Raw genomic sequence first — 56,466 nt, forward strand, 5'->3', positions numbered from 1 at the left:
GGCGTTACTAATTGGCTGGTGGTGCCGTGCTTCAATATGAATGTGTCGTGGAACCCGCCACCACCCGACACGGCCAAATTTGGTGAGGTTTGTCACGTAACCAAAACATGCCAATGCTTGATGAGTTCAGCACTCGCCGGTCGTGTGTTGCAGAGTAAGCGCACCAAAACGTTTACCATTGCAGTACGGTGACGTTTCGCCGGTAATAACAACAACAACAACCAGCCTCATCAGGCGACAGCCAGAGCTGTGGAGAAAATCTTCCGGGTAAATGTTGTGGTGGGTTTACTCTCCCAACACACCAGTGTGCTGTCCTAGTAACGAATTGGCCAGTTTTGTTTTCCTGGTGGCGGGTTTAACGACACACATTTATATTTACGATATCTAACCCAAAATCCTCTATTATGGACGATGTAAGAAGTCTCAAGCGCTGGCATACAGGAAGGGGAGAGGGCAACATCACAAAACGAATCGTTGCCTGGTGGATGACACAAAGTTTGTGAAACTCCCTTCCCCTGGATGTCGCGAAGTGTGCCCGGTACCCTGGCTTGCCAGAAGGTGGTAGAACAAATGTGGACTCTAACCTTTCCACCTTCATGGGATTATCGTGGGTTTTCCCCGGGTGCCCCAGTTTCCTCCCGTATGTAAACAAATTTAACACGTAGGCTTTCGCGACCAATATTATTAACAATGAAGGGGTTTTTTGTTGTTGGTTAGATCGTGTAAATATAAACGTGTCGTAACCCTCCACCACCCGACACGGTCAGTAAGCAGTAAGGTTCATCCCGTAAACAAAACGCGCCAATTAGTTACCACTTCAGCCCACCGGTGCGTTGGGAGAGTAAATCCACAACGTTTACGTTATGAGTAGTACGACGTTTCGCTGGTAACTGCATCCAGCGTCATCTCATCGGGCGATTTGCCAGAATAGTGAAGCAATCCGCCTGCTTCCTGTCTTAAATAGAGCAGCAGGACGACGTCATCACTGAACCCATCAGGTGCTGCAGATATCAGAGGAGGTGGAGGGGGGGAGGGTTATTAAAACAGCCAGCCTCAGCAGCCGACCATCGCTTTCCCACCTGATGATGGGCGCTTGTGTTGCGCCCGGAACGTCGTGATTTATTTTATTTTATACCTACGTGACTTTACCGAAGGAACCAAAGAGTATAGGTTAGTAATCGGTTAATTGGCATGCGTTTCCTCTATAAGGAATTGTAATTGTAAGATGTATTAAGATGCATTGCTTAATGACACGCTTCCAGGCCGCGCTAAGCCCTGCGGCTGTCAGAGCGGTTAAATTATTTGTATTTCTCGCAATATTCAATGGGATTCTATAATTGGTCTCGGCCAGTAATAATTAAATTTTGATTTAAAGCTTTCGTGACTGCAGTGATTCATATTCTTAGCTCTTTCGGTAAAGTCACGTTGAAGGGAAACAATAAAATAATAAAATATATATAAAACAATAAAAATTCTCACGACGTTTCGACCATAACACAAATGGTCGTCATCAGGTGTGAAAAACCAACGGCAAGATGACCGTTTACGTTATGGTCGAAACGTCGTGAGAATTTTTATTGTTTTATATATATTTTATTGTTTCCCTTCAACGTGACTTTACCGAAAGAGCTAAGAACAGTAATAATTAGTTTTAAACAACACTTCGGCGGTATCACAATCAATTGAGTGTCCTTGTTGCCAATTGGCCGATAAGACCTGAATATCTAGAGAGGACCTCAGAGATTAAGGCGATTGGTTGGTGGCGTCGGTCGGCTCTCCGCCCAGCTTCGCTTACCCTCTGCTTGTCCGTGGTTTCTAAGATTCTGGCTGCACTCGTTTGGCCATCGAGGGCGAGCAAATGCCGAGCGGCGTGTTTTCAAATCGAAATTTTCGTTAAGGAACAAATCCCCAGGGTAACGAAGACGTCGTGACGACCGTTCGGAAGGGTCGCTTTGTACGTGGCACTCCTCTACTTACGAACATTCGACTTACAAACCTTCAGAGGTACAAACAAACCTGGTCCCGTGTGTCCAGTCGCCTGTTCGGGTCGAGGGTCGTAGGTTCGAACCGCCGCGCAATAGATGGCGGTGGTGGCATCCTACATCTACAGAACCCAGGAGAACCACGTGGCATCTACATCCGCAGGAGATTGCACAACTTTTAAAGCCATTCCCTCGTGATCAGTGCACACGAAGTGCAACGTTGTTTGGAATCGAAAGGAGTAAATTCGACTCGCGAACAAAATTGACTTGCGAACAGGCCGAGACTTACCGACTGACGTGCGCGGTCCTTGAAACGTGTGCCGTTTCGCAGGGCGCCCGAGCCCCAGATCCTGGACTACCAGACGCAGCAGTACAAGCTGTTCCCCCTGCTGGCGACCGCGTACGCGTTCCAGTTCGTAGGGGCGTACATGCGCGCCACATACATGCGCATCTCCGGAGACATCAACCAAGGAGATTTCCGAGAAATGCCTGAGGTATCCGCTCCCTTAAGGGAGAAACGCAATGCACTCTCGCCTTTAAAAGCGACACACAGTGCACCTGCCCCTTTAAGAGAAGTACACAATACACCGTCCCCTTTAAAAGTGATACACAATGCACTCGCCTCTTTTAAGAGATATCCACAATGCGCCTGCCCCTTTAAGGGAGATCCACAATGCACCTGCCCCTTTAAAAGTGATACACAATGCACCCGCCCCTTTAAGAGAAAAACCACAGTGCACCAGCCCCTTTAAGAGACACTAACAAGTCATCTTCTCTCGCAGCTTTGATGGATAGATGTGTGTCCTTATATCTGTATGTGTGCGTGTGTGTCTATGTATATGTGCGAGGAGTGGTGGCGCAGTGGTTAGGCCGCTGCGCTACGATCCTAGCGATGCAAGTTTCAATTCCCACTCAAAGCCAACATCGGTCCTGAATATCTAAACTGATGCTCGGCATCGCCTAGTTCAACGCAGCCTGCAATGTTAGTGGCCACCCACCTCCTCCCCCATATATCTACGTATGTTGAACTTCTCTTGCACCGTACAAAAAGACAAAATGTGACCTGTTGGCCTTCATGGGTGCCCACTTACAGCACTTGGGGCACCGCGGTGGTGAGATGTTAACTACGTCGCCTGATATACAGGTTTATATACAGATATACCCTGACGCCTGCTGTACATTTGGAGTTTGCGTTTCTCTCTCTCTCTCATCATCATCATCATCGCGGTGGCTAGGAGATGTTAACAACCTCGCCTGGTATACAGGAGGCTGTGGGTTCGATCGCGACCCTGACGCCTGCTGTACATTTGGAGTTTGCGTGTCTCTCTCGCCGTGGTCGCGTGGAGTTTCCTCCGACCCCCCCCCGATTTTACCCTCCACGTTTGGCATCGGCGTCACGCGTCTAGAGTATTCGCCTGTGGCAAATTCCCACGCGGCAAAGCCACTTGGTTGAGCTGTCATTTGTAGGCCCGGTCGCTTCTAAAAAAAAAAAAAAAAGAGACGCACATCTCAAGTCGGGGCCCTTACCTGCTGAGCAAACAAAAATAACTACTTTACGTTTGGCTCTAACTTGCCACCGACAGCCTGCCCTAAAGGCCACTCGCGCGTCGGGGGATCCCTGCCCGCTCGCGTGTGCCCGCGCGTGAGCAGCTGCACGCCACGTCTGCCGGCCTGAAGGCCTTCACGAGCTGGGCGGCCAGCAGCGGCATCGAGGTGTGCCGCATGGCCTGCGGCGGCCACGGCTACTCGTGCTCGAGCGGCCTGCCCGACCTATACGTCACCTTCACCTCGGCCTGCACCTACGAGGGAGAAAACACCGTCATGATGCTGCAGACCGCCAGGTCCCCTGGCGCACCGCCCCGCCCCCGCACCCCTCCCTCTCTACATCTGAACCCCTTCCGCACGCGTCCGTCCGTCCGTCCGTCTGTCTGTGCGCCTGCCTGTCTCTGCACACCTGTCCGTCTCCGCGCACGTGTGTACCTACGCCTGTCCGTCACTGTATACACACGTGCTGAGGAGCGGAGTGCCGACGGGATGACGCACTCGCCTCGGGAGCAGTGACGTCTCGGGGTGTTTGAGGTGGGGGGGGGAAGGGGGGACGGGTGACGTGGACGAGGTCTTCGCCGGGAGCCGGGGATCGTGAGCGGTAGGGAAGTGGGGACCCAGGGTAGGGGAGAAGTAGCACCAGGCTAGAGGTGGGGGGGGGGGGGGGGGGGGGGTGAGGGCTACTTCACCCGGCTGGCCGAGTTGGTTGAACCGTCGGTCAGCGCTGTGGGAAGAGCCCGTTAGCCTGGGAGGCGTAGTAAACTAATTGGCGTTTTGTCTACGTGACAAATCCCTTACTAATTAGCCGTGTCGGGTGGTGGAGGGTTACGACACAACAGATTCCCACTACCCTTTCCCCTGGGGAGATTTAGCTTAGCCCAAGTCCTGTGTTAGCCCTTCCCCTAAACCTAGGCGAAAAGCCCGTAATAAACAGTTTGGCGTCAGCCCCAACAGCGACTGCTTTACGTGTCGTCTTTACAACACAACACATGTATGTACCCTGCACATGTATGTACCTGCACACCTGTCTGTCTCTCCACATGTCTACCAACATGCATGCATGCCTACCTGCCTGCCTGTCTGCCTACCTGTGTAGATATTTATCTGCCAGCATGCCTGCCTGTCCGTTTGTCTGCCGTTCTGTGTACCTGCTGACCTGCGTACCTGCTAACTTGCCATTGTCCATCTACGAACGTGCTTGTGTGTCTGTCTGTCTGTCTCTCAGCCTGCCTATCGGCCAACATGCCTGCCCGTCTGCCTCCTTGTCTTCCTGCCCGCCTATCTGCCTTGTCGCTTTACCTGTATGTGCGTTGAACTTCTTTCGCATCATACATAGCAAAACCGTGCTGATCGCGATAACCTGCACCCTGTCCAACTACCCCGTCCACTCGTCTACGGCGTCCACCGTTCTGTGTACCTGCCTACCTGCATGTTTGCCATTATATATCTCTCGACGTAGCTAACCGTGCCGATCGCGATCAATTCTATGCCCCCTTTTCTGCCTTTCAGCCAGCCTGGCTGTTTTACCGCCATGAACTTGCCCGCCTTTGTAACCAGCGTGTACCCTGTCCCACTCGTCGTCCACCCCCCTTTGCGTGCGTGCGTGCGTGCGTGCGTAGGTACCTGATGAAGAGCTACAGCCAGGTGCGCGCCGGCAAGCCTCTGAGCGGGCTGGTGTCGTACCTCAACGAGCTGTCGCACGGCGGCCGCGTGAGACCTCGGGCGGTCGGTGGCGGCGGTGGCGGTGGTGGGGACATTGCCGACCTCGCTGGGCTGGTGCTGCTCTACGGGCAGCGTGCCGCCGTGTAAGCGGCGCACCACGCTTGTGCGGCGAGAGCGAACGACCGGCCGCTCACCGCTTGCCGTTGCCGCGAAAAATGCCGGCGAGCCGGTCGGCCGAGGGGGTGGGGGGGCGGGGGAAGTCCTTTGTTTCGCGTCGCGTTTAGCCACGTGCCCTAAAGCCCCACGGGCTAATACGTTAGCCACGTGCCCTAACGCCCACGGGCTAACGCGTTAGCCACGTGCCCTGACGCCCACGGGCTAACGCGTTAGCCACGTGCCCTAACGCCCCATGGGCTCACGTGTTAGCCACGTTTCCTAAAGCCCCACGGGCTCACGTGTTAGCCACGTGCCCTAAAGCCCCACGGGCTCACGTGTTAGCCACGTGCCCTAACGCCCACGGGCTAACGCGTTAGCCACGTGCCCTAACGCCCACGGGCTAACGCGTTAGCCACGTGCCCTGACGCCCACGGGCTAACGCGTTAGCCACGTGCCCTAACGCCCACGGGCTAACGCGTTAGCCACGTGCCCTAACGCCCCATGGGCTCACGTGTTAGCCACGTTTCCTAAAGCCCCACGGGCTCACGTGTTAGCCACGTGCCCTAAAGCCCCACGGGCTCACGTGTTAGCCACGTGCCCTAACGCCCACGGGCTAACGCGTTAGCCACGTGCCCTAACGCCCACGGGCTAACGCATTAGCCACGTGCCCTGACGCCCACGGGCTAACGTGTTAGCCACGTGCCCTAACGCCCACGGGCTAACGCGTTAGCCACGTGCCCTGACGCCCACGGGGTAACGCATTTTTATTTTTGCCCTAAAGCCCACGGGCTCACGCGTATAGCAACGTGCCCTAATGCTCACGGGCTAACGCGTTAGCCACGTGCCCTGACGCCCACGGGCTAACGCGTTAGCCGCGTGCCCTAACGCCCACGGGCTAACACGTTAGCCACGTGCCCTAACGCCCACGAGCTAACGCGTTAGCCACGTGCCCTGACGCCCACGGGCTCACGCGTTAGCCGCGTGCCCTGACGCCCACGGGCTAACGCGTTAGCCGCATGCCCTAACGCCCACGGGCTCACGCGTTAGCCGCGTGCCCTAACGCCCACGGGCTCACGCGTTAGCCGCGTGCCCTAACCCCCACCAGCTCGCATTCTCCAACGTGGCTGTGTGCGGCCCGTCAAGAGGGAGGGGCCCACTGAGCTACACGGCTCTTGTTCAGAAGCCGCTCGGCTGTAGCAAATGATAGCCCAATGGAGCGGCCCATCGCGTGGAAATTTTACGACGGCGTCGATTCTAAACGTGGGGTGAAAAACCGGAGGACGCGGAGAAAAATCCACGCGATCACGGTAGGGGAGAGCGATGCGCAGACTCCAAATATACAGCAGCAGGCGTCAGGGTCGGGATCGAACCCACGACCTCCTGTATACCAGGCGAGGTAGTTAACATCTCGCCACCGTGGCGCCCCCATATACATCTATTAATCTGACTCTGGGGGTCCGCATTGTATGGTGGGGGTTGCAGGCTGGTGGAGTCGGCCGCGAGGAACATGCAGGCGGAGCTGAGCGCCGGCAGGAGCCCCGAGGAGGCGTGGAACGGCGCCTCCGTGGACCTGGTTCGCGCCTCCGAGGTGAGGGGGAGAGGGGGCGGAGAGGGGGGTGGGGGGTGGGCGTGGTGCTGGACACCCCCAAACCCCCCTCGTGTGCCGTGCCGGCCTTCATAGGTGCTGCTCGCGAACGGCACCTTGCCCCCCAAAGGTCTGTCACAAGGCTACACGGGGCATCTTTTTCTTTGGCGGAACGAGAGGAAGGGGGCGTGGGAGAAGGGATTTCCATTCATAGCTGTTGCCGTACATTGTTCGCTCGCACTTGTAGAGAGAGAGCGAGCACTCGTAGAGAGAGAGAGCGAGCACTCGTAGAGAGAGAGAGCGAGCACTTGTAGAGAGAGAGCGAGTACTCGTAGAGAGAGAGCGAGCACTCGTAGTGAGAGAGAGCGAGCACTTGTAGAGAGAGAGAGCGAGCACTCGTAGAGAGAGAGAGCGAGCACTCGTAGAGAGAGAGAGCGAGCACTCGTAGAGAGAGAGAGCGAGCACTCGTAGAGAGAGAGCGAGCACTCGTAGTGAGAGAGAGCGAGCACTTGTAGAGAGAGCGAGCACTCGTAGAGAGAGAGCGAGCACTCGTAGAGAGAGAGAGCGAGCACTTGTAGAGAGAGAGCGAGTACTCGTAGAGAGAGAGCGAGCACTCGTAGAGAGAGAGCGAGCACTCGTAGAGAGAGAGAGCGAGCACTCGTAGAGAGAGAGAGCGAGCACTCGTAGAGAGAGAGAGCGAGCACTCGTAGAGAGAGAGAGCGAGCACTCGTAGAGAGAGAGCGAGCACTCGTAGAGAGAGCGAGCACTCGTAGAGAGAGAGCGAGCACTCGTAGAGAGAGCGAGCACTCGTAGAGAGAGAGCGAGCGCTTGTAGAGAGAGAGCGAGCACTCGTAGAGAGAGCGAGCGAGCACTTGTAGAGAGAGAGCGAGCACTCGTAGAGAGAGAGCGAGCACTCGTAGAGAGAGAACGAGCACTTGTAGAGAGAGCGAGCACTCGTAGAGAGAGAGCGAGCGCTTGTAGAGAGAGAGCGCTTGTAGAGAGAGAGCGAGCACTCGTAGAGAGAGAGCGAGCACTCGTAGAGAGAGAGCGAGCACTCGCAGAGAGAGAGCGAGCACTCGTAGTGAGAGAGAGCGAGCACTTGTAGAGAGAGCGAGCACTTGTAGAGAGAGAGCGAGCACTCGTAGAGAGAGAGAGCGAGCACTTGTAGAGAGAGAGCGAGCACTTGTAGAGAGAGAGCGAGCACTCGTAGAGAGAGAGAGCGAGCACTTGTAGAGAGAGAGAGCGAGCACTTGTAGAGAGAGAGCGAGCACTTGTAGAGAGAGAGCGAGCACTCGTAGAGAGAGAGAGCGAGCACTTGTAGAGAGAGAGCGAGCACTTGTAGAGAGAGAGCGAGCACTTGTAGAGAGAGAGCGAGCACTCGTAGAGAGAGAGCGAGCACTCGTAGTGAGAGAGAGCGAGCACTTGTAGAGAGAGCGAGCACTTGTAGAGAGAGAGCGAGCACTCGTAGAGAGAGAGCACTTGTAGAGAGAGAGCGAGCACTTGTAGAGAGAGAGCGAGCACTCGTAGAGAGAGAGAGCGAGCACTTGTAGAGAGAGAGCGAGCACTCGTAGAGAGAGAGAGCGAGCACTTGTAGAGAGAGAGCGAGCACTTGTAGAGAGAGAGCGAGCACTTGTAGAGAGAGAGCGAGCACTCGTAGAGAGAGAGCGAGCACTCGTAGTGAGAGAGAGCGAGCACTTGTAGAGAGAGCGAGCACTTGTAGAGAGAGAGCGAACACTCCTAGAGAGAGCGAGCACTTGCAGAGAGAGAGCGAGCACTCGTAGAGAGCGAGCACTCGTAGAGAGAGAGCGAGCACTCGTAGAGAGAGAGCGAGCACTTGTAGAGAGAGCGAGCACTCGTAGAGAGAGAGCGAGCACTCGTAGAGAGAGAGCGAGCACTTGTAGAGAGAGAGCGAGCACTTGTAGAGAGAGAGCGAGCACTCGTAGAGAGAGAGCGAGCACTCGTAGAGAGAGAGAGAGCACTCGTAGAGAGAGAGCGAGCACTCGTAGAGAGAGAGCGAGCACTCGTAGAGAGAGAGCGAGCACTCGTAGAGAGAGAGAGCGAGCACTTGTAGAGAGAGAGCGAGCACTCGTAGAGAGAGAGAGCACTCGTAGAGAGAGAGCGAGCACTTGTAGAGAGAGAGCGAGCACTTGTAGTGAGAGAGCGAGCACTTGTAGAGAGAGAGCGAGCACTTGTAGAGAGAGAGCGAGCACTTGTAGAGAGAGAGCGAACACTCCTAGAGAGAGAGCGAGCACTCGTAGAGAGAGAGAGCACTCGTAGAGAGAGAGCGAGCACTTGTAGAGAGAGAGCGAGCACTTGTAGTGAGAGAGCGAGCACTTGTAGAGAGAGAGCGAGCACTTGTAGAGAGAGAGCGAACACTCCTAGAGAGAGAGCGAGCACTCGTAGAGAGAGAGAGAGCACTTGTAGAGAGAGAGAGCACTTGTAGAGAGAGAGAGAAAGCACTCGTAGAGAGAGAGAGAGCGAGCACTCGTAGAGAGAGAGCGAGCACTCGTAGAGAGAGAGCGAGCACTCGTAGAGAGAGAGCACTTGTAGAGAGAGAGCGAGCACTCGCAGAGAGAGCGAGCACTCGTAGAGAGAGAGCGAGCACTCGTAGAGAGAGAGCGAGCACTCGTAGAGAGAGAGCGAGCACTCGTAGAGAGAGAGCGAGCACTCGTAGAGAGAGAGCGAGCACTCGTAGAGAGAGAGTGAGCACTTGTAGAGAGAGAGCGAGCGCTCGTAGAGAGAGAGCGAGCACTCGTAGAGAGAGAGTGAGCACTTGTAGAGAGAGAGCGAGCACTCGTAGAGAGAGAGAGCGAGCACTTGTAGAGAGAGAGCGAGCACTTGTAGAGAGAGAGCGAGCACTCGTAGAGAGAGAGAGCGAGCACTTGTAGAGAGAGAGAGCGAGCACTTGTAGAGAGAGAGCGAGCACTTGTAGAGAGAGAGCGAGCACTCGTAGAGAGAGAGAGCGAGCACTTGTAGAGAGAGAGCGAGCACTTGTAGAGAGAGAGCGAGCACTTGTAGAGAGAGAGCGAGCACTCGTAGAGAGAGAGCGAGCACTCGTAGTGAGAGAGAGCGAGCACTTGTAGAGAGAGCGAGCACTTGTAGAGAGAGAGCGAGCACTCGTAGAGAGAGAGCACTTGTAGAGAGAGAGCGAGCACTTGTAGAGAGAGAGCGAGCACTCGTAGAGAGAGAGAGCGAGCACTTGTAGAGAGAGAGCGAGCACTCGTAGAGAGAGAGAGCGAGCACTTGTAGAGAGAGAGCGAGCACTTGTAGAGAGAGAGCGAGCACTTGTAGAGAGAGAGCGAGCACTCGTAGAGAGAGAGCGAGCACTCGTAGTGAGAGAGAGCGAGCACTTGTAGAGAGAGCGAGCACTTGTAGAGAGAGAGCGAGCACTCGTAGAGAGAGAGCACTTGTAGAGAGAGAGCGAGCACTTGTAGAGAGAGAGCGAGCACTCGTAGAGAGAGAGCGAGCACTCGTAGTGAGAGAGAGCGAGCACTTGTAGAGAGAGCGAGCACTTGTAGAGAGAGAGCGAGCACTTGTAGAGAGAGAGCGAACACTCCTAGAGAGAGCGAGCACTTGCAGAGAGAGAGCGAGCACTCGTAGAGAGCGAGCACTCGTAGAGAGAGAGCGAGCACTCGTAGAGAGAGAGCGAGCACTTGTAGAGAGAGCGAGCACTCGTAGAGAGAGAGCGAGCACTCGTAGAGAGAGAGCGAGCACTTGTAGAGAGAGAGCGAGCACTTGTAGAGAGAGAGCGAGCACTCGTAGAGAGAGAGCGAGCACTCGTAGAGAGAGAGAGAGCACTCGTAGAGAGAGAGCGAGCACTCGTAGAGAGAGAGCGAGCACTCGTAGAGAGAGAGCGAGCACTCGTAGAGAGAGAGAGCGAGCACTTGTAGAGAGAGAGCGAGCACTCGTAGAGAGAGAGAGCACTCGTAGAGAGAGAGCGAGCACTTGTAGAGAGAGAGCGAGCACTTGTAGTGAGAGAGCGAGCACTTGTAGAGAGAGAGCGAGCACTTGTAGAGAGAGAGCGAGCACTTGTAGAGAGAGAGCGAACACTCCTAGAGAGAGAGCGAGCACTCGTAGAGAGAGAGAGCACTCGTAGAGAGAGAGCGAGCACTTGTAGAGAGAGAGCGAGCACTTGTAGTGAGAGAGCGAGCACTTGTAGAGAGAGAGCGAGCACTTGTAGAGAGAGAGCGAACACTCCTAGAGAGAGAGCGAGCACTCGTAGAGAGAGAGAGAGCACTTGTAGAGAGAGAGAGAGAGCACTCGTAGAGAGAGAGAGCGACCACTCGTAGAGAGAGAGCGAGCACTCGTAGAGAGAGAGCACTTGTAGAGAGAGAGCGAGCACTCGCAGAGAGAGCGAGCACTCGTAGAGAGAGAGCGAGCACTCGTAGAGAGAGAGCGAGCACTCGTAGAGAGAGAGCGAGCACTCGTAGAGAGAGAGTGAGCACTTGTAGAGAGAGAGCGAGCGCTCGTAGAGAGAGAGCGAGCACTCGTAGAGAGAGAGTGAGCACTTGTAGAGAGAGAGCGAGCGCTCGTAGAGAGAGAGCGAGCGCTTGTAGAGAGAGAACGAGCACTTGTAGTGAAAGAGAGCGAGCACTTGTAGAGAGAGAGAGCGAGCACTGGGGGAGGAGGCACAAGAAGGAAGCCCCGCTCGGGTGGGAAAGTCAGCGGGCCAAGGTGTTAGGCCCGGCACTACCAACATTCGTCCAAGATCGGCGGGTCCTCTGCGTGTGTACTGTATGCACGTGTTGAGATGTTTTTTGGCCACTTTAATGAGCGTTCACGCTGTGGGAGGCAAGCGGAGCAGCCGGAGGAACTTGGCAACGTTTGCGCGGTCCACCGACCAGACCAGCCGCCTCCTCGCGGCGCGCTCCGGATCAGAAAGCGCGCGGCAGCCACCGCCGCACGGCCGCCCCGCGCTGTCGTCGCGGTCAACATTTTTTTAACGACTTTGTAAAACGACTCGAGAAAGTAGTATTATTATTCTAAACAGGTCCCTGCAGGGTGGGCTGGTAGGACAAGTCTCTCTGCGCTGTCTATTGCTGATTTCACACCCCCAACGGCACGAGATTTCACTTCGTTAAAGTATTGAAAGGGGACGGACGGACGTACGGACGGACGGACACATTAATCTATTGCAGGCTGGTACACTCGGTTCACAACTTCGTTCCTACCAGTATTAGAGCTCTACCTGCCTTCGCAAACCAAGTGGGGGGAAAACGACGAACTCGCGATGAATTGTCTTGCCTGTGTCGTTGTGTTCCACCCGCCACCCGCCGCCGCCCAGGGTCACTGCTACTACGTGGTGGTGAAGACGTTCGTGGAGAAGCTGGCCGAGGTGAGCGACCACGCCGTCCTCGCCGTGCTCACCGCGCTCTGCCAGTTGTACGCGCTCTACGGCGTCACCCAGCATGGACGCGACTTCCTGGAGGTGCGTGGTGGTGGTGGTGGTGGTGCTCGTGGTTGTGTGGTGGTGGTGCGTGGTGCTCGTGGTTGTGTGTGGTGGTGGTGTGCGGTGGTGGTGGTGGTGGTTGTGTGTGGTGGTGGTGGTGCTCGTGGTTGTGTGTGGTGGTGGTGGTGCTCGTGGTTGTGTGTGGTGGTGGTGCTCGTGGTTGTGTGTGGTGGTGTGGGTGCGTGGTGGTGGTGGTGGAGGTGGTGGAGGTGCGTGGTAGTGAAGGTGGAGATGTGCGGTGGTGGTGGTGGTGGATGGAGGTGTGTGGTGGTGGAGGTGCGTGGTGGTGGTGGAGATGCGTGGAGGTGGTGGAGGTGCGTGGTGGTGGTGGTGGATGGAGGTGGTGGTGGTTGTGGGGAGCGGTAGTGTAGGAATGAATGAATGTCCCGGGCCTTCCCTAAGTAGACTCAGCCTCAAGTGAGTACCTGGTGTGATATGTAAACAATCGCCACTGGGGAGACACAGGAGTCCGGGCGTGGTGCTGGACACCCACCCCCTCGTGTGCCGTGCCAGCCTTCGTAGGTGCTGCTACTCGCTAACAGCACTTGCCCCTACAGTCTGTTACAGGTTATACGGGGGGATCTTTGTCTTTGGTGGAGGAGGGGGGGGGGAGTTACGTGTGGGAGAGGGATTTGCGTTTGTAGCTGTTGCTATCCGCGTTGGTTCTCTCTCGCACGCCCGCGTGCTTCTGTTTAATGCGTCGTAGTCACAGGAATATTTCGCGACCAACAGCTTCCAAATTGGTGGTGGCCTGGGGGGACCTTCACCCAGCAGTTGATAGATCATGGCTGATGATGATGATGAAAGTCTCTGAGCCACAGCAACTCTTCCAATAACAGCCTCATCCTCACTGGCCTCTCCCCTCCACTGGACCCCTCTCTCTACTTAAACCAAAATTGAACTTTAAATTTTTTATTTAACCGGCTACAAGCCCGCTCGGCTATATAATAGCTCTTTTTCAGAAGCGAGCTGGCCACAAGTGATAGCTCAACGAAGTGGCTTATCATTTGTGTGGAAATTTATGACGGCAAAATGATAAAAAAAGGAACGCAGAGAGAAAAAAACGGAGAGGACCCGGAGAGATATCCACGCGACCACGGGGGGAGAGAGAGAGACACGCAAACTCAAAATATACAGCAGCAGCAGCAGGCCTCACGGTCGTGATCGACCCCACGACCTCCTGTATACCAGGCGAGGTAGTTAACATCTCCTAGCCACCGTGATGATGATGATGATGAGAGATAGAGACACGCAAACTCCAAATATACAGCAGCAGCAGCAGGCCTCACGGTCGTGATCGACCCCACGACCTCCTGTATACCAGGCGAGGTAGTTAACATCTCCTAGCCACCGTGATGATGATGAGAGAGAGAGAGAGACACGCAAACTCCAAATATACAGCAGCAGCAGGCCTCACGGTTGTGATCGACCCCACGACCTCCTGTGTTACCAGGGGAGGTAGTTAACATCTCCTAGCCACCGTGATGATGATGATGAGATAGAGAGACACGCAAACTCCAAATATACAGCAGCAGCAGCAGGCCTCACGGTCGTGATCGACCCCACGACCTCCTGTATACCAGGCGAGGTAGTTAACATCTCCTAGCCACCGTGACGATGATGAGAGAGAGAGAGAGAGACACGCAAACTCCAATAAATATACAGCAGCAGGCGTCAGGGGTCGGAATCGGAAACCCACGACTCCCTGCGCACCAGGCGAGGCAGTCGACAGGCGACACGTGACCAACCTCTCCCCTGCCTCCCCTCCCGCAGGCGGGGCTGCTGACGCCGCAGCAGATGGAGGGAGCGAGCCGCGCCGTCAAGGCGCTGCTGTCGAGGCTGCGCCCCGACGCCGTGGCGCTGGTGGACGCGTTCGACTTCCACGACGACATCCTGGGCTCCGTGCTCGGACGCTACGATGGCAACGTGTACGAGCACCTGTTTGAGTGGGCCAAGCGCTCCCCGCTCAACAAGACGCAGGCAAGTGGCGCGTGCGGGCGTGCGCGGGGGCGAGGGCAGTGGCCCGCGAGATCGGAGCCAACAGAAGTGATACGAGACGAGTCCGTAATACGCTTAATTTTATTAAGCGTGAATGTATGAAGCGCGAACTGGTCACAAATCTGGCTGGCGCCTGATGAAGCTGGTTGTAATTACCGGGGAAACGTCACGGTACTCGGATTGTAAATGTTGTGGCTTTGCTCTCCAACACACCGGTGTGCTGTACTAGTTTACTACACTATACACTACACTATATACTATACTACACTACACACTACACTATATACTAGACTATACACTAGTGCTGTACTAGTATACTACACTATACACTACACTATATACTACACTATACAATAGTGTTGTACTAGTATACTACACTGTACACTACACTATACACTACACTATACACTAGTGTTGTACTAGTATACTACACTATACACTAGTGCTGTATTAGTATAATACACTATACACTACACTATACACTAGTGTTGTACTAGTATACTACGCTGTACACTACACTATACACTACACTATACACTAGTGTTGTACTAGTATACTACACTATACACTACACTATACACTACACTATACACTACACTATACACTACACTATACACTAGTGCTGTATTAGTATAATACACTATACACTACACTATACACTACACTATACATTAGTGTTGTACTAGTATACTACACTGTACACTACACTATACACTAGTTTGTACTAGTATACTACACTATACACTACACTATACACTATACTATACACTAGTGCTGTATTAGTATAATACACTATACACTACACTATACACTACACTATACACTAGTGTTGTACTAGTATACTACACTGTACACTACACTATACACTACACTATACACTAGTGTTGTACTAGTATACTACACTGTACACTACACTATACACTACACTATACACTAGTGCTGTACTAGTATACTACACTATACACTGCACTATACACTAGTGCTGTACTAGTATACACTACACTATACACTACACTATACACTACACTATACACTAGTGCTGTACTAGTGACGAATTGGTCACGTTCTGTTTACGTGACAAACCCTTACTAGTTGGCTGTGTCGGGGTGGTGGCGGGTTTAGACGCATTTATATTTACGCGATCTTAACCCAAAGAAACCTGTATCATGATTTAACAAGCAGTAGGTGAAAGCCTACTGCTTGTTAAACTAAAATTACATGGGGGTTGTGTTTTTTTTCTAAATGAAGGGTAACAATAGTGTCACCGGTGCCACGCGCCATTGATCAATCTATAATTTCCGTTACCATGTGTGCTGAAATTCAAAACGGCATTCGTTTGGATTATCCGGCGGTTGCAAATCCGTCCCAGCCGCGTGATCCTCCGACACCTCCATCCACTACCCACCCCCCGCTCCGCCCTGCTGGCTTCACATCATCGTCATCAAGGTCACAATTGCATCCTCCCCTTTCGGTCGTCCACCGTTTGTATCTCTCTCTTCACCCCAGGCTCCCTGCACTACGGCACTACGGCTCACGCTAGAACTCTCCTCCACAGTAGGAGCAGCGCGACTCTCCTCCGACCTCTGCCCTCCTCCTCCTTCCTCCTTCCTCCTCCTCCTCCTCCTCCCTTCACCAAGGAGCCAGGGGCGTCACTGCCGGGCATTGTGTCTCCGTGGCAGTCCCAGCCATCTGGAACGCAGCCACGACCATCATCACCATCATCGTCATCATCGTCGTCGTCGTCATGATCCCCACTGCGGCACATTGGCAGCAGCGGCGGCGGCGGCGGCGTTCAATCCACACCGACTTTTAAAAAGAAACGCTTCAAGGCCCTCCACTTCTTTCTTAAGCCCCGCCCCCCACCTCTTTCTTAAGCCCCCCCTCCCCACTTAACGCCTCCACCTCTTTTTCCCGGCTTGTGAGCGGTGACACTGAGCATGGGGCCCATGGCTCGGGAGGAGCGAACGCTCGTACGCGTGTCCGTGAATTAACGATTGTGCGCGTTACCATTTGCGTTTGCCGCTAAGGGGGACGCCAAAACGGCGGCGGTGACTTTTAACCCGCGGGCCGCCCGTTGCGTTTCACTGCAGGTCCACGAGTCGTTCTACAAGTACATCAAACCCATGGCCTCGTCCAAGCTGTGACGGGGCTGCCCCGGCGACCTGCGCGAGTGGCGACGTGTTCGAGCTCCGTCCCCTTCCCGGTCTCCAGCTGCCGCCGGCGGACACGTGCCCGTGCAGTGGCGACCGGGAGGCTCCGGACCGCGCCAACCCCCGACCCGCTCTCGAGCCAAACGTCGGCGCTCGTCGACCCGCGAGCAACGACGGAAACGCGTTCGACCACGTCGCTTCACCGAGCTCCCCCCTCCCCGCCGCCGCCCCCCCCCCCCCCGGACACACCAAAAAAACGCGCGCAACCGCGACGCTGGCAGACGACCGCGACGCACGCAGCCCGCGGCGAGCCCCCCACAGTCGCGGGGGGCTCGCCGTCCTGGCCCACGGCGCTCGTGGCACAAGGGTGGCATCCGCGGAGACCCAACCGCGTGGCGCTTAGAACGGCAACGCGCCACAACCCTCCGCCGCAGCTCCTCGCCGCGACCACGATTACCCACCCAGCACCCGACCGCCCCAACTGGGCACCTGCGAAAAAGGGGAGTTTTTTTTCTGCAGCTCGTCGGATTCCTCCAGTACATCAATAGATATTCCCATCCTGACGTTGACCGTCACCCACGACGCTCGGCCACGACCGCACGCCGCACCAAACGCCCGCCGCACCGTCCGTACGCAACATCATTCAGGAGAGCCGTCCGCAACCACGGGGTCCATCACACAACAGCCCGTGCGTGTCGCCCCCCTCCCCCCCCCCCCCCCCCTTTGAAAAGGGCCGCGCAGGGAAAATCCCGCCCGCCCGCCCGCCCTCTAATCCTGCAAATCGAGCCGGTGATTTCTCTAGTTTTTTCTATTATCAAAGTGACACTTTAGAAAAATTCGTTTTTAGAAGACGCAGATGACGGCACTCGGCCGGTGCCTGGGTCTTGCCCTGCGTGGCACGGACCCACTCTGCCGCCCCCACCAACCCCCCCCCCCCACCGCCGCTGCTGCTATTTTTGTGAAATCATAATCTCCCGATCTCCCACCTATCTCCGATCTGCGGTGATGATTGCATCCCCTTCCCCCCCCCCTCCCCGTCTCCGGAGCCGCGAGTCGCCCTTCCCTCTCTGCCGGAGCGGTGAGCATACTTGTACGGCAGCACTAAAGCGGTCGTGATGTAATTATTAACATTGCCTCTCCGACGAGTACTGTAGGGTACTAAAATCACGTTTGCAGAATAAATATACTTTAAATGGGTTGTGTTGCCGCTGTTGTTGTTTTTTTTTGATTGGACATTCAAGTGGACACCCCCAGTGGATATTTCGTTCGCGTGGGTCTCCGTTGCAAGCCGGTTTCGCGCGCTAAACCGCGTGCAGATGGAACGGGTGGAGATTAGTCCGCATTTGCTGTTTACCGCCTCTTCGTGGCGGGCCAGGGTAAAGGGGCACCTCTTCACCGCCCACGGGGAAGATGGAGCAGATTGAGATTAGTCCACACTCTTTGCCACGTAGCCTTTTCCTGGCGAGTCGGGGTGTGTGGGCTCCTCCTTGACGCCCACCCATGGGCAAGGGAGATGGAACGGATGGGGATTAGTCCACACTCTTTGCTTTACCGCCTTCTGGAGAGCCGGGGTATTGCATCACTTTGACGCCGACCCCCCCCTGGGGGGGGGGGGAGATGGAACGGATGGGGATTAGTCCACACTCGTTGCTGTACCAGCTTCCTCTAACGACGACCACCCACGGGCAAGGGAGATGGAACGGATGGGGATTAGTCCACGCTGCTGTACGGGGCCGACCACAAATGACGTCACGCACCTACGGGGGTGGGGGGGGGGGGTCAGACATTTGTGACGATGTGTGACGACGACGGGGGGGAGGGGGGTGTTGAGAAATGTGACGTCACATCAAAATGCGCAACTTTAAATAAATACAGACAACACGTTTTACTTAATTAAATAGACTTTTTAATCAATGTTTTCTCCTACAACATCAGAGTGCAGCGCCACATTAAATACGCACTACAATGACAACAATAGTTTAAAGCGATTTAAAGCATTTTGGGGGGGGGGGGGCAGAGGTTTGTGACGTCATTTGATGGGGGGGGGTCTGACTTTTTGTGACGCCGTGTGACGGGGGGGGGTAAAGAATGGTCCAAAATCGCGTGACGTCATTTATGGCCGGCCCCCTACCGCCTTCTGGCGATCCACGCGAAGAAGGGGGGATCTATGAGATCTGTGCGGTGATCCAACAACCCTTGCTGCTGGACGATCACAGGCAGCAGAGTAGACACCACAAATGTTTTGTGACTGAGATTTAGTTTCTCTTCTTGCAACATCTAATATATGTAATGCTGGACATCATTTTAACGTGGTGGGGGGGGGAAGGGGGGAGAGGGAGGGGAGAGGCAGAGGGGGGGGAGATGGAGTGGGGAGGCGGGGTGAGAGGGAGGGGAAGAGCGGGGGAAAGAGGGAGGGGTGAGAGAGGGAGGGGGGTGAGAGGGGGGGGGGGGTGAGAGAGGGAGGGGAGATGAGGGAGGGGGGGTCGGGGAGGGAAGGGGGGGTGAGAGGGAGGGGGGGTGAGAGGGAGGGGGGGTGAGAGGGAGGGGGGGTGAGAGGGAGGGGGGGTGAGAGGGAGGGGGGGTGAGAGAGGGGGGTGAGAGAGGGGGGGTGAGAGAGGGAGGGGGGTGAGAGAGGGAGGGGGATGAGGGAAGGGGGGTCAGAGAGGGAGGGGGTGAGAGGGAGGGGGATGAGAGAGGGGGGTGAGAGGGGGGGTGAGAGAGGGAGGGGGGTGAGAGGGAGGGGGGTCAGAGAGGGGGGGTGAGGGAAGGGGGAGTCAGAGAGGGAGGGGGGGGTCAGGGAGGGAGGGGGGGTCAGGGAGGGAGGGGGGGGTCAGGGAGGGAGGGGGGGTCAGAGAGGGAGGGGGGGGTCAGAGAGGGAGGGGGGGGTCAGAGAGGGAGGGGGGGTCAGAGAGGGAGGGGGGGGTCAGAGAGGGAGGAGTTTTGTGAGAGGGCGGGGTTAGGAGAGGTCACGGTTTCGCTGCCGGGTCACGCGGCCTTGCCCCACAGGCTCCGCCGCTCTGCACCGGCATCGTTGTCGAGACCTCGGCATCCCTCCGCGCGGGTCCCCGCCTCCTCCTCCTCCTCATTATTCCGCACAACTCGCGCGTGCGTCTCTCTTCGCTCTTCTCCGTCGTCGTTAAAACATTCCTCCTGTGGCGGCGGCGGGAGTGAGGGCGGTCTCTGTCCGCCTTCGCACGCCCTCCCCGTCTGGATTCGCTCCCCAGTCCCCCGCGTGTTGTCGCAGGGTTTTTTTTAGGCAAGCCGCAGGCTTCCCTCGGTTCAATTTCCACAAGTAGGCCCCACCCTCCCCCCTCATCCTCTCCCGCGTCGGAGACTGTTGATCCGTTTTTAAACACAATAATAATAATCATAACGAATTTGACCATCGACAAGTCGTCGCCCGGTCCACTCGTCTCTCTCGCAGGTCAGGTGAGCCTCCTCCTCGTCCGCCCTCGTTCTGTGCCCTCTGCTCGGCTTTATCCCATCCACTCACCCGACGATGTAGTGGGGGGTGGTGGTGAGAGTGGTTGGCGTGGTGGTGATGGTGAGAGTGGTTGGCGTGGTGGTGGTGGTGGTGAGAGTGGTTGGCGTGGTGGTGAGAGTGGTTGGCGTGGTGGTGGTGAGACTGATTGGCGTGGTGGTGGTGGTGGTTGGCGTGGTGGTGGTGGTGAGAGTGGTTGACGTGGTGGTGGTGGTGATGAGAGTGGTTGACGTGGTGGTGGTGAGAGTGGTTGACGTGGTGGTGGTGGTGAGAGTGATTGGCGTGGTGGTGGTGGTGAGAGTGGTTGGCGTGGTGGTGGTGAGTGGTGAGAGTGGTTGGCGTGGTGGTGAGAGTGGTTGGCGTGGTGGTGGTGGTGGTGGTGAGAGTGGTTGGCGTGGTGGTGGTGAGAGTGGTTGGCGTGGTGGTGGTGAGAGTGGTTGGCGTGGTAGTGGTGGAGTGGTTGGCGCGGTGGTGGTGGTGAGTGGTTGGCGCGGTGGTGGTGGTGGTGAGAGTGGTTGGCGTGGTGGTGGTGGGAATGGTTGGCGTGGTGGTGGTGGTGGTGAGAGTGGTTGGCGTGGTGGTGGTGAGAGTGGTTGGCGTGGTGGTGGTGAGAGTGGTTGGCGTGGTGGTGGTGAGAGTGGTGGTGGTGGTGAGAGTGGTTGGCGTGGTGGTGGTGAGAGTGGTTGGCGTGGTGGTGGTGAGAGTGGTTGGCGTGGTGGTGAGAGTGGTTGTGGTGGTGGTGGTGAGAGTGGTTGGCGTGGTGGTGAGAGTGGTGAGAGTGGTTGGCGTGGTGGTGAGAGTGGTGAGAGTGGTTGGCGTGGTGGTGGTGGTGAGAGTGGTTGGTGTGGTGGTGGTGAGAGTGGTTGGCGTGGTGGTGAGAGTGGTTGGCGTGGTGGTGGTGAGACTGATTGGCGTGGTGGTGGTGGTGGTTGGCGTGGTGGTGGTGGTGAGAGTGGTTGACGTGGTGGTGGTGGTGATGAGAGTGGTTGACGTGGTGGTGGTGAGAGTGGTTGACGTGGTGGTGGTGGTGAGAGTGATTGGCGTGGTGGTGGTGGTGGTGAGAGTGGTTGGCGTGGTGGTGGTGAGTGGTGAGAGTGGTTGGCGTGGTGGTGAGAGTGGTTGGCGTGGTGGTGGTGGTGGTGAGAGTGGTTGGCGTGGTGGTGGTGAGAGTGGTTGGCGTGGTGGTGGTGGTGGTGAGAGTGGTTGGCGTGGTAGTGGTGGAGTGGTTGGCGCGGTGGTGGTGGTGAGTGGTTGGCGCGGTGGTGGTGGTGGTGAGAGTGGTTGGCGTGGTGGTGGTGGGAATGGTTGGCGTGGTGGTGGTGGTGGTGAGAGTGGTTGGCGTGGTGGTGAGAGTGGTTGGCGTGGTGGTGGTGAGAGTGGTTGGCGTGGTGGTGGTGAGAGTGGTGGTGGTGGTGAGAGTGGTTGGCGTGGTGGTGGTGAGAGTGGTTGGCGTGGTGGTGGTGAGAGTGGTTGGCGTGGTGGTGAGAGTGGTTGTGGTGGTGGTGGTGAGAGTGGTTGGCGTGGTGGTGAGAGTGGTGAGAGTGGTTGGCGTGGTGGTGAGAGTGGTGAGAGTGGTTGGCGTGGTGGTGGTGGTGAGAGTGGTTGGTGTGGTGGTGGTGAGAGTGGTTGGCGTGGTGGCGGTGAGAGTGGTGGTGGTGAGAGTGGTTGGCGTGGTGGTGGTGAGAGTGGTTGTGGTGGTGGTGAGAGTGGTTGGCGTGGTGGTGGTGGTGGTGGTGAGAGTGGTTGGCGTGGTGGTGAGAGTGGTTGGCGTGGTGGTGGTGAGAGTGGTTGGCGTGGTGGTGGTGGTGGTGAGAGTGGTTGGCGTGGTGGTGATGGTGAGAGTGGTTGGCGTGGTGGTGGTGAGAGTGGTTGACGTGGTGGTGGCGGTGGTGGTGAGAGTGGTTGGCGTGGTGGTGTGAGAGTGGTTGGCGTGGTGGTGGTGGTGGTGAGAGTGGTTGGCGTGGTGGTGGAGTGGTTGGCGTGGTGGTGGTGAGAGTGGTTGGCGTGGTTGTGAGTGGTTGGCGCGGTGGTGGTGGTGAGAGTGGTTGGCGTGGTGGTGGGAATGGTTGGCGTGGTGGTGGTGGTGAGAGTGGTTGGCGTGGTGGTGAGAGTGGTGAGAGTGGTTGGCGTGGTGGTGATGGTGGTGGTGAGAGTGGTTGGCGTGGTGGTGGTGAGAGTGGTTGGCGTGGTGGTGGTGAGAGTGGTTGGCGTGGTGGTGATGAGAGTGGTTGGCGTGGTGGTGAGAGTGGTTGGCGTGGTGGTGGTGGTGGTGAGAGTGGTTGGCGTGGTGGTGGTGGTGAGAGTGGTTGACGTGGTGGTGGCGGTGGTGGTGAGAGTGGTTGGCGTGGTGGTGTGAGAGTGGTTGGCGTGGTGGTGGTGGTGAGAGTGGTTGGCGTGGTGGTGAGAGTGGTGAGAGTGGTTGGCGTGGTGGTGGTGGTGGTGGTGAGAGTGGTTGGCGTGGTGGTGGTGAGAGTGGTTGGCGTGGTGGTGATGGTGGTGGTGAGAGTGGTTGGCGTGGTGGTGGTGGAGTGGTTGGCGTGGTGGTGGTGAGAGTGGTTGGCGTGGTTGTGAGTGGTTGGCGCGGTGGTGGTGGTGGTGGGAATGGTTGGCGTGGTGGTGAGAGTGGTTGGCGTGGTGGTGGTGGTGAGAGTGGTTGACGTGGTGGTGGCGGTGGTGGTGAGAGTGGTTGGCGTGGTGGTGTGAGAGTGGTTGGCGTGGTGGTGGTGGTGGTGGTGAGAGTGGTTGGCGTGGTGGTGGTGGTGGAGTGGTTGGCGTGGTGGTGGTGAGAGTGGTTGGCGTGGTTGTGAGTGGTTGGCGCGGTGGTGGTGGTGAGAGTGGTTGGCGTGGTGGTGGGAATGGTTGGCGTGGTGGTGGTGGTGGTGGTGAGAGTGGTTGGCGTGGTGGTGAGAGTGGTGAGAGTGGTTGGCGTGGTGGTGATGGTGGTGGTGAGAGTGGTTGGCGTGGTGGTGGTGAGAGTGGTTGGCGTGGTGGTGGTGAGAGTGGTTGGCGTGGTGGTGATGAGAGTGGTTGGCGTGGTGGTGAGAGTGGTTGGCGTGGTGGTGGTGGTGAGAGTGGTTGGCGTGGTGGTGGTGGTGAGAGTGGTTGGCGTGGTGGTGGTGATGGTGAGAGTGGTTGGCGTGGTGGTGGTGGTGAGAGTGGTTGACGTGGTGGTGGCGGTGGTGGTGAGAGTGGTTGGCGTGGTGGTGTGAGAGTGGTTGGCGTGGTGGTGGTGGTGAGAGTGGTTGGCGTGGTGGTGAGAGTGGTGAGAGTGGTTGGCGTGGTGGTGGTGGTGAGAGTGGTTGGCGTGGTGGTGGTGAGAGTGGTTGGCGTGGTGGTGATGGTGGTGGTGAGAGTGGTTGGCGTGGTGGTGGTGGAGTGGTTGGCGTGGTGGTGGTGAGAGTGGTTGGCGTGGTTGTGAGTGGTTGGCGCGGTGGTGGTGGTGGTGGGAATGGTTGGCGTGGTGGTGAGAGTGGTTGGCGTGGTGGTGGTGGTGAGAGTGGTTGGCGTGGTGGTGAGAGTGGTTGGCGTGGTGGTGATGGTGGTGGTGAGAGTGGTTGGCGTGGTGGTGGTGGTGGAGTGGTTGGCGTGGTGGTGGTGAGAGTGGTTGGCGTGGTTGTGAGTGGTTGGCGCGGTGGTGGTGGTGAGAGTGGTTGGCGTGGTGGTGGTGGTGGTGGGAATGGTTGGCGTGGTGGTGAGAGTGGTGAGAGTGGTTGGCGTGGTGGTGGTGGTGAGAGTGGTTGGCGTGGTGGTGGTGAGAGTGGTTGGCGTGGTGGTGAGAGTGGTGAGAGTGGTTGGCGTGGTGGTGGTGTTGGTGGTGAGAGTGGTTGGTGTGGTGGTGGTGAGAGTGGTTGGCGTGGTGGTGATGGTGGTGGTGAGAGTGGTTGGCGTGGTGGTGGTGAGAGTGGTTGGCGTGGTGGTGGTGGTGGTGAGAGTGGTTGACGTGGTGGTGGCGGTGGTGGTGAGAGTGGTTGGCGTGGTGGTGTGAGAGTGGTTGGCGTGGTGGTGGTGGTGGTGGTGAGAGTGGTTGGCGTGGTGGTGGTGGTGGAGTGGTTGGCGTGGTGGTGGTGAGAGTGGTTGGCGTGGTTGTGAGTGGTTGGCGCGGTGGTGGTGGTGAGAGTGGTTGGCGTGGTGGTGGGAATGGTTGGCGTGGTGGTGGTGGTGGTGGTGAGAGTGGTTGGCGTGGTGGTGAGAGTGGTGAGAGTGGTTGGCGTGGTGGTGATGGTGGTGGTGAGAGTGGTTGGCGTGGTGGTGGTGAGAGTGGTTGGCGTGGTGGTGGTGAGAGTGGTTGGCGTGGTGGTGATGAGAGTGGTTGGCGTGGTGGTGAGAGTGGTTGGCGTGGTGGTGGTGGTGAGAGTGGTTGGCGTGGTGGTGGTGGTGAGAGTGGTTGGCGTGGTGGTGGTGATGGTGAGAGTGGTTGGCGTGGTGGTGGTGGTGAGAGTGGTTGACGTGGTGGTGGCGGTGGTGGTGAGAGTGGTTGGCGTGGTGGTGTGAGAGTGGTTGGCGTGGTGGTGGTGGTGAGAGTGGTTGGCGTGGTGGTGAGAGTGGTGAGAGTGGTTGGCGTGGTGGTGGTGGTGAGAGTGGTTGGCGTGGTGGTGGTGAGAGTGGTTGGCGTGGTGGTGATGGTGGTGGTGAGAGTGGTTGGCGTGGTGGTGGTGGAGTGGTTGGCGTGGTGGTGGTGAGAGTGGTTGGCGTGGTTGTGAGTGGTTGGCGCGGTGGTGGTGGTGGTGGGAATGGTTGGCGTGGTGGTGAGAGTGGTTGGCGTGGTGGTGGTGGTGAGAGTGGTTGGCGTGGTGGTGAGAGTGGTTGGCGTGGTGGTGATGGTGGTGGTGAGAGTGGTTGGCGTGGTGGTGGTGGTGGAGTGGTTGGCGTGGTGGTGGTGAGAGTGGTTGGCGTGGTTGTGAGTGGTTGGCGCGGTGGTGGTGGTGAGAGTGGTTGGCGTGGTGGTGGTGGTGGTGGGAATGGTTGGCGTGGTGGTGAGAGTGGTGAGAGTGGTTGGCGTGGTGGTGGTGGTGAGAGTGGTTGGCGTGGTGGTGGTGAGAGTGGTTGGCGTGGTGGTGAGAGTGGTGAGAGTGGTTGGCGTGGTGGTGGTGTTGGTGGTGAGAGTGGTTGGTGTGGTGGTGGTGAGAGTGGTTGGCGTGGTGGTGATGGTGGTGGTGAGAGTGGTTGGCGTGGTGGTGGTGAGAGTGGTTGGCGTGGTGTTGGTGGTGGTGAGAGTGGTTGGCGTGGTGGTGGTGAGAGTGGTTGTGGTGGTGGTTGGCGTGGTGGTGGTGGTGAGAGTGGTTGGCGTGGTGGTGGTGGTGGTGGTGGTGGTGGTGAGAGTGGTTGGCGTGGTGGTGGTGAGAGTGGTTGGCGTGGTGGTGGTGAGAGTGGTTGGCGTGGTGGTGAGAGTGGTGGTGGTGGTGGTGAGAGTGGTTGGCGTGGTGGTGGTGAGAGTGGTTGGCGTGGTGGTGAGAGTGGTGGTGGTGGTGAGAGTGGTTGGCGTGGTGGTGGTGGTGAGAGTGGTTGGCGTGGTGGTGGTGGTGGTGGTGGTGGTGAGAGTGGTTGGCGTGGTGGTGGTGGTGAGAGTGGTTGGCGTGGTGTTGAGAGTGGTGAGAGTGGTTGGCGTGGTGGTGGTGGTGGTGAGAGTGGTTGGCGTGGTGGTGATGGTGGTGGTGAGAGTGGTTGGCGTGGTGGTGGTGAGAGTGGTTGGCGTGGTGGTGGTGGTGGTGAGAGTGATTGTGGTGGTGGTTGGCGTGGTGGTGGTGGTGAGAGTGGTTGGCGTGGTGGTGGTGGTGGTGAGAGTGGTTGGCGTGGTGGTGGTGGTGAGAGTGGTTGGCGTGGTGGTGAGAGTGGTGGTGGTGGTGAGAGTGGTTGGCGTGGTGGTGGTGGTGAGAGTGGTTGGCGTGGTGGTGAGAGTGGTGGTGGTGAGAGTGGTTGGCGTGGTGGTGGTGGTGAGAGTGGTTGGCGTGGTGGTGGTGGTGGTGAGAGTGGTTGGCGTGGTGGTGAGAGTGGTGAGAGTGGTTGGCGTGGTGGTGAGAGTGGTTGGCGTGGTGGTGGTGAGAGTGGTTGGCGTGGTGGTGAGAGTGGTGGTGGTGGTGAGAGTGGTTGGCGTGGTGGTGGTGGTGAGAGTGGTGAGAGTGGTTGGCGTGGTGGTGGTGGTGGTGGTGGTGAGAGTGGTTGGCTACCAACGTTGTTGTGGGAGGCCCTCATCCAGCAGTTGATTGACAAACGGGTGCCCCCCCCTCCCCCGTGTGTTGCCAGGGGTCGGCCACCTGCTGAGCCGCCCGCGTGGCTCTTGAACGACTGCGGAGTCGCGGCTCTCTGAGGTACTGAGGGAGTCGCTTCTCAGAATGTGGGTTGCCTGACCGTGCGAGTCCAGTTTACCGTGGGAGTCCAGTTTACCGTGGGAGTCCAGTTTACCGTGGGAGTCCAGTTTACCGTGGGAGTCCAGTTTACCGTGGGAGTCCAGTTTACCGTGGGAGTCCAGTTTACCGTGGGAGTCCAGTGTACCATGTGAGTCCAGTGTACCGTAGGAGTCCAGTTTACCATGGGAGCCCAGTTTACCATGGGAGTCCAGTTTACCATGGGAGTCCAGTGTACCATGTGAGTCCAGTGTACCGTAGGAGTCCAGTTTACCATGGGAGTCCAGTTTACCATGGGAGTCCAGTGTACCATGTGAGTCCAGTTTACCGTGGGAGTCCAGTTTACCATGGGAGTCCAGTTTACCGTGGGAGTCCAGTTTACCGTGGGAGCCCAGTTTACCATGGGAGTCCAGTGTACCATGTGAGTCCAGTTTACCGTGGGAGTCCAGTTTACCATGTGAGTCCAGTGTACCGTAGGAGTCCAGTTTACCGTGGGAGTCCAGTTTACCATGGGAGTCCAGTTTACCATGGGAGTCCAGTGTACCATGTGAGTCCAGTGTACCGTAGGAGTCCAGTTTACCATGGGAGTCCAGTTTACCGTGGGAGTCCAGTGTACCATGTGAGTCCAGTGTACCGTAGGAGTCCAGTTTACCATGGGAGTCCAGTTTACCATGGGAGTCCAGTGTACCATGTGAGTCCAGTGTACCGTAGGAGTCCAGTGTACCATGTGAGTCCAGTGTACCGTAGGAGTCCAGTTTACCATGAGAGTCCAGTTTACCATGGGAGTCCAGTGTACCATGTGAGTCCAGTTTACCGTGGGAGTCCAGTTTACCATGGGAGTCCAGTTTACCGTGGGAGTCCAGTTTACCGTGGGAGCCCAGTTTACCATGGGAGTCCAGTGTACCATGTGAGTCCAGTTTACCGTGGGAGTCCAGTTTACCATGGGAGTCCAGTTTACCATGGGAGTCCAGTTTACCGTGGGAGTCCAGTTTACCGTGGGAGCCCAGTTTACCATGGGAGCCCAGTGTACCATGTGAGTCCAGTTTACCATGGGAGTCCAGTTTACCATGGAGCTCCAGTTTACCACGGGAGTCCAGTTTACCATGGGAGTCAAGTTTACCATGGAGCTCCAGTTTATCACGGGAGTCCAGTTTACCATGGGAGTCCAGTGTACCATGGGAGTCCAGTGTACCATGTGAGTCCAGTTTACCGTGGGAGTCCAGTGTACCATGTGAGCCCAGTTTACCATGGAAGTCCAGTTTACCATGGGAGTCAAGTTTACCATGGAGCTCCAGTTTATCACCGGAGTCCAGTTTACCATGGAGCTCCAGTTTATCATGGGAGTCCAGTTTACCATGGAGCTCCAGTTTATCACGGGAGTCCAGTTTACCATGGAAGCCCAGTTTACCGTGGGAGTCCAGTTTACCGTGGGAGTCCAGTTTACCGTGGGAGTCCAGTTTACCATGAGAGTCCAGTTTACCATGGGAGTCCAGTGTACCATGTGAGTCCAGTTTACCATGGGAGTCCAGTTTACCATGGAGCTCCAGTTTACCACGGGAGTCCAGTTTACCATGGGAGTCAAGTTTACCATGGAGCTCCAGTTTATCACGGGAGTCCAGTTTACCATGGGAGTCAAGTTTACCATGGAGCTCCAGTTTACCACGGGAGTCCAGTTTACCATGGGAGTCAAGTTTACCATGGAGCTCCAGTTTATCACGGGAGTCCAGTTTACCATGGGAGTCCAGTGTACCATGGGAGTCCAGTGTACCATGTGAGTCCAGTTTACCGTGGGAGTCCAGTGTACCATGTGAGCCCAGTTTACCATGGAAGTCCAGTTTACCATGGGAGTCAAGTTTACCATGGAGCTCCAGTTTATCACCGGAGTCCAGTTTACCATGGAGCTCCAGTTTATCATGGAAGTCCAGTTTACCATGGAGCTCCAGTTTATCACCGGAGTCCAGTTTACCATGGAGCTCCAGTTTATCACGGGAGTCCAGTTTACCATGGAAGCCCAGTTTACCGTGGGAGTCCAGTTTACCGTGGGAGTCCAGTTTACCGTGGGAGCCCAGTTTACCGTGGGAGTCCAGTTTACCGTGGGAGTCCAGTTTACCGTGGGAGTCCAGTTCACCGTGGGATTCCAGTTTACCGTGGGAGCCCAGTTTACCATGGGAGTCCAGTTTACCATGGGAGTCCAGTTTACCCTGGAAGACCAGTTTACCATGGGAGACCAGTTTACCGTGGGAGTCCAGTTTACCGTGGAAGTCCAGTTTACCATGGGAGTCCAGTTTGCCATGGAAGACCAGTTTACCGTGTGAGCCCAGTTTACCATGGAAGTCCAGTTCACCATGGGAGCCTAGTTCACCATGGGAGTCCAGTTTACCATGGAAGACCAGTTTACCATGGGAGTCCAGTTTACCGTGGGAGTCCAGTTTACCGTGGAAGTCCAGTTTACCATGGAAGACCAGTTCACCATGGAAATCCAGTTTACCATGGGAGTCCAGTTCACCATGGAAGTCCAGTTCACCGTGGGAGTCCAGTTCACCGTGGGAGTCCAGTTCACCATGGGAAGTCCAGTTTACCATGGAAGACCAGTTCACCATGGGAGTCCAGTTCACCGTGGGAGTCCAGTTTACCATGGAAGACCAGTTCACCATGGGAGTCCAGTTCACCGTGGGAGTCCAGTTTACCATGGAAGACCAATTCACCATGGGAGTCCAGTTCACCATGGGAGTCCAGTTCACCATGGGAGACCAGTTCACCGAGGGAGTCCAGTTCACCATGGGAGTCCAGTTCACCATGGGAGACCAGTTCACTATGGGAGTCCAGTTCACCATGGGAGTCCAGTTTACCAACTGAATCCAGTTTATAATGGGGCAGGAGGCGGCAACCGGCGGCTCCGGAGCAAGCCTGCGGCTCTGAAAGGAACTTCTGCTTCGTGATGTGATCAGTGAAGGGAAGACTACCACCGTCATCCCTTGAATTGTTATTCCGATCTAAGTGAAGGGCCCCATTCGGGTCCCACGTTGTTCCGTGCGATTTGACCCTCGTCCCCATGTGTTGTGACATTTTGAGGGCGGTGTTTTGTTATCGTTGTTGCGGATGTTACCCCCGTGGTTAATTTTAGATGCTACGGTCCAGTCCGAAATCGGCCTTTTAACTCCCATCGACCGTGGATACGGTGTGTAGGAGACGCGTTGCTTAGGAGGCAATCGGCCATCCTGTCGAATGACTCGGCCCCGTTAGGAAAGGTGGAATTGTCACGGCTTGTGACTAGCCGGCGGACGTGGAAACTTCTACATTTCAATCCACTGTCGCGGGTTGCCTTGTGCGGTGTCCACGCGTGCGTCTGCTGCGAACCAAAGAAACCGGAATGCGGTCACATCAGAAACTCCAGCCGGATTGGACGGTTGAAGCAATTGGCGGGACCCCCGGGGGGTCCCATCGCTGCCCCGTGGTGGGAAAAACCCGCGTAACGACACGAGTCTTTGTCGCCTTACCGACGACAAAGCTGGCGGTCAAATCGATTGGCCTCGTCGAGAGCTACCCGGGGACACCCAAGTTTCGTCAAAAGCTGCAAAAATTACGCAAACAACGTGAAATTCACCGCCTGCGGGAGCGTGCGGGGCTCGCCTTGGCAAAGAAGCCGAGGATCGACGGCTGACCGGAGGGCGCCGTCGCCGCGGGCGACTGCGGCGACGACGCCCCCCGGGGCTCGGGTTTGGCCGGTGGGGGTGGCGCCCGTCGTGCCGATCGCCGCACGCTGCTGCTGCTGCTGCTGCTGCCGCTCGTTGGCGCGGTAGTCTGGTGCGGGCGGCGCGTTGCTGTCGGGGTCACGTAGTGGGGCGGACTGAAAAATAATAATTATCGACCCGATTTTTGCCAAGTGATTTCAGTTAACCATAACCATGCCTCGCGTCCCAGGCGAAAGGTTTCCATTGGGGCTCCGCTACGTTACGGTCCGCAGAGGACGCGGCAACAAGAGCTGTCGCGATTTTGTTCCTCGGCTTCCCCAAACCTCACTGACCAGCGTGGTGAAGCATGGATGCCGTCATCCGGGGCTGTACATGTGCAGGGGTGAGATGTTAACAACCTCACGTTAACAACCTCACCTGGAGGTCGTGGTTTTTGAATCCCGGCCCTTGACGCCTGCTGTATATTTGGAGTTGGCACGTGCTCTCTCTTTCTCCTCGTGGTTGCGTGGATTTTTCTCCAGGGTCCTCCGACTTTTCCTTCTCATTTCCACAAGATAAGCAACTTCGTTGGGTTACCGTTTGTGGCCAGGTCGCTTCTGAAAAAGAGCTATACAGCTCAGCGGGCTTTACCTGGTAAAAAACCAAAAAAGGAGATTCATCGTTTTGAATAGAATGGAAACGATTGCTGTGTTTATGATTAATGAGTGAACCCGCACTGACCGGCAAAGATGTTGAACCCCCGTGACCGACAGTGATGGGAGGCTGTAAATCCGTCAGCGGCTTGACAGTGCTTTGGATTATTTTCTTTATTATTGTTGCGCGATTGATGGCACCCACCGTGGATCCTGTTAGACTTGTAGTGATTAAATCACGGAATCATCGAGCCTGGGTCTGCACTGCCCACGTGTGTGTGTGTGTGTGCGTCTGTCTGTGAGCCTTGACCCCTTGTGTGTAGCTGCAGTCGATGAGTTTGGTTTGTGCTGCTCACTGTGTGACCCCAGCCCAGTATTTAGTCACCGGTCATCTCACCCGATCATTTTCAGACGAGGTCATTTTGTCCCTTCACGGTCGGCCGCGACGTCGCTGTGCCGAGCGACTCTCGTCCGCTCGGCCGTCGTCGGCTCGGATCAAACGACAACAAAAAAAAACCTCTGACGAAAGTTTTCGTCAATAATTCGCGACTGAAATGAAACGCGACCCCTGACCCCTCCTCCTCCTCCTCCTCCTCGCGCGTGCAGGCACCGCGCCCCGCCACTCCCCCGCGCGCCGATGGCGGCGCTCTGCGCGGAGGCGGTGCTGGACCCGCGCGAGGACTTCCCGGCGTGGCTCGGCGCGCACGGCGTGAGCGCTCGCGTGCTCGAGGCGGTCGAGGCCGAGCTCGGCATCGGCGACTACGAGGCGCTGCTGGCGTGCGCCGCCCAGGCGCCCGTGCGCGCCGAGCTTCTCGCCGCCGCCAAGGAGCGACTGCCCTTCGCCTTCTACGCCGCCCTGCGGCGCGTCGCCGAGCAGGTGGGGCGCGGCGCCGGCGGTTGCGGCGGAGGGCACCACGACGGGCCGTCGGACGGATACGCGACCGCCGACGGCCCCTTCTACCAGTCGCTCTTCAGCAGCCTGCTGGGCGCCATCGTGGTGATGCTCAACAACCTGAGCTGCGAGCTGCTTCGATCGGCCGAGCGGTTCACGTCGCTCGAGCGCCTGGTCAACGCCGGCGGCGGCGGCGTCGGCGTCGCCGGCGGCATCGGCGGCGACGCCGACGACATGGGAGAGGAAGCTGACCTCACTCCGTGCAGCACAGACGGTGAGTCGGTCGTTTTACCGCCGTCGGCGTGGGGTAACGGGTGAAGTGTAAAGGGGGTCGCGAGGGGGCGGCCTGCAATTTCCTGCCTGCTTGTCCACCACTCTTGGCCAGGCAGTGCTGAGGCAGTGGGAGTAGCCACACTTTTCACTCGCCTCACGCGACCCGCCAATCGACTTTGGCGTACGCCCATTTTGATGCCGCTGGTTGGATAGAGGCGGGAGAAGGTTCATACGGAAGCTTTTAACCCATTGTTTCGACCGTGCCAGGAGATGGAATCGGCGACCTCTGGCTGTACGACACGATAGTTAAAATCACGTCCGGGGGGCTCGACGCACCCCATCATTCTTCCAACAATGATGGGGCGGAGGTGGGGGGAGGGGGTCGGGTCAAAACAATTGCCGTTTTGTGGGAGGAGAGGCGTCACCCGCCCCCCGCCCCCCCCTCCACGGCACGGGAAAGTGGAATTTCCACCACCCAGCTAAGATGAGAGAGGGCGCTGGGGCGGGGGGCGGGGGGGGGCGGGGGGGGGGCGGGGAGTGGTCGTGAGACGCGGCTCCCCCGCTCCGCTCTGCGCAGAGACGGAGGAATCGATGGACGAGCACAAGTACGGCGGCGAGGACGATGGCGAGGACGCCCTCGGGGTAGCACCGCCCCCCGCAGAGCCCGGGAGGATGGCCGAGGAACTGTACCCAGGTGATGGGGGGGGGGGGGGGGGGGAGGGGCTGGTGCTGGTGGTGGTGGTGGTGGTGGCGGCTTCTACAAAGTCGGTCACAGGCGGGAGAGAGCTAATCTCGTAGATGACGTTCGCGACGACGGTAACAAAAAAATAAAAATATTTTTGCCCTTGACCATCGTCGACGGGATGAAAATCGTCAAAATGGTGACGACGGCGGCTCCCAACTACGCAGCAGAGACCCGGGGGGGGGGGGGGGTGGGGGGGGGCGGGGGGGGGGGGGCGTCCTCCCCGTCGTACACGGACTGAAATCATTTAGTAGCGTCGTCAGACAGCGCTGTGCACTAAGGTGCACCGAACACGTGATTATCGGGGAGCGATAGTGTAGCGGTTAGCGCGCTGCGCTATGAACCTGGCGACCCGGGTTCGATTCCCGCTCACGGCCAACACCAGTGACGATTATCTGAACCGGTCCCGGGCCTCCCCTAGGTCGACTCGGCCTCAAATGAGTACCTGGTGCGGTGTGTAAACATCGTCACTAGGGAGACAAAGGCGGTCGGGCGTGGTGCTGGCCACCCACCCCCTCGTGTACCGTTCTGGCCTTCATAGGTGCTCGCTAACAGCACTTGCCCCTACAGTCTGTTACAGGCTATATGGGGGATCTTTATCTTTATATTTACTGAGTGCACTGGTGGTTGACTTGATATCCGTGGGTTGGGGTGGGCGGCGGTGGTGGTGGTGGTAATTGCGTGCTCATCACGCAAACTGAGAGTCGACCAAACGTTCGACTGCTTTTGTCCGCTCGTCGAAGACCTCATCGCCAAAATACAAATGCCGACTAAATTCGTACCCGCCGCAACACTAGTCATTGCGGCAGGCCGATTGTAATATTCATCGCTGGGCTTGTATCCCAATTAACTTGACGCAATTGATTACCGATTGTCTATATTCTTGGTTCTTTCGGTAAAGTCGCGTAGAAGGGAAACAGTGAAACAATAAAAACAAAAAAACAAAACAACTTTTTTATTATTTTATTGTTTCCCTTCCGACGTGACTTTACCGAAAGAACCAAGAAACACCCGATTGCCTTGTTACGTTTACACGAGCAATCGGACGGCGAGCTGTAAAACAACGAAGCACAGCCCCTGTTCCTGCACGCCGCGTCCGCTGGGCGAGAGAGGCGATGGACCCTGGGCCTTGGGGCGACGTCGTCGGCGTCGCCAGCCACCGCACTTCCAATCCCGGCCTTCGGGAGGCATATGTCGATCGTGGGCGTGATCACTTACTGTAGACGACATCGGGGTAGCTCGGCGCGCAGAGACTCGCAGGCTGCCAGGGACGCGCCGTCGAGCGGGAGCTCGCTAACGCCGCCGTCTCTCTGCGGTTACAGACGAGGCGGAGGGGTACACGGAGGGCTACTCGGAGGGCTACGGCGAGGCGTACGGACACTCGCCGAAAGCGCATGCTGAGCATGGAGCGCCCCCCCGGCACTTCCCCCGCGTGAAGCATGAGCCGCAGGAAGGTGAGAGAGAGAGGAGAGAGGAGAGAGAGGAGAGAGGCAGTCGTCGGCCGTGGTCTGTCCACTGCTGGGTGTAATCTTGCGCGTCCAGCTTTTTTTGCACGCGAGCCGAGCCCATCCGCTCTCCCGACGGCGGACTTGCGTGTTGCCTCGGCGAGTCTTGACCCCCGCCCGCCACCGTCATCCCCCTCCGGTCGATGCATCACGCAAGCCCCGCTTCTCCGAAGTCGCAACGTGTTAAACGTTTTCGATTAAGCTACTTGGGTCGCGTTAAATTCGTTACTGGGGATGGCACGCGGAGGCCGGGAGAGTGGCATGAGGGGGAGAGAAGTGAACTGGGGAGCCAAATCCTTTGAGGGTCTTCGAAGTCTATAAACTAAGACAGCTTTTTATTTTTTTTATTTTGCCAGGTAAGGCCCCACTTAAGCTGTGTAGCTCTTTTTCGGAAGCGACCTGGGCATCACAAACGACAGCACAACTAAGTGGCTTAATCACGAGGAAATGTGCAGCAGAATCCAAATGACTCTTAAACGCGTGACGTCGATGCTAAATGGGGAGGGTTAAAACAGGAGGGCCCTGATAAAAATCCACGAGAACCACGGGGAGAGACAGAGAGAGACACGCAAACTCCAAATATACAGCAGCAGCAGCAGGCGTCAGTGTCAGTATCGAACACACGACCTCCTGTATACCAGGCGAGGTAGTTAACATCTAGCCACCGTGATGATGATGAGAGAGAGACACGCAAACTCCAAATATACAGCAGCAACAGGCGTCAGGGTCGGGATCGAACCCACGACCTCCTGCGTACCAGGCGGAGTCATTAACATCTCCTAGCCACCGTGGCGAGTGCGATCTTTTAGTCTATCGGGGGACTGCAGTGGGGAGCCTGTGGAGGGATCGGAGTTGCGGAGGCGATGGGATCCCACCTCGTGCCCGTGTCAAAATCGAAGTTGAATCCCACGCAGGTGAAGCTAACGGGTTGCAAGGCGGGGTTGGGGGGGGCGGGACTGACCGCCAGCGCAATAACTCCGGCGTTGCTCGCCCCCCTCCCCCTCCCCTCCCCCAAAACGCAACCCCCCCCCCCCCCCCCGGCAGGGTTCAGCGAGGACGAGGACGGTGCCTGCCCCGTGCCCGAGCCGAGCCTGCGCTGGCAACGACGCGCGGGCGTCAGGGGCTTGGCGGGCGGACACGGTGGGCCACGCGCCATCGTCAAGAAGCGAACCAGGAGCCCCGAGGGCGACGGGGCCGCCGCTCCGCCGCCGCCGCCGCCGCTGCCGCTCCATGGACAGCAGCACCAGCAGCACCAGCAGCAGCACTTCAACGCGTACGGCGCGGGCAGCAGCCACGGGGAGGCGCCGCTCAACGGGCAGCGCGACGGCTTCGCCAAGGCGGAGGGGCACGTCGCGGAGCACGAGCAGGGAGACTGCGCCGGTAAGGCGCGCAGAAAAGCGTGCACCCGAGTGGGCCCCAAAGCGCCACGGCTACTTAGGAAAACGACCACCACCGGCGCGACTACCACAACCACTATAACCACCACCGCAACTACCACAACCACTATAACCACCACCGCAACTACCACAACCACTATAACCACCACCAGGACTACCCCAACCACTATAACCACCACCGCAACTACCACAACCGTCGTGACCACCACCAGGACTACCACAACCACTATAACCACCACCACAACTACCACAACCACTATAACCATCACCGCAACTACCACAACCGTCGTGACCACCACCAGGACTACCACAACCACTATAACCACCACCAGGACTACCACAACCATCGTGACCACCACCGCAACTACCACAACCACTATAACCACCACCGCGACTACCACAACCACTATAACCACCACCAGGACTACCACAACCACTATAACCACCACAACTGTCGCAACCACCACTGCGACTACCACCACCACCTTGACTACCACGACCGCTGTAATCGCCGCTCGGGTTTCAATTGTTCACTCGGTCACGTGTTGATGTCGTGGTGTATGTTGATGGCATTTATGTGCACCGCATACTACTGCTAAGTGGGGGGTGGGGGGGGGGGGATACAATGGCCACGTTGTGATGGGTCCACGGCCTGACTGTTCCCCACGTCGTGTGCCTTCCCCTGCCCCAGGCGAGGCTTCGGGCCACTGTCCCCACGGCGTCAACCACTCGGACCACCACCACCACCACCAGCAGCACCACCACCAGCAGCAGCAGCAGCAGCAGCCGCACCTCTTCCCCAGCGTGCGCTTCCCGCACAAGCTGCTCAACCACCACTACGCGTGCGGCGACGGCGCCGACCCCTCCGCCGCGCTCCAGCACCGCTCCCTCCCGCGCGCCGACGCCGCCGACGCCGGCGCCGGCGGTGCAAGCGACCTCGACGGGCCGGCCGCGTCGTCGCCTTCGGCGGCTCCCGCCGACGGCGGCGACCTCGACGGGAGCGGCGGCGGCGGCGGTGGCGGCGGCGGGCTGCTGTGGCCGGCGCTCGACGATTACGGGAAGGTGTACCAGTGCGACGACTGCGGCAAGGGCTTCCTCAACCGCAGCTACCTGTACGTGCACCGGCGCAAGCACACGGGCGAACGCCCCTACGCCTGCGACGTGTGCGGGCGCCGCTTCTCCGTCACCTACAACCTGGCGCGGCACAAGAAGACGCACACGGGCGAGAAGCCGTTCGTGTGCCGAGAGTGCGGCCTGGCGTTCCGCCTCAAGCACCACCTGCTGCGGCACGAGAAGAAGCACTCGCTGGCGCTGGACGGGGAGCCGATGGGGCCCGACGGGGCGGCGCTGGACGGGGCGGCGCTGGACGGGGCGGCGCTGGACGGGTCGGCGTCGGCGGGAGAGGCCGGCGAGGGAACGGCGGAGGCCACGGAGGCGATGATGTACGACGTGACTCACCTCCACCCGACGGGCTGATGGTAGCGCCCCATGCCGCCACCACCACCGAGGTGGCCTGCGATTGGGGGTGGGGGTGTGTGTAGTTGTGACCAAGACCAGGATTGGTGGTACCACACGGCGGTGGTATTGGTGGTACCACACGGTGGTGGTATTGGTGGTACCACACGGTGGTGGTATTGGGGGTACCACACGGTGGTGGTATTGGGGGTACCACACGGTGGTGGTATTGGGGGTACCACACGGCGGTGGTGGTGGTGGTATTGGCAATGCGAGACGGAGCCATGCGGAATGTCTACGCGCGCCTGGGGGGGGAGCGGTGGTGTAGCGGTTAGCACTACGAGCCAGGCAACCCCGAGTTCGATTTCTGCTCACGGCCAACACCGGTGATGTTTATCTGAACTGGTTCTGGGCCTCCCCTAGGTCGACTCGGCATCAAATGAGTACCTGGTGTGTGAGCATCGCCACTGGGGAGACGAAGGCGGCCGGGCATGGTGCTGGCCACCCACCCCCTCGTGTGCCGTGCCGGCCTTCATAGAGTGCTCGCCAACAGCACTTGTCCCAACGGTCTGTTAAGGCTATACGGGGGATCTTTGTATTTTTGTTGTGCGCGTGCGTGCAGGGGCTGAGCTGCTCAGTGTAAATAGTTTATCCGGGCTTTGTCGTTTAAAGTTGCGACACCCCCACCCCCCCCCACTTCTCCTCCCCCCTCGTGGTGGTACTAACTAGACATGTAACGATTATTGAGCCCCTCTCTCCTTATGATTCAGTCAGCCGACACGATTCGGAGGCAGTGGGGAGGGGGGGGGGGGATGGTCACATGACTCGAAGCGAGAATTTGCCGGGGGTTTGATTTCCTCTCCCGCGTGTTAAATGTTAACAGCTCCAGTGGCTAGCAGGTCATGTGAATCCAGTTGTGTGTAAGGCATTACATATTGATCAAGAAGGGATTGTCACATTTCCCCCCCCCCTCTCCTAAATTCGATGCGTGTATCACGAGCGTAGGAACAGCTCTGTGTATGGGTACATGCCTCTCTCCCGTGTTTCCCCTGCCCCGATAGGTGCAGCGGTGGTGCTGTGGTTTTATTAATGCAATGCCCCGAAACGTGTTTGTAAAAAAGGAAGGACAGCATAGGAGTGTTTTTAAATGTATTCCGCATTTTATTACGAACGGCAGCATTCACGACTTGGAATTTTGTGATTAAAAATAAAAAGTATTATCTACCTCCTGGTATTAAGTTTTTCCACCTTGTGTCAAGAGGGGTGAGAGTGGGGTGGGGGTGGGGAGCCACCAAAACACTCCTCCACCCTGAGCAAGCCATCCCCCGAAGGGCAAGGGAACATCTCAGGACGTCCGAGAAAGTGTGGGAAAGTCCAGGTGTAGGTGGCACGGGTGGTTTTCCCCATTGACGGTTTTCGGTGATTCACGCTGGCTTCACACAAGACGTTTGAATCTGGCTCGGGGCGGGGCGGGGGGGACAGCTGATACGGTAATGTTCCCCTTAGGTACACTGCACTGAAGAGACACGGCGTCTCCTCCGAGTCATCTTCAATACGAGACACCGTGCGCTTTGCATCCCGACTCGTTCTTTGCACGTTGGCGTGCACGGCACGGCACGGCTCCTGCCGCGGAATCGCAACGTTGCGTCGTCCCTGGCTCGGCATAACCCCACCCCCCCCACGACGCAGCTCGATCGTGCCAAGTGGAACATCTTCGGAATAATCATCGCCGCCGCCGCCGCCGCTCGTCACACGGGCAAGAAGTGGAAGCGTATTCCTCCCCAGGACATCATTCCAAGTCGCCGCCCCCGCGGCCAAGCGTCAGTGGATGGAGTGCGTCTTTTTGTGCCGGTGCAGGTGGTACTTGCGCCCGAAGGTCATGCCACACTCCTCGCAAACGAAGGGCTTCTCCCCGGAGTGGATGCGGCGGTGCTGGTTGAGGTTGTGGATGAGCGAAAACCTCTTGCCGCACTCGTCGCACACGTACGGCTTCTGCTCGCTGTGCCGGCTCTGCCTGTGGCGGCACAGCTTGCTGGGCGTGCGGAAGCTCATGCCGCAGTCGGGGCACACGCGGGGGCTATTGCCGCCGCCTCCGTGCGCCAGCTGCTCGTCCGTGACGACTACGACGTCGTCATCGCCGTACACGTGCGCGTACGCAGCCCGGCACGCCAGCCCCTCGCACTCCACGTCGCTCCTAACGAAGCGTTCCGCTGGGAGCTGCTGCTGCTGCTGCTGCCCCCTGGACCGCTCGGTAGGATCGAGTCTAGGTGCGGCGCTCACGTCGCCCGTTTGCCAGCTGCATGGCGGTGGCGGCGAGCTGTGCCGGTGCTGCTGAGCGTAAGCGCCGTCGCTCCCGTGACCTGTGGGGATGAGAGTGGAGACGTCACCGTCCTGTTGCGGCGGTCGGTGTGTTCGTCCCCGCCCCCCACCCACCCCACCCACCGCCCACCGCCCTACCACCGACACCCACTACGCCGTAAGCGGTGGCCCCACAAACGGACGGGTCCGACTTGCGGTCACGGGGATGGGTGGCGGGGTGGGTGGGGGGGGTGTAGGATTTAAGTTTTGAATTCATTGATTTTTAATAAATTCACGCCGGCGTTGCGATCGAAAACCGACAAAAATAAAAAAATAAAATAAAGTAAAAGCGCTTTGCGGCAAGCAAAAAATAAAATAACGCCTTGTGGGACCGCGGCACGGCGAGGTGCGGGCATGACCACCCTCCTCCCGCACCAGCCTGTTCATTCCCTTGTTGGTGCCGCCGAACATTTTCTCGGGAAGACGAAAACTGCGTACGGTGCAGCAGGGCCTGGCCCCGTTACTTCAAGCGGACCGGGGGGCCTGATTGCGCAACTCGGCAAAGTCACCTTTCCACCGTCACCGTCCTTGCCCGCGTGTTTCCGCGGCGATCGATCAGAGGACACTCTTTATTTTTCAGCAGCTGCCACACGTTCGCCAGTGGCTCTGCACTCTTCGTTGTGCAACTTCAGCCCCGTTCCACCTTCACCCTCGGCCTGTGCTGGGCTGCTTCCCCTACCACAGCTGCGCTCGGGTCCCCTCTTGCGACTCGATCCTCTCGTGGCGACGGCGCCGACGCCGCGTGCTCCCCGGCGTCGGTTTGGACAAACGCGGAGCCAACTCGGCAGGGGGGCCCCCATCACGCGGCCAGAGGCCCGGCGTAGCGCGTCGGGGGCACCGTCAGTACTTGACGCAGGTCCTGCGGTGGCGGGCGAGGTTGAAGGAGCGCGTGAAGCGGCGCCCGCACTCGGCGCACACGAAGGGCCTCTCCCCCGTGTGGATCCTGCGGTGAATGCGCAGGTCGGACGAGCGCAGGAAGCTGCGGCCGCACTCCTCGCAGGCGAACGGCTTCACCGTGCCGTGCGTCATCTCGTGCCGCCGCAGGTAGCGCTCGCTGCCGAAGCGCTGCCCGCACTTCTTGCAGAACATCGTCGCGCCGCTCGCCTCCGTCGCCGCCGACCCCGCCAGCGCCGCCGACGCCGCCGGCGCCGGCGCCCCCGGCGCCCCCGACGACGACGACGGGGCGGGCCAGGGCGCGGCGGGCGAGTCGTGGCGGCCCCCGCGTGCCAGCGAGCCGCCCGGGCCCTGCGCCGTCACCGCCACGCGCCCAGCGCCGTGGTCCTCACCTTCGGAGCTTTCCAACTTCGGCAGCGGAGGGTGGAAATTTCCCGGCCACCTATCGGGCGGTTCGTGCCCCCGGTCCGCCCAGCTGGCGCCCCGCTCGAGGCTCCCCCAGCGGGGGGCTCGGCCCGGCGTCGCTCCTCCTCCTCCTCCGCCTCCGCCGCCTTCGTCGTTGTCGTCAATGTCGTCGTTGTCGTAGTCCTCGTCGTCTTGCGTCTCCACCGCCCCCTGGCAGAAGGCGCTGGCTTCGTCCAGCTCGCACGCCAGGCTGCCCTCGGCGGCGCCGGCCTTCTCCCCTGTAGGGGGGACAAGGCAGCCGACATCTCCGTGAATAATATTGGTCGCGAAAGCCTACGTGTTAAACTGTCCTGCCAACCTGCCAACCCCCTTGCTCCATATATCCACTGCTGAGACTCTCATCGTCGCCGCGCCTCCATCGGAGCCTGCCCCTGCCCGCCTCGGCTACTGCGATTCTCCCCCACTTCCCCAAACTCCGTACCCCTCATCATCCCTCGCCTCCAAATTCCATACGATCCCAAAATGCAGCAGCAGCCGCCAGACTGACCGACCCCGGGCACACGTAAACATTGAGTCGTTCTCCCCAGCGCTCCCTTGATACCTCCACTGGCTCGCGCCTTTCGCAACGGCGTTCCCGAATCACAACTGTGAAAAAGAGCCTTGCGCAACTCATCGGATTCCTTCAACCTCAATAAATATTCTGATTTTAAACTGCAAGGTCGACCGTACTTGCGCCGCCCGTATCCTGATCTCGCTCCCCTCTGCTCCCCGCACTGCTCCAGCAGGCAGGCCCACTCCTCCAGTACGTCCCCCGTCTCGCGGAAACCTTGGGGGGGGCCCACCGATTTAGGGGCCACCGATTTGGGGGACCACCGATTTAGGGGGCCACCGATTTGGGGGCCGACTTGTGTCAAGCCGTCAGCCCACAAAGCGGTCTAAAATTAAACAGTTTTTTTTTTGTTTTAACCAGGTTAAGGCCGACTGAGCGATATAGCACTTTTTTCCCGAAGCGACCTGGGGACTTGATGGCTGGCTCATCACGTGGAAATTTACAGCAGGCAAATACTCTTTAAACGCACGTCCATCCTCAATGCGGAGGGAAAAAACCGGAGGGCTTGGGAGAACAATCCACGCGCCCGTGTGGAGAGAGAGAGAGAGAGACACACGCAAACACCAAATATGCAAGCGTCTGGGGGTCGGGATCGAACCCACGACCTGTAAACCAGGCGAGCTAGTTAACATCTCACCACCGTGGCCAGCCATCGTCTCGTGCCGGGGGGGGGGGGGAGGGGGGGGGGCGGCACCTTCGTGGAGCGGCTCGGTCTTCACACTCGCCGCCCTCCAAGCTTCCGCCACCCCCGCCGCGTCGTCCGCTTCGGCCTCGCCAGCTCCAATCGCGGCCGGTCCCACCGCGGCCACGTCTGCAACGGCACCGCCGGGATCATGCTCGGCGTTCTCCGGGGGGAGTGTTCGTAAGAGGCGCGCGCGTGTGTGTGTGTGTGTCAGCGGGGAGCGGTAGTGCAGCGGTCCGGTTAGGTCCTAGGCCTCCCCCACCCCCACACCCCCAGGTCGGCTCACCCCAAACCAACACCCGGTGCGGTGCGTAAACATCGCCACTGGGAAGACAAAGGCGGCCGGGCGTGGCGCTGGCAACCCACCCCCCCTCCTGTGCCGTTCCGGTGTTCATCGGTGCTCGCTAACGGCACTTGCCCCAACAGTCTTAAGGCTATCCGGGGGGGGGGGGGGGTCTTTGATTTTGTGTTTTAGCTTCGGCTGTTATTTTTTTTTCATTGTTACAATTCTTTTTAGTTTGTTTTCCTTCTCCCCCCCCACCCCCCACCCACAACACCGCCGATGAGCCACGGTTGGCGGCTACGTGCTTAAACGAAAGAAGTTCAAAGTACACGTACATTGTTGTGATCTCGCTAGCTTACTTTGGGAAACACCGTTTCAGGAGGGTCTTTTTGTGGTGGGGGTGGCGATGTCGCTACGTGTGACCCCAATTGAGTAATTCGCAGATACGTTTTTGGCCAATACCAGTTAAATTGTACGTTTATTGTTAGCCACGCGGCGGAAACTGTATAACCCAGTGCAGAACAAACTCCACTCACTCTCACTCTGCAGAACGGGGAGATCATACAAACTCCACTCACTCTGTAGGACAGGGGGAGATCATACAAACTCCACTCACTCTGCAGAACAGGGGGAGATCATACAAACTCCACTCACTCTGCAGAACAGGGGGAGATCATACAAACTCCATTCACTCTGTAGGACAGGGGGAGATCACACAAACTCCACTCATTCTCACTCTGCAGAACAAGGGGAAGATCATACAAACTCCTCTCAGTCTGCAGAACAGAGGGAGATCATACAAACTCCACTCACTCTCACTCTGCAGAACAGGGGGAAATCACACAAACTCCACTCACTCTGCAGAACAAGGGGAGATCATACAAACTCCACTCACTCTGCAGAACAGGGGGAGATCATACAAACTCCACTCACTCTGTAGGACAGGGGGAGATCATACAAACTCCATGCAGAAAGGCACCCGAGTAGGGAATCAAACTCGGGGTTTTCTTGCTCCGAGGCACAGGCTTTACCATCCAGTCTGTGAACACAGCGCCTGCTGACACGGGAATGACATGTGGGTTCCATCCCATCATCCTATTCCATCACAACTAAGGTTGAGTGCGGCGTGCACGGGGAAAATTGCATTTTTTAAATTGTTTTATTTTACCTGCTAAGGCCCACTGAGCTACGTAGCTGTTTTTCAGAAGTGACCTGGCCACAAATGAAAGCTCAACCAAGTGGCTTATCGCGTGGAAATTTATAGCAGCCAAATAACTCCAAATGCACGTCGATTCTAAGTGCGCGGGGGAAAACCGGAGGACCCGGAGAAAAAATCCACGCGACCACAGACGGAGAGAAAAACACGCAAACTTCAAATAAACAGCTGCAGGCGTCGTCAGGGTCGGGATCGAACCCACGACCTCCCGTGTACCAGGCGAGGTAGTTAACATCCCCTAGCCACCGTGTGCGCACTCGCGGGCTGTGTACCCTCCTCCTCCTGGACCCCACGACCCCCGGGGCGATCCGACACAAATTTTGAACAACACGACCTCCCGTACACACCAGGCGAGGCAGTCGACATCCCCTAGCCACCGTGGGGCGGCCGCGAGCGAAGCTGCGAGCCGGTCACTCACGGGCATCGGGTGGCTCGAGGGCACCGTCGTGGAGGCCCGCCGAGCTGACGCCGCGTGACCACCGCACCACCGCCGTGCCGTCGGGGGCCGCGCCGTCCTCGTCCATGTCCAGGGCCGACGCCTCCGCCGCGTCCTCTCCGTAGCCGTCGCCGTCTGGTGCACCGCGACCGGAACAAGTGAGGCAATCTCGCCGTGCCGGAGGCAGCGAGCGGCGCTCTACGTACGCGCCGGCCGGTTGGGGCTGGGTTGTCGGGTCACGTTGGGGCCCGCGCGGTTTTGGGGTTCGGTTATCAACTCGTTGGTGACCGCGTGCCGTGAACGTCCCCCAAACGAAAGCCACGTACCGATCCGCGGCAGCAGGGCGCGAACGCGTCGCCGGCGTTTGCCCCAACAACACGACCGCGCGTATTCCGGTGGAACAAGCGGACTACTCCACCCGCGGGGGGAGGAGGGGGGCGGTAGCCACACAAAAGAGGCGGCGCGTGGCTGACCGCCGCCGCCGCCGCCGCAATTACAATCGGCCTTCGCCGACACGGGAGTGCGACGTATGCGGGAGGCTTATCCGGGTCGTGGCAATCGGCCGCCGCCGCCCGTCCGCCCGTCCGCCCGTCCGCCCGTCCGCCCGGCGCCTCGTACCCTGCACGCTGTGGCCCGGCGAGGACAGCCGCACGTCCCGGTCCTCGTCGGCGCCGTGCCCGTAGAACGTCGCCGCGTCCAGGAGGCGGAACCGCTCGGCCGAATGCGACAGCTCGCGGCTCAGGTTGCTCAGCATGTGGACGATGGTGTCGAGCAGCGAGCCGAGGAACGGGTGCAGCGCCAGCACGTCCGACGGCCCGTCGTGGTGCCCTCCGCCGCAACCGCCGGCGCCTCCGCCGCAACCGCCGGCGCCGCGCCCCACCTGCTCGGCGACGCGCCGCAGGGCGGCGTAGAAGGCGAAGGGCAGTCGCTCCTTGGCGGCGGCGAGAAGCTCGGCGCGCACGGGCGCCTGGGCGGCGCACGCCAGCAGCGCCTCGTAGTCGCCGATGCCGAGCTCGGCCTCGACCGCCTCGAGCACGCGAGCGCTCACGCCGTGCGCGCCGAGCCACGCCGGGAAGTCCTCGCGCGGGTCCAGCACCGCCTCCGCGCAGAGCGCCGCCATCGGCGCGCGGGGGAGTGGCGGGGCGCGGTGCCTGCACGCCGAGGAGGAGGAGGAGGAGGAGGGGTCAGGGGTCGCGTTTCATTTCATTCGCGAATTATTGACGAAAACTTTCGTCAACAGAGAGGTTTTTTTTTTGTTGTCGTTTGATCCGAGCCGACGACGACCGAGCGGACGAGAGTCGCTCGGCACAGCGACGTCTGCGACACCCCCGCCGGAAGATGACAGCGCGACCGACTGTGAAGGGACGAAATGACCTCGTCTGAATATTATCAATTGAAATAACCGGTGACTAAATAAAGAGTGGGCCGGGGTCGCGCAGTGAGCAGCACGGTGGCGACGGCACGGAGACGTCGGGGTTAGTCGGAGGCGACATTTTTACCATCACCAGGGAAGGGCCCACTGAGCTATGTAGCTCTTTTACAGCGCAAATTATAGCTCGGTGAAGTGGCTTATCGCTGGGGAAAATTATCGCAGCCAAGTAACTCCTTAAACGAGTGGCGTTGATTCTAAATGTGGAGGGGAAAAACTGGAGGACCCGGAGACAAAATCCACGCGACCACGGAGAGAGAGACACGCAAACTCAGAATACACAGCAGCAGGCATCAGGGTCAGGATCAAACCCACCACCTCCTGTATACCAGGCGAGGGAGTTAACATCTCCTAGCCACCGTGATGATGATGAGAGAGACACGCAAACTCCAAATATACAGCAGGCGTCAGGGTCGGGATCGAACCCACGACCTCTTGTGTACCAGGCGAGGGAGTTAACATCTCCTAGCCACCGTGATGATGACAGAGAGACACGCAAACTCCAAATATACAGCAGGCATCAGGGTCGGGATCGAACCCACGACCTCTTGTGTACCAGGCGAGGTAGTTAACATCTCCTAGCCACCGCGACGCCCTTACCTCTGGTACAGGCTTGGGCATCAGCAGCAACAGCTGAGCGACCACAAGAACGCAGAGACTGTGTTGAAGTGAAGGTCACACGTTCCGTGTATGTTTCAACAAAGGCATGCACAGTCCAAAGACAAAGGTCCTCCGTATAGCCTTTAAGAGACTGCTTGAGCAAGTGCCGTTAGGGAAGACACCTCTGAAGGCCGCCATGATTCATGATGGGTGGGTGGCCGGCAACCCAACTTGGCCGCCTTTGTCTCCCCGGTTGCTTATGTTCGCACACCGCACCAGGTGCTCATTTTAAGGCCGAGTCGACCTAGGGGAGGCCCGGCACCGGTTCACCGTCGTTGGCCGTGATGAGTGGGAATCAAATTCGGGTCGCCGGGTTCGTAGCCGAGCGCGCTAACCACTACGCTCTCCAAAGTTCACACACACACGCACGCGGGAATTCTGAAAAACTCTGATGAACGCCAGCGTCGGCAGTGGCAGCACGCAACTGTCCCAATGATTCTCACATTTCATGACGGCACTGCCCAGGATTTGTGGCTCGCGACACGTCGACCGGTAAAGGACAATACATATTTCAGATGAAGCGTCCATAAACCGCAGCACTGCTGACTCTTCAAATGGCTTGCGTGATTTGCCCTCGAGCAACCTGCCCACGAGAGAGCACAGCGTCACTTTCGCTCGCAATCTTTTTGTTGAATTCAACTGTGGGCGTCCCCCCGTGGCGGCCTTCCCCTCCACGTAGGCTGCCGAGTGGGTGCCGTGCAACGCCCGTGACGTGTGCAACCGTGGGGGAGAAGGGAGGTTCAGCAGCTAACTTGAGCCCCCTGCGATGCACGCAGGGGGTTATAATCCAGCACAAGAGATAAACCGGGCGAGAAATATCCACACAGCCCCTGGCGCTAGCCAAAACTCTGACCATGACCATAGATAGCTCTCTCTCTCTCTCTAGCCCCAATACTATTCCTGACTTTAACTCTAGCCCTGGTGATACCCCTGACTGTAACCATGACCACAGGTAACCCTGACTCTAGCCCTGGTGATACCCCTGACTGTAACCATGACCACAGGTAACCCTGACTCTAGCCCTGGTGATACCCCAGTCTCTAACCATGACCACAGACAACCCTGACTCTAGCCCTGGTGATAACCCTGTCTCTAACCATGACAACAGGTAACCCTGACTCTAGCCCTGGTGATACCCCAGTCTCTAACCATGACAACAGGTAACCCTGACTCTAGCCCTGGTGATACCCCAGTCTCTAACCATGACCACAGGTAACCCTGACTCTAGCCCTGGTGATACCCCAGTCTCTAACCATGACCACAGACAACCCTGACTCTAGCCCTGGTGATAACCCTGACTGTAACCATGACCACAGGTTACCCTGACTCTAGCTCTGGCGATACCCCAGTCTCTAACCATGACCACAAATAACCTTGACTCTAGCCCTGGTGATACCCCCTGTCTCTAACCATGACCACAGATAACCCTGACTCTAGCCCTGGTGATAACCCTGACTGTAACCATGACCACAGATAACCCTGACTCTAGCCCTGGTGATAGCCCAGTCTCTAACCATGACCACAGGTTACCCTGACTCTAGCTCTGGCGATACCCCAGTCTCTAACCATGACCACAGGTAACCCTGACTCTAGCCCTGGTGATAACCCTGACTGTAACCATGACCACAGGTTACCCTGACTCTAGCTCTGGCGATACCCCAGTCTCTAACCATGACCACAAATAACCCTGACTCTAGCCCTGGTGATACCCCCTGTCTCTAACCATGACCACAGATAACCCTGACTCTAGCCCTGGTGAGAACCCTGACTGTAACCATGACCACAGATAACCCTGACTCTAGCCCTGGTGATAGCCCAGTCTCTAACCATGACCACAGGTTACCCTGACTCTAGCTCTGGCGATACCCCAGTCTCTAACCATGACCACAAATAACCCTGACTCTAGCCCTGGTGATAACCCTGACTGTAACCATGACCACAGATAACCCTGACTCTAGCCCTGGTGATAGCCCAGTCTCTAACCATGACCACAGGTTACCCTGACTCTAGCTCTGGCGATACCCCAGTCTCTAACCATGACCACAAATAACCCTGACTCTAGCCCTGGTGATAACCCTGACTGTAACCATGACCACAGGTTACCCTGACTCTAGCCCTGGTGATAGCCCAGTCTCTAACCATGACCACAGATAACCCTGAATCTAGCCCGTCTCTAACCATGACCACAGGTAACCCTGAATCTAGCCCTGTCTCTAACCATGACCACAGGTAACCCTGAATCTAGCCCGTCTCTAACCATGACCACAGATAACCCTGACTCTAGCCTTGGTGATACCCCCGACGCTTGCCGTGTCCCGTCACGATGTCCCCGACGCTGCCAGTCCTGCCGCCGAGTGGACACGTTAAATGTAACCGCGCTCAGCTACGAGACCAGGGTGCGTGCTTGATCTTTCCCCACTGGTCACCTCCACGTATCCCGTTGCACGTGCCATTGGCCAAATGCATCGCCACAGGATTCAAAAAAATGGAAAGAACGACGATAGCAATCATGATGCAACGGAGACTGCCGCTGCGATATGGGCAACGCGAGAAGCACAATGCCTTCTTAACAGATTTCCGGCGAAAGCAAGGGCGCTAGTTGTAAGAGAGCAGAGGCAGAGGGGCGTCCGTGGTGCAGTGCAGCTCGAGACGTTCGTTAGCAAGAGTGTGGCCTTAAAATGAAAAAAATATATATATACATACAAAGTAAAACCTTGGATCGCGAGTAACTTGGTCTGCGAGTGTTTTGCAAGACGAGCAAAACATTTGTCAATCAATATTAATTTGATAAACGAGCGAGGGTCTTGCGATACTAGTAGTACGTGTACACGCTTTGTACTGCCGAGCAACACGTGATCACAGCTGACGTACGAGTGCTTTCGATTACGAACACGCTTCCGGAACGAATTACGCTCGCAATCCAAGGTGTTGCTGTGATGGGCGACGTTTCGGGCAAACAGTCCTTCGCTACGCACCAAGAGGCCAGAGAGACGTGCGTGGTTACGAGTTACGCTGCAGGGCCTGGCACACCACCGTGGCCCTCGTATGTCGCCATGGTGGATGGGGTATAGGGTGACCGACCCCGAGGCATTGGAACGAAGATGACCGACATTAACAGAATAAGCTCGTCTGTGTTATAAATAGATGGAGGAGTCTCGCGTTGTCCATGACCCGTGGACCCAAGTGCCTCCATAAAGGCTGCGAGGGGGGAGATTGGAATTTTTCGTTGGGATGTGCGTGTGGTGCCGGGGTGGTGGGGGGGGGGGGTCTGTGTCACGCTACGAACCCGGCGAGCCGAGTTCGATTCCCGGCTCACGGCCTCCAACGCCACTGACGATTATCTGAACCGGTCCTCGGCCCTCCCCCGAGGTCTACTCGGCCTCACTCAAACGAGTAGCCTGGCGCTGTGCGTGAACATTGCCACTGGGGGAGACAAAGGCGGCCGGGCGTGGCCGCTGGCCACCCACCCCCCTCGTGTGCCGTGCCGGCCTTCATAGGTGCTACCCACTAACAGCACTTGCCCCAACAGCCTGTTAAGGCTACACGGGGAACTTTGGCTTCGTGGTGCCGGGAGTATCTGTGTTCTGCTCACCCTCACGAGGGCAGTAAGTTCTCTCTCTCTCTCTCTCATGCCCAACGTTGTTGTTTTTTAACTCCGCAAAGATCCCCGGGTCGGCTTCACTCACGCTGTACAGATGACTCCCCGACTTACGACGTCTCGATTTACGACACCCCCCCCCCCCCCGCTCTTACGACTTCTTAGTAAGACCCCCCACCCCCAACAGCAATGACCAAAACTCGAATCTACAACTACCAGATGGCGCTGCTTTGCTCTTCTGCCGTGTGTTGCACTGATAGGCCGACAGTATCTTTCTCAACGCTGTTCACTAATTTGTAAATTTTCGTCAAATTTTGAAACATTTTTCTAACTTTCGCTAACGTTATGCACGTGCAGAAACGTACTTATGGATTTTCAAATGTGTTTTTTACTGAATAAATGTTGATAAAGGTTATGTTATGATAATAGGTTTTCCCCTTTTTTCTGGCAACAAAACAGTTGTGTTAAGATGTTAAAACACCAAACTGAAACCTTTTGACGAGGAATCACGTCTGCATTAACCGCAATGCCTGTGGTCAGAATGCAAACAAAAAAAACATCCTCTGATAATATATGCATTGCATATATACTGTATATGCATTGCATATATTTTCAGAGTAATCAATGCATTCATTAATCATAATAAAGGTTTTTGGGTTAGATCAAGTAAATATAAATGTGTCGTAACCCTCCACCACCCGACACAGCCAGTAAGGGATTTACATCATGAGGCCCCCTTTGCCAGTAGCAAAATATAATAATAGGTTTTTGACCCTTTTCTCTGGCAACAAAACTCAAACCTTTTTGCGAGGAATCATGTTACTGCATTAACGACAACGCTTGTGGTCAGAATGCAAACAAAACACACACTCTGATAATCTATGATGATGCGTATGTCTTCGAAACTGATTGGTCCACACCAGAGACGGCTTTCTTTTGAGCCTCGTCTCAAAACGGTGCTAGACCCCAGAGGACGCCAAACGGCGTCAAAAAGGCGTCCCCCTCTGGTCTAACGGTCGCACGTTAAGTTACGATAAATGCTGGGGGTTTTTTTTTTCCACCATTTATTTTCGTGGCCAATTTTGGTATTTTTTTACGGTACGCAACGGGTTTTCCAGGAACAGAAACCCCAATGTAAAACACTGCACCCTATGGGAGACGAAGATTTCGACTTACGACCGTCATCCAGCAACAAATTTAGGTCGTAGGTACACGGGGGGGGGGGGGGTTGCGCTACGTACTAGGTGCGGCGTGGTAGGAAACATCGCCGCTAAGGTGACAAAAGGCTTGGCCGCGCGTGGTGCTGGCCACCCCAACCGACTCTCGCGTGCTGTGCCGGCCTTCGTAAGATGCTCGCTAATAGTGCAGCACTTGCCCCAACAACAACCTGTTAAGGGGAATCTTTGTGTGTGTCTTGAGACGTATCTGCATTCAGACGAATATATAATTTTATTTCATTTTATATAATTCAACTGTGTAAATGTGTAATTATATGCAGTACTGCATAGGTGTATGCATGAGTGCATGTGTATCCGCCTATTTGTGAACAGTACTGTAAAGTAATTAGCGCGATGCTCTAGGAACCCGCCATCTGAGTTCGACTCCTGGGGTCACGGCTGGCATCAGTGGCGATTGTTTGAACCGGCCCTGCGCCCTCCCCTAGGTCGACTCAGCCTCAAATTTGTAACCCACTACGGCGTTTAAACATCGGTTCGGAGGAGGACAAAGCGGGGCCGGCGTGCATCTGGCCCACATAACCCCTCTCGTGCTCAGTTGCCAGCTTGAATAAGGTGCTCACGAACGTAGATTTTTTTTATTAGAATAGGTTTTTCCCCCTTTATTCTGGCAACAAAACTGAAACCTTTTTTACGATGTATCATGTCTGAATTAACCACAATACTTGTGGCCAGAACGGAAACCAAAAAAAAACTCTGATAATCTATGATGATGCATTGTCCTTGAAACTGATTGGTCCACACCAGAAACAGCTTTCTTTTGAGCCTCGTCTCAAAACGGTGCTAGACCAGAGGACGTCGAAAGGCGTACAAGCTCAAAGTCGAGGAGAAACCCTATAATTATATTTTGGTACTGGCAAAGGAGATCTCATGATGTAGATTTTTATTATTTTGAGAAACAGTCTACGGCTACAGATGGGATAAGTCTTTGTTCTGTATTGGTAGAAGCTACACGGCACAAAGACAAAGATCCCCCGTATAGGCTTGACAGACTGTAGGGGGGGCAAGTGCTGTTAGCGAGTAGCAGCACCTATGAAGGCCGGCACGGTGGCACACGAGGGGGTGGGTGGCCAGCACCACGCCAGGCAGCCTTTTGTCTCCCCGGTGGCGATGTTTACTACACACCGCACCAACTACTCAATTTGAGGCTGAGTCGACCTAGGGGAGGTGGGAGAGACCCCGGGACCGGTTCAAATAATCGTCACCGGCGTTGGGTGGCCGTGAGCTGGGAAACGAACCCGGTTCGCCGGGTTCTTAGCGCAGCGCGTTAACCGCTACGCACGCACGCGCACAACGCACGCGCGCGCGTTACCGTTAGGAATCAACGCGCGACAGACGATACAAGCGATGTATTGGCGAACGACCCACACATACGGGTGGGGGGTGGGGGTGCTATATCCCCCCGCGGTATATCAGGCGGCAACACCACTCCCTTTGTAATCACTCGCGGGCGGCGGCTCCGGTAATCACCCGAGATTAGCGAGGCGCAGCGCGTGGGGTTGGTGTGTGGGTGGGTGAGTGGATGTGTGGGTGGGTGTGTGTGGTGGGTGTGTGGGTGGGTGAGTGGGTGGGTGTGTGTGGTGGGTGTGTGAGTGGGTGGGTGGGTGTGTGAGTGGGTGGGTGGGTGTGTGAGTGGGTGGGTGGGTGTGTGAGTGGGTGAGTGGGTGGGTGAGTGGGTGAGTGGGTGGGTGAGTGGGTGAGTGGGTGGTGGAGTGGGTTGGTGAGTGGGTGGGTGGAGTGGGTTGGCGAGTGAGTGGGTGGGTGAGTGGAGTGATGAGTGGAGTGAGTGGGTTGGTGAGTGAGTGGGTTGGTGAGTGAGTGGGTGGGTTGGCGAGTGAGTGGGTGGGTGAGTGGGTGGGTGAGTGAGTGGGTGAGTGGGTGGGTGAGTGGGTTGGTGAGTGGGTGGGTTGGTGGGTGGGTGAGTGGGTGGGTGAGTGGGTGAGTGAGTGGGTGGGTGGGTGAGTGGGTGGGTGGGTGAGTGGGTGGGTGAGTGAGTGGGTGGGTGGGTGAATGGGTGGGTGAGTGAGGGTGGGTGGGTGAGTGGGTGGGTGAGTGAGTGGGTGAGTGAGTGGGTGGGTGGATGGGTGAGTGGGTGGGTGGATGGGTGAGTGGGTGGGTGGATGAGTAAGTGGGTGGGTGGATGAGTGAGTGGGTGGGTGGATGAGTGAGTGGGTGGGTGAGTGGGTGGGTGCGTGAGTGGGTGATTGAGTGGGTGGTGGGTGGGTGGGTGAGTGAGTGGGTGGGTGAGTGAGTGGGTGGGTGAGTGGGTGGAGTGGAGTGGGTGGGTTGGTGAGTGGAGTGAGTAGGTTGGCGAGTGGAGTGAGTGAGTGGGTGAGTGGAGTGAGTGGGTGAGTGGGTGGGTGGGTGAGTGGGTGGGTGGGTGGGTGGGTGGGTGGGTGAGTGGGTGGGTGGGTGGGTGGTGGGTGAGTGGGTGGGTGAGTGGGTGAGCGGGTGGGTGGGTGGGTGAGTGGGTGAGCGAGTGGGTGGGTGAGTGGAGTGAGTGGGTTGGTGAGTGGAGTGAGTGGGTTGGTGAGTGGAGTGAGTGGGTTGGTGAGTGAGTGAGTGGGTGAGTGAGTGGGTGGGTGAGTGAGTGGGTTGGTGAGTGAGTGGGTGAGTAAACACGGGGGGAGGGGAGGGTGGTGATAGTACGGGGAGATGAAGAGGTGAGGGGTGGGGGGAGATGAAGAGGTGGGGGGGGGATGAAGAGGTGGGGGGGGAGATGAAGAGGTGGGGGGGAGATGAAGAGGTGGGGGGGGGAGATGAAGAGGTGGGGGGGGGAGATGAAGAGGTGGGGGGGGGAGATGAAGAGGTGGTGGGGGGGGGGTCCAACCGTCACTTCTGTAACGCGGCAGACCACGGGGCTCCCCGGCTCTCCACACAACAGACTCGGCGTGTCAATCGCGAATAGTAACCCGCGGTCCTCGTCCAGAGGAACGTGGAGTTGACGCGATTACAACCCGCTACCCCCCTCCCCCTACGCCAAATACCACCTGGGAACTATCGAGGCCTCCCCCGTCGGTACCAGCTACCGACCGCGGTCCTGCCTCCCAGGCAAGGCGAGGCGACGTCCGCCACTTATTGAGCCATCGCGTTCAGGCCTCGGCGAGCTGAGCGAGGGCCGCCAATTAACGACCGCGAGCCGGACTCGCCGCCCCCCTCCTCCCCCCGACATAATTACCTTGCTGCAAGCAGGCTTTGAGGCTTTGCACGAGTCGTCGGACGGGAGCTCCCCCGCGAAATCGCCGCTCTGGCCTAGCGACACTGCCGGGAGCCTCGCCTCCTCGCGCGTATGAAAACAAGGCCGCAGAGGGGGGGGGGGTGGTGGGTGGTTGGGTGTGCTTGGTGGTGGTGGTGGTGATGATGAGGTAAGAGATTCGAGGCGATCGGTAGGGACGCGGGAACTTCACGAGGGGAGCGGTGCGCGATAGAAGCGTGGTGTGGGTGGGTGGGGGGCCCTCGTTGAGGCCTCGTGGACCCCAGGAGTAGGCAGCTGCAGCCTCGATTAGCGTGGAGCGGTGGTGGTGGGGGGGGCGGCACGCCTAAGGGTGCGCGGCGATTTGCGCGGATTGATCCCCTGACGAGGCGGCTTGGCGAATGCGTCCCAGGGTCCGCGGCGATTTGCGTAGCGGGTTCCTGAACAGCGTGGCCGGATGGGAAGATGTGTTTATTGCTGTAGGAATCCGATGAGCTATAAAGCTCTTTTAAAAAAAAATAAGATGTGCTAGGGCACGGCTTTTTCTGAACAGGCCCCGAGTGCACGATGGTCGCTGTGGCGTGGATTTAGGAGACTTATTTTGTGTGTCTATCCTCACTAAAGTCTTATGAGTCTCTTCCAGGAGATGGACCTGCCAGATTGTTTTGCCATGTCGAGGGGCCGCCCATAAATGACGTCACGCGATTTTTGACCCCCCCCTTCCTCGTCACACTGCGTCACAAAAAGTCAGACCCCCCCCCCTCAAATATGACGTCACAAAGCTCTGCCCCCCCTCTCAAAAAAAACATTTCCGTTTTGAAAATAAAACATGCATCAAATCGCTTTAAACTATTGTCATTGTAGTGCGTATTTAACGTGGCGATGCACTCTGATGTTGTAGGAGGAAACATTTATTTTAAAAGTCTATTTAATGAAGTAGAACGTGTTGCCTATATTTATTTAAAGTTGCGCATTTTTACGTGACGTCACATTTCTCAACTCCCCTCCCGCCTCGTCACAAATCGTCACAAATGTCTGACCCCCCCCCCCCCCCTAGGTGCGTGACGTCATTTATGGACGGCCCCAGATTGCAATTGAGCAATCTTCGGGTATATATTTGTTTTCCTTCCAAATGTAGCAAATATGGATTACCCAGTTTCATTTACAGTATTTTGGTGTAGCCCTGTGAGCCATTCGGCTCTTGAATCGGGTGCAACCGCAACAAACAAAAACATGAACAAGAAAAAACATCTTACAGTGACTATGAGCAAACAGAAAAGTCCAGGAAAAAAACAGCAAAAATCTTCCAGAAAAAGCACCGTACACGAACGCTGTGTGCAAAAAAATCCCAGTGGGATGCAAGTCAAACAACAACAACTTCCACAATGAAGCCGACAGCGCGTAGTGTCCTTTTAATGTTTAATACGGCACCGCACTAATAACCGGGGCGGCCGCTGGATTTGAACCGCGAACCTTTGCAACAAGCTGCAAAAGCGCTACCGGTAGGGCCATGTAATGGTGGTTAATTGTAGAGTTTCCGGATTTAAAAAAATACATCACAATGAAAACAAATAATCGTATTTGGCACGTGTAAATACGATATGGGGCAGATTTATTTTTGGCGAATGCCCATTTTCGTTCAGAATCAGAATCAATATTTGGACTGGTCCTTTTTTTTGCCTGTGCGTACACAACGCGTCTGGGACACATTGTTTCCAGCGAGTCGATGCGGTCAAAATTGTATAACCACCATAGATAATTATACTACACTGCCCCCATAAATCACAATATCTGACCATAATTCATCAACCCACGCTGACCAGAGTGGTGTGGGGATAAGCGCGTTGACGTCACAAGTGCTTGAGTCTCGTGGCGTCATTACGCAGAGCCAAATGCCCGTCCGCACGTTGGGTCTTCGAGGCAACGCGGTGACGTCACTCGCCCTTGCCGTCGCAACGTCACCGCGCACAGCACGGTTCCGTGCCACACATTGGGCCTGGAAGCAGCTGTGGTGACGTCACTTCTTCGTGGCGATCCTATATCATTACGCACAGCCAATTTTCTAGTCTGCCCGTTGGGGTGTCGAAGCAGCGTGGTGACGTCACTCGATCTTGGCGTCGTGACGTCACCATGCATAGCAAGGGTTTCCGTGCCGCACATTGAGCCTGGAAGCAGCCGTGATGACATCACTACGGCATTTATGACGTCACTACGCACAGCCAATTTATTTTCCGCGCACGCTCGGCTCTCGGGACAGCGCGGTGACGTCATTCGCTCTTGCCCTCGTGACGTCACCACGCACGGCAACGAATTTCTTGCGCTGCAGCCGCGATGACATCGCGCCGTAGGACATGCGCCGGATGTTAGGGGCCGTCCATAAAGACGTCACGCACCTGGGGGGGGGGGAAGGTCAGACATTTGTGACGATGTGTAACGACAACACGTTCTACTTAATTAAAAATACTTTTAAATAAATATTTTCTCCTACATCAGAGTGCAGCGCCACATTAAATATGCACTACAATGACAA

At 57.3% G+C, this 56,466-nt stretch overlaps 3 protein-coding genes across 8 annotated transcripts in view; 2 read left to right on the top strand and 1 right to left on the bottom strand.

Moving 5' to 3' along the window:
* Nucleotides 1-17,724, top strand: part of ACOX1 (acyl-CoA oxidase 1) — a 49,010-nt gene extending 31,286 nt beyond the window's left edge. For all 3 annotated transcript variants that reach the window (XM_076052871.1, XM_076052870.1, XM_032976050.2), the window contains exons 8-14: nucleotides 2,314-2,476; nucleotides 3,633-3,823; nucleotides 5,147-5,332; nucleotides 6,828-6,933; nucleotides 12,215-12,358; nucleotides 14,153-14,359; nucleotides 16,468-17,724. In XM_076052871.1, coding sequence (XP_075908986.1) covers nucleotides 2,314-2,476; nucleotides 3,633-3,823; nucleotides 5,147-5,332; nucleotides 6,828-6,933; nucleotides 12,215-12,358; nucleotides 14,153-14,359; nucleotides 16,468-16,521 — 1,051 coding nt within the window. In that variant the 3' untranslated portion in view covers nucleotides 16,522-17,724. The remainder of the gene's footprint in view (nucleotides 1-2,313; nucleotides 2,477-3,632; nucleotides 3,824-5,146; nucleotides 5,333-6,827; nucleotides 6,934-12,214; nucleotides 12,359-14,152; nucleotides 14,360-16,467) is intronic.
* Nucleotides 17,725-19,456: 1,732 nt separating this feature from the next.
* On the top strand, nucleotides 19,457-38,161 carry LOC116955088 (uncharacterized). 4 transcript variants are annotated; one of them, XM_032976055.2, is made up of 7 exons: nucleotides 19,458-19,956; nucleotides 26,249-26,313; nucleotides 31,280-31,839; nucleotides 32,416-32,532; nucleotides 33,903-34,034; nucleotides 35,130-35,465; nucleotides 36,174-38,161. In XM_032976055.2, the coding sequence occupies exons 3-7, from the start codon at nucleotides 31,311-31,313 to the stop codon at nucleotides 36,956-36,958; spliced, it is 1,899 nt and encodes a 632-aa protein (XP_032831946.1). In that variant the 5' UTR covers nucleotides 19,458-19,956; nucleotides 26,249-26,313; nucleotides 31,280-31,310; the 3' UTR covers nucleotides 36,959-38,161. The 4 variants fall into 4 exon arrangements, with proteins under 4 accessions (XP_032831949.1, XP_032831950.1, XP_032831946.1 ...); XM_032976056.2 differs by having other exon boundaries at nucleotides 19,458-19,951; XM_032976058.2 differs by lacking the exon at nucleotides 26,249-26,313 and having other exon boundaries at nucleotides 19,457-19,956.
* Nucleotides 38,076-54,636, bottom strand: LOC116955095 (uncharacterized). Its single transcript, XM_032976068.2, has 6 exons — nucleotides 53,922-54,636; nucleotides 44,440-44,972; nucleotides 43,804-43,956; nucleotides 41,899-42,015; nucleotides 40,582-40,872; nucleotides 38,076-39,297 (listed from the first exon to the last, which is right to left on the bottom strand). The coding sequence occupies exons 2-6, from the start codon at nucleotides 44,939-44,941 to the stop codon at nucleotides 38,759-38,761; spliced, it is 1,602 nt and encodes a 533-aa protein (XP_032831959.1). The 5' UTR covers nucleotides 44,942-44,972; nucleotides 53,922-54,636; the 3' UTR covers nucleotides 38,076-38,758.
* Nucleotides 54,637-56,466: the final 1,830 nt, after the last annotated feature.

This window comes from Petromyzon marinus, chromosome 58, assembly GCF_048934315.1.
Source record: "Petromyzon marinus isolate PM22_M1 ecotype Great Lakes invasive population chromosome 58, UKy_Petmar_22M1.pri1.0, whole genome shotgun sequence".
NCBI classification, from domain to species: domain Eukaryota; kingdom Metazoa; phylum Chordata; class Hyperoartia; order Petromyzontiformes; family Petromyzontidae; genus Petromyzon; species Petromyzon marinus.

Coding starts and splice junctions, on each gene's coding strand:
- LOC116955088 (XM_032976058.2), top strand. CDS start 31,311: ATGGCGGCGCTCTGCGCGGAGGCGGTGCTGGACCCGCGCGAGGACTTC. Junction 31,840..32,415: donor CACTCCGTGCAGCACAGACG/GTGAGTCGGTCG, acceptor CGCTCTGCGCAG/AGACGGAGGAATCGATGGAC. Junction 32,533..33,902: donor GGCCGAGGAACTGTACCCAG/GTGATGGGGGGG, acceptor CTGCGGTTACAG/ACGAGGCGGAGGGGTACACG.
- LOC116955095 (XM_032976068.2), bottom strand. CDS start 44,941: ATGGCGGCGCTCTGCGCGGAGGCGGTGCTGGACCCGCGCGAGGACTTC. Junction 43,957..44,439: donor GCCGGGCCACAGCGTGCAGG/GTACGAGGCGCC, acceptor GCGGTGCACCAG/ACGGCGACGGCTACGGAGAG. Junction 40,873..41,898: donor GACCGAGCCGCTCCACGAAG/GTGCCGCCCCCC, acceptor TCCCCCCTACAG/GGGAGAAGGCCGGCGCCGCC.